General features: G+C 36.5%; 1 protein-coding gene across 1 annotated transcript; it reads left to right on the top strand.

Moving 5' to 3' along the window:
- Positions 1–11,822: 11,822 nt before the first annotated feature.
- Positions 11,823–40,785, top strand: sox11a (SRY-box transcription factor 11a). The gene is made up of 2 exons (XM_067367387.1): positions 11,823–13,157; positions 40,672–40,785. Exon 1 carries the CDS (start codon positions 12,058–12,060, stop codon positions 13,117–13,119), a length of 1,062 nt encoding a protein of 353 aa, XP_067223488.1. The 5' UTR covers positions 11,823–12,057; the 3' UTR covers positions 13,120–13,157; positions 40,672–40,785.
- The last annotated feature ends 31,304 nt before the right edge of the window (positions 40,786–72,089 follow it).

The following is a 72,089-nucleotide window of genomic DNA, read 5'->3' as shown; positions in this document are numbered from 1 at the left end:
CCTCCCTCCATCCATCCATCCATCCATCCATCCATGTTTTTCTCTTTGTCTGACTGTCCATCTGATTTTCTATCTGATTTTCCATCCATCCATCCATCCATCCATCATCCACATTTTTCTGTCTCTGTCTGACTGTCTATCTGATTATCTAACTGATTTTCCATCCATCCATCCATCCATCCATCCATCCATCCATCCATCCATCCATCCATCCATCCATCATCTACATTTTTCTGTCTCTGTCTGACTGTCTATCTGATTATCTAACTGATTTTCCATCCATCCATCCATCCATCCATCCATCCATCCATCATCCATGTTTTTTTCTCTGTCTGACTGTCTGATTTTCTGTCTGATTTTCTATCCATCCATCCATCATCCATGTTTTTCTGTCTCTGTCTGACCATCTGATTTTCCATCCATCCATCCATGTTTTTCTTTCTGTCTGACTGTCTGTCTGATTTCCTATCCATCCATCCAGGTTTTCTCTGTCTCTGTCTGACTATCTGATTTTCCATCCATCCATCCATCCATCCATGTTTTTTTCTCTGTCTGACTGTCTGATTTTCTATCGATCCATCCATCCATCCATCCATCCATCCATGTTTTTCTGTTTCTGTCTGACTATCTGATTTTCCATCCATCCATCCATCCATCCATCCATCCATCCATCCATCCATCATCCATGTTTTTTTCTCTGTCTGACTGTCTGATTTTCTGTCTGATTTTCTATCCATCCATCCATCATCCATGTTTTTCTGTCTCTGTCTGACCATCTGATTTTCCATCCATCCATCCATCCATGTTTTTCTTTCTGTCTGACTGTCTGTCTGATTTCCTATCCATCCATCCATCCATCCATCCATCCATCCATCCATCCAGGTTTTCTCTGTCTCTGTCTGACTATCTGATTTTCCATCCATCCATCCATGTTTTTCTGTCTCTGTCTGACTATCTGATTTTCGGTCTGATTTTCCATCCATCCATCCATGTTACTTATTTTGATAAACTCGTAAATTACAGAAATATTTATTTAACAATTGTTCTATTACAATAACTTTGGTTACAGGGTTGAACTTGACAAATGCAGTCAACACTAGAATGTGTGTATTGAGAAAACGATATACGATATAAATGCTGCAGAAAGGGTCCAATACACATAAACTTTGTGTTTAATACTATTTTCTTGCTAGGTTAGTAGAATGCTACTTTAATTGTTTATCTAAATATCTGATAATTAGATAAACTATAAAATATTGCACAGCTTTTTGGGGCTTGTCCCCTAAAAGTGCTTTTAAAAAAAGTAATAGGACATTAATTTTTTACCTTGTTCATGGAAAGTGCCACAGAAAAACACATTATCACTTAACTACGGCCTGGAGACATGTGTCTCTCAATCAGAAGAACATTCCCACATGCTTAAAAAAAAAAGTTCTGAGCAAAACCCGGATAATAAGCAAATGAAAACTCAAACATTTCTTTGGTGCAGATGTTTATTGGCTTTTTTTTCCAGGAAGACAGCTGCCAGCACCAACTAAAAGCTCCTGGGTCATTACTCTATTAAACAGAGCCATGGCCACATTGAACAGATTTACTGTGAAAACACGCTCACTTTTAAACAATTTCCGCCCTTGCTTCTCAGAATGATCAAAAGTGCTGAAGCTGATCCCTTTTCCCTTGTTTTTTTTAAAGATGTGTGCTCTACAAAACCTTCTCATGTGTTTCCATTCGAAGGTAAAGGAACTGGGGCAGGAAGCTATATTTTTTTAAAGAAATATTTTTTTCTTCTTTTCTAGTTTATTGACATTTTATAATGAGTTTACTGCCTGAGTACCAGGTGAGAAAAGTAGAAATAGGAAGCCAATTCCATCCCACCAACCCCTGCTTTGACTGATAATTCCTTAATTTAACAATTCTCCTGCCATTGATGGAGTTTTCTGACTTTTTGCATTTTTATTCATTACACAACTTCTGAAAGAGTACAGAATCTCCAGATCAAAACACAGGCAAAAAAAAATAAAAAAAATAAAGATTTTTCTCAGATTTTTGTTCACAATTTGTTTTGAAACTTACCTTTCAAGTGTTGATAAAAAAAAAAAATAAATAAAAAAAAAAAAATGCATGAAGCTAGAACAATAAAAGCAGAGGCTCTGTTCTTTCTTTTAATATATTGCACGTTCAGATATTCATACAACAAAATATTCTGGGGGGCATGGAAATTTTGTGAAAATTATCAAAAATGCTGGTGGTGGCTGGCAAAAAAAACTGGCGAGGAAAGAGTTAAATATAACAGATAAGGCAGTTTTTACACAGCTTTTAATGCTTTCAATGATACAAGAGTTATCTAACTAGTCATTTATTTTGATAACACTCATACAATACCATGTAATTGCAAAGGAGACACTTTTATAGCCCTCAACAACTTCTATTTCGAAGAATACAAATTTTGCAGTAAATTACAGTTTACTGTAAAACTCAGTTTTATGTTTGTTTTTGTCCCCTCGTAAACTAAACGTGGTTCTTATGCCTTGTCCTTTTTATGCACTTGCCACACATTTTAATTAGACAGTACTACAGCACCCAGCAATAACACTTCCAGAAAAATTATAGTCAATTTAAAACTTTCCTTATATACACTTTGTGTTCATTGTGGGTTATGGCTTGTCAAAGCTATGCTAATAAAATATAATGTTGTTTATTTTGAAAACAATATTGTTTAGGGGTGAAAAGTACATTTTAATGGTATTTTGGATGAATGAGAGCATATGGGTTACAATGGTTAGCTTAAGCTTTGTCAAAAAAAAAAAAAAAAACATGTATATAGAAATGTAGTGAACAGTTTGCAAACAGGAAGATGTGCAAGTTAACTTATTAGAATAGATCCTAAGTTTTTGGGATGTTCTGATGAACAGTTTTAAAGTAATTTAGTACTTGTATCAAGAGAAACGTATAATATTTTAAGTAAATCTAACCTTTAATTTTGTATTATGTAAAGCTGCTAATTACAGAGGCTGAGTTCTCTCAATAAGACTGCTGAGCCCAAGGGCTATGTATTCTGCAAGGCGTCTTTGAACTGTCACAATTGGGCTTGTGGTGCAAAGATCATAAACGGAAACTTCAGAGTGCAGGATACGTCTGAGGGTGACTAACCATACACCCTGACTCCATCAGAGCTCATCATGTTCTTTCAATGGAAGGGCAAGTTCGTGCTTGTTGGACATGGCAGACCATTTCACTAAACATGCACTTTCACAACGAAGTGAGAAAAGCCTTGATTTATTGTGCTTTTTGCTTGGCGAGATCTCTTTGGCAGCATAGGCTATTTTCATTTCAGCCTTCCGTCGAATATACGTCTTACTTCAAAAATCATGAGAGTATCTTGGAACCTGATTTCATCCATTTCCCAAGAAGCTTTTGAAAAAGTGAAAGTGTGCAGAACTCACCCTCTCTGTACTTTAGTATGTATTAGAGGAGGTTAAGCCGTGGCTATGCAATCCATCAGAATTTGTCCCAGCTTCCCCAGACTAAACATACTCTCATTACCCGGCCTCGTCGGCCCCGAGGGCTCTCTCAGACCATGTTTATTAGCCCAAGACAGAGTGCATACAAACACTCAGGAGGTAGTTGTACAGTGAAAATGTTTCCCTGAATGCAGTGGCACACTCAGGCAGGCTGGGAGTGCGGACGTAGAAATGACAACAGGTGAAATGTTGCCATGTCAAGACGCCAGGGGCCTTTGAAAGCAAGGTGATGACATCATTACGGCCAAGCAAAGCATTCCCACGTTTCCACTGCCCTGGTGAAAAGTGAGGCGGTGAGCTGAAACAGAAGCTTTGACTTGTTTTCTCAGTGGTTGGATCTCAGATTGTGGCTGCTACTGAAATTCACACACCTATCTGAGCTAGTTTCATTTGACTCTCTTTCCACTTCTTTGTAGCTTAACTCGAGAAATTGACAGCCAGGGGCTGTGACCAGTCTTCTGGGGTGTTTTACTAAACATTGGTGCACTTTAGGGGGTAGACTTGGGAGCTGTTGATTGTGTTAGTGTGTCATGTGATAGACATTCCAGACAAGTGTCAGGCGTCAGCTGTTTACATTGATGACAAGTACTCGGGTGTCAAATGTCTGCTAAACATCAGAAGCTTGAGGGAGTGAAAAGTTTGACACCCTACAGACACATTAATATTGGTTTGTGACAATTACAGTTTGAACCAATAACTTTGTAGATGTCAGTGTTGAAGAATATCTAGTTTCAGAGTGGGCTAGTTAATCTTTTGAAAATGTATCTGTCTATGCTACAACAGCATTTTATTAATATACACAATTTCATCGGTTATAGATTTTCTGGCACAAGGAAAGTTTTTGAACACTCTAAGGCCCTATTTACACTAATGCGTTTTCATTTTAAAATGGCATTTTAAAATAAAAATGTTCCTCATCTACACTGGAGTTTCAACAACATTTCAGAAACGATCTCCGTCATGTGCATTGGTTTGAGTAGGACAAAATCATGTCACGTGACCGTTCATGCACACTGGGCATGCACATAGAAGTGTAAACAGTTGCCTCTTGCTCATGTAGGTAGCTGCAGTATATATATATTAAAAAAAAAGCGGAGTTTAATTGAACAATGGCTGCTAAAAATGACAACAAAGCCAGCAAAGATTGCAGTTCAGTCTCCATGTTATTGTTTACACGGTCGTCAAGGATACGCAGAGCAAACGTGGGCAGCCACGCCATTGTTTTCAAAAGTCTCCGTTTTGGTCCGTTTATACTGAAACACAACCCTGGTGTTTTCAAAGTAAAACGGGGTCTGCAGTGTTTTCGAGGTTCGAAAACACTGGCGTAGTGAAAACAACAGACGTCACCATAGCACCTAGTGCACTTAGTGTAAACGGGGCCTAATTTATATAGCCTAACTATATATATATAAAAAAAAAATAGTAATGCACAGCATAATTTAACTACACATTTTGTCTTAAATGAGTGGTGCAACTTTTTCTGCTGTGAATTTTTTTTAAGATTAGTTTGTCTACAAAATTATCTGAACAAACTGATTGCTTACAATGACAATTTCCATTATAGTTTGACATTAAAACTGTGTGATGTATCAGCTACAGGCACAATACTGGAAGGTTTAGTTAGTAGTCTCACTACATTCAGTTACTTGCCAACAACACTGTAAACTCTAATGCTGAAAATAATGAATTGGTTTGAGTAGGACAAACTTGAGTTAAACAAATTAGTTCCTCCAAATTAACTTTTATGAGTATTTAGCACTTTCTTTTTTTTTTTCAAGTTCACAGAACTGATATATTTTAAGTAAACTGAACTGTTTCATTGCTTTGAGTTTTATGAACTTATTTCTCTTAATTTAGATGAACTTAAGTTTAACTGAAACTGGCCTGGGATTTCTATTTCACGGCATGCCCATGGCACTGGAAAGGGAAAGTAAATGCTAAAATTAAGTTTTATGTAATCTGTTTTTTTTTTTTTTTTGTGCAAGATTAATGTTACACTGTAAAACTCAATAAGTTCAGAATACTCAAAACATTTGAGGAAACTTATTACCTCAAAACATTTAAGTTAACTAACTTATTTTCTTTAAGTTAGTAGAACTTAATTTTTTTGTGACAAGTGGGGCGGGGCCGAGAGCCATGGAAGTGGAGCAATGCTAGTGTGGTGCACAGGTGTCTCTCATTAACAATCACATCACTGGCATTCCTTCGCTCCCACAGTTCTCAGCCTCGCCCCACTCAAGTACATATAGTTAATTTACATAAACATCACATTCAAATCTTGGTTAAATGTTAGTTAGCAAAAAACACATGCTATTATAATTATCAAAGAGACTGTCAATATATACTTGCATGTATATAATCAAACAGCATACAGTATATGTGGTCTTAAAAGTTTTGCAGCCCATCCTCAACCTAACCACACGGTCTACTCTTCACCAGAATGGTAACCCTACAAAACTAACATAACAGAACCCCCTGTCAATCCCAACATAACACAACATTAAACACTAACTTATGTCTCCCTATTTTAATCGTATGCAAAAACACACAAAATAACACTTTATTTCAACATTTAGACAGTCTTATGCAAAGCATGCTGGGAATTAGAAATCTGCTGCAACTAAAACAGTTTAGTTTACTTGAAATATGTCAGTGCTGTGAACTCAAAAGTAAAAGAAAGTTTTAAATACTCATAACTGTTAATGTAACTGAACTAATTTGTTTAATTTAAGTTTGTCCTACTCAAACGAATTAAGTATTTTGAGCATTAGGGTTTACAGTGTGGGTTTTTGGAGAGTTAACATCATGGTGACGTGGTGCATGCGGCTTGGTTTGAGAGCAAGTAGTTAAATGCTTTATATTTCTACACTCATTCAGCAAGTGCTATACGATGCTATTGTTAACATGTTAGCAAATAAATGAGTAAGTATTTTCAAGTTTTCAAACATTTCAAATTAAGAATAATTACCAAATAAATAAAATAAAAGTGTTGGTTCAAGTTGAGGCAACTGATTGCCTCATATTTTTTTTGAGTTTTGCCAACTTATTCGGGTTTACAGTGAAGAGTACAGTGCTACTATTCATTCTTCACAATCATAGGACCTAGAGAAAAAAAAAAAAAAAAAAAAGAAAGCATTTACTTTCTGGCATCTTAGACAAATTTATTACATATAGCACACAGTGTATAATGCATGTCTCAGCTGAGATATGTTCATTAACACATTTCTTCTTTAGTGTGTTCTAATTATGCTTTAAGAACTTTTTTTTTTAAGTCTGGTTTTCGGCTGTGCTTATACTTATTTGCAGAGTAAATTGCATCCCCTGTGAAACTCATTACTGTCCTAGTAGCTTCTTGTCTCACATGAATGCGTTGCTACATTAAAAGTGTATTTTCATCTGGCAGATGGTGACTGTTAGAATGATTATATGTTTTGTATACAATTTGCCTACATTTAAATCAACGATTGTTTATTCCACACAGGTTCAGCTTGTCAAAGTACAGGGTATACTTCAATCTAAAACTCCTGAGATAACATTAACAACACTATCCAGATGCGTTTTCTTTGTCATAGCAGCTCCTGATAGGATGCAAATATCTGTACCATCCACACACTACAAATGATGATTATCAGGTGATCAGGCTATTTGCATAAAAATACCCTTTCAAGGCAAGAACCACTCCATGAAAGCAAGAGGAATATTCAGGAATGTGTTATGTAAGTGAGAACTTTATTTGCGTCTCTATAGGCCCCTATTACGATCCCTTTTCCTAGCCATTGTTAACTCACCAGATAGCCGTCAGAGTAGGCCCACCTGTCTAGAGGCTATGCAGAGGAGATGGATCCATGCATCTGCAGCATCAGATAACCCTTACCCTGACTCTGTATTGATCCATGCTTCGGTGCTCTTGCATAGAAACAGCTGTTTCAAAGAGTTTAGATAACCAAGAGAATATTTTATGAGGGATGTTCAGAACAAATAAAACTACACTGTAGTTTTATATATCATAAAATATTCCCTCTGTTATTTAAACTCTTTAAATCTAAACTTTATGGAACTCTGGATAAACTCTATATGCATGGATCCAGAAATCTGGCTGTGTATATATACATACCCTTTATGGATACACTTTATTTTAGTGGTTCACTTTAGACATTCTATTAACTAGTACATTTGTAACTACGTCAACTAGCTCTTATTAGAGTATTAGTCGACGGTTAGGTGTTAGAGTTCAGGTTAGTAGAATAAGTTGTTGCAAAGTTACTTATAATCAGTACAATGTTTAAAATGGACCATCAAAATAAAGTGTTACCCTCTTTACTTACTCTTGCAAATACACTATGAATATGTTAAAGAGGCTCTGCTTAAACAAAGCAGGTTGTCATACAGCCAGTGATAATAATAATGCTTCAATTCAACACACTATTTCAACTCGTATATTTCTTTTGGAAGAACAGTGTGAGTTTCAAAAGCATAATAGGATGCACATGTGGACAGCAACTACGAAGACCACCAATGCTTTTCTTGTTGACTTACCTATTCCTTCTGGTACTTTAGGGTATGCGCATTGTGGTTTGTTAAGGTTTTGTCTGCTTTGTGAGGACAAAATGGACAGTAAATCCTGAAATTACACAGTGGTCCCTACATAGAAAATAGTCTAATAAACATAAATAATGTTTTGATGAAAATGTAAAAGGTTTCTGTGAGAATTTAGGGTAAGTGGGAGAAAATAGCATTAGGTCGATATTATTGGGTCATTGACAAATAAAGCTTCAAAAAATGTTTTTTTTAACCTCCTGCATTCCTGTGTCCTCGTATGAGGACATTATATTTTAGTGAATTTCGCTGACACCATACATGTCACAGTTTTAAGTCTGGGTGTCCTGTAAAGAGCACATTTAGGGCTTTTCAGAGATATCAAATGTTTGGAGGTTTCACAGGACAACAACTTCTTGGTCTTTAAAAATGACTGAATGATCAAATTTAGCACTCTTATGTAAATATGATAATATTTAAATCTGACTAATTTTCAAATTGTTTGTTATAAATCAACATGTCAGGAAAATGTAATAGGATTTCTAATCAAAATATGACTTTCTGTTACAAAACAGGGCATTGATTTTATACATGTCCTCAGGCACTTTAGGAGACACAACAAGTGAAGGGAAATACATTGCATATCAATATTCCTATGAAATATTAGATACTATTATGAAAATGTTGCCAACTATTACTCCCATTATCACACTTCTTTTTTTAATTACATATTGCTCCAAGAACACATTAATATGCAAATTAGATACATTGCTTTGAATGGGAAAACCCATGTATGGCAATTTTACCCACATATTGCATAAAGAAAAATGGTATATCAATTCATTCCTTTTTATCTTTCATAACATACTGTAGTTGAGAATCATCTTTAAACCATGTTTGGTTTTAAAAAAAAACCTAATGGTGAAAAAAAAAACAAAAAAAAAACAAAAAAAAAAAAACCCACATTGTTTTTACCTATACATATGTCATTTTATTTTTTAAACAAATGAGTCCTGGTGTCCACTTACGAGGACATATCATAACATGTGAATAAAATATAATAAAAATAAATAAATAAATTTAAAAAAAATTATATATATATATATATATATATATATATATATATATATATATATATATATATATATATATATATATATATATATATACATTTATTTGATTTTTTTATTTGATTTTCCGGGTCTTAGGAGGTTAAAAATCTCTTCAAAACTGATGTAATGCATATTTTTGAGTTTAAACAAGTTTCAGTTGTTAAATAACATTTCAACGTGTTTAAATTCATTTTTTTTGTCAGAATATCAGGCAGTACAACCAAATAGGTGTATATATATACTGTAGTTGTACCACCTGACATGGAAAGTGTACCAACCTACATTTAGCATTTTCTTCCAGTATTTGAGAGATCAAACCTTTTCACACTGCCACAAGGATCAGTTGAGGTCCTCTAGATGATGCATTATCATTTACTGTTATTATTTTGTCAATTCATCATAAAAGTGCCATGTTCAGTTGCACCACACTGACAAATTGATCGACAAAAGTTTTTCAGTTAGCTTTAAAACTACCGATATTTATACAATTTGTATATATATGAAAGGATTACCTAGATTATTGTTGTAGTCTTTAGTTTGTTGTTGTTGTTGTTATTTTTATTATTTTTTTTTTTTTATGAAGACACCATTTTAAATAATTTTCCTGTCTGTTTATTTGTTTGGACAGTTGCACCACCTGACATTTTGGAGGGTTTAATATAACAAAACATAAAATATGTATTATTTAAATGTACTAAAAATGAATTCAAACTAAATAGGTTTTATAGAATAAAGCGATGTATGTTATGAATTTATCAAATGATTTTAAAAGGAAATAATGCATTTGGACACAAACATATGCACGTCATGTCATTGACCCTATAACAACAGTAATCAATAGAAAGTCCCTGCCATGATAGAAAGAAAAAAAAAACAAGTGTGTGTGTGTGTGTGTGTGTGTGTGCACTCTGTGCAGCAGTCAGGGGAGAGAGGATGTCTCAGATTTCCCTGCACAGACCCTCCCTTTTTAAGGATGACTCACACCTCTGCAGTGGCTGACACTCTCACCTCATTCACAGCCCTTAACGAGCCATGCTAATGAGCAGCACATCATTAGGCAGCTCAGATTCACCTCTGTTTGTGAGCCTATCACAAGAACGATGATGTAACACAAACCGAACCACAGCAAGGGAGCAGACCGCATCCATAGATACTTGTTCATTCAACATTTCTTCTCATCCAATAGCAGAGGAGAATATCTTGGCTTTAGAGTGCACAGGCTTCCTGTATGTCACCATGCGTTTTTATTTACAAATGGATGACCTTGAGACTTTAAGGAGAATCGAAGACACATGAGCAGAAATATGTGGTCACTGAGAGAGAGATGCAGGCTTGTCATTTGCGTTTGTCTTACCTTTTTTAGGCAAAACTACAGTCACATGTCCACTGCTCAGGGCAGTTTCTTCCATCATCAGAGGTGAGGGTGATGTAAGGTCTCTGAAGGGCTAGTGATTGCCCTCTAGGGGACAGAAAACAGGATGCCTTGGCAGATGCATAGTTTCAAGTAACATTACTGACTGCTAACCACAGTGGGCAGGAAAAAGGATCTGTTGGCTGTGAATGAAGCTCACCAAGAACTGCCATTTACTTTTTCCCCTTTTGCTGAGAAAACTGAAAATGAATGTATTCCCTGGCAGAAATAAGACACTGTAGACAAGCACAAGTGCGCTGTTAAATGGATCGCTCTAGGGAAATGGATCGCTTTTTTTTTTTTTTTTATATATATACATAAGATTGCAGAATATTTACAATGATAGTGAATAATTATCATTAAATGCAAAAATACATTGTAAAAAGAAGTACCGTAATTCTTATTATTGCAAAAGCACCAGTTCTATATCCTTATAAAATGATAAATTAGAGTAAAATATTAAATTACGAGACAAATAAAAGTAGATGTTATCACTTTTTTATTCAATAAAACGGACTATGCAGATAGATATAAGGATGATTCTTTAATGATAGGTGTTGTTAACTTGAAAAACGTTAAAATATGTATTGCATATCCATCAATGAAATTCTGATTGTGGCCTTGACTTCATGTGGTGTAATGTGTGTGCTAGTTTAGATTATTGATATGATGTGGGATGGTAATGATTTTTTTTTTTAAGTTTAGTTTAGCCTTGAACTTGCTTGCTTCTTATTTCCTTATACATAAACCACAAAACTGTGATGGTAGTGTATACCAAATACCATCTGAAATGAATTGACGTGATATTAACACACATTATCGAGCTAGTAATGTCTGGGAACAAGGCCTGATAATTAAAAATTTCATTTTTTTTTTTTTTTTTCCCCCAACTAATTAAATAGCATCTATTCTATCCTAGAATGATTGTTTTATTAAAAAGCTTTTCTTCCTATAAAACCATCCCAGAAGACTGAACATTTCCCCTAATTGAAGAATCGCCCACATGCAAACACAGGAACAGTGTCCAAGCGCCACCTTCAGTATTTTATTAAGAGAGAGAGAGTCTGAATGGTGAGAGAAAAGAGCTTGCCATACACAAATGTTTCCATAACATAAGACTCGCTCCTATAGTCGCACATCGTCATAAAGGATTGTGCAACATTTGGTTTGTTTGGTTTCGCGTGTTTATGTGTTGACACTCGCAATCCCGTTCAGTTTATCTAGCGATATGCGTGTCTCGCACAGCGTGGGTCCAGACGGGAGCGCGTTAAGGGTTAAAAGCGCGCTGCATGGAGTCTGTGGGGCGGAGAAGAGGGGTGTGATTGGAGCGCTACCCATGATGTCATGTACATGAAAAAGCCAAGAAGTAGTTAAGAAGGCGGCTTGTAACTCTGGAAAGAGTGGGTGAACCTCTAAGGCGCAGAGAGCAGACGCACGCGGGTGATATTTTGGACTGACAACACACGGCAACGGCACCATGGTGCAGCAAACGGACAACAGCGAAACGGACAGCATGTCCAGAGAAGCCACCGACTCCGACGAAAGTGAATTCATGGTCTCGATAAACCCAGACTGGTGCAAGACCGCGACCGGACACATAAAGCGACCGATGAACGCGTTCATGGTGTGGTCTAAAATCGAGAGGAGAAAGATCATGGAACAATCTCCAGACATGCACAACGCCGAGATTTCCAAACGCTTGGGGAAGCGCTGGAAAATGCTGAAGGACAGCGAAAAGATACCTTTCATCAGGGAAGCCGAGAGACTCCGCTTGAAACACATGGCTGATTATCCTGACTACAAATACAGACCCAAGAAGAAACCAAAGCTGGACAGTTCCTCCAAACCCTCAGCACCATCTCCAGAGAAGTCCTGCAACAAAATGTCCAAGAGCTCCAAGAAATGTCCCAAACTGAAAACGAACAAGACGGGGAGCAAATCATCTCACGGCTACGGAGATGAGTACGCGTTTAAGAGCATGAAAGTTTCAAAGACTGTCATTAAAAGTGAATTCACGGATGAAGACGACGACATCGACTCCGAGGAGGACTCTCGAGTCAGGGTGAAGGAGGAGGAAGAGGATCCGATCCGAGCCTACAACGTAGCGAAAGTTCCCGCCAGCCCAACTTTGAGCTCGTCCACGGAGTCCGAGGGCGCCAGCATGTACGAGGAGGTCCGGAACAACAGACTCTTCTACAACTTCAAAAACATCACCAAGCAGAGCACAATGTACCCCGCATCTGTCTCACCAGCATCCTCTAGGTCAGTTTCCACGTCTTCCAGCTCTAGCGAAGACGCGGACGACTTGCTTTTTGACTTCAGTTTGAACTTCGCCTCCTCCGCGCAAAGCTCGGAGCTGGGCAACCCAAATCCAGGGAATCTCTCCCTCTCTCTGGTGGATAAGGAGTTGGAGTCTTTTAGCGAGGGCAGCCTGGGCTCCCACTTTGAATTTCCAGACTATTGCACGCCTGAGCTCAGCGAAATGATAGCTGGGGACTGGCTGGAAGCGAACTTTTCTGACTTGGTTTTTACATACTAAATAAAAGACAAAGTCCCAAGTAATAACACACGGGAGAGGTATAATGCTCTGTTCTGTACGTATTTCTTTCCCCTGCCTTCTTCTGGTGGTCCACCTATAGGGGATTTGATAAGGAGGCGAGTATGGCAAGCCTTTTAAACATTTACTTCGTTAAACGATTTAGTATCTATGCTCGTGTTGTTAGTATCAATTATTTAATTACGAGGAAGTTATCTAAATGTGACTAGTATTTATTTAGTTTTTTTTAGTTTCATAGTATTCCAGTACTAACATTTTGTTTTTTACCTCACTTGTTACACTAGTTTACATAAGTAATCAGGCATAAGTAATAAGAATAGCTTCTTTATAATTCAATTTAAAATGCTACTAGTAACAGTTGAAAATACACAAGTGTCTAACAAATATGTACTAGTGTATTTTCAATGTTTTTAATACTAATAAAACTGGAATATTCTCTAAATAATAATAATAAAAAAACTACTAGAAAAAGAATAAGTATTAGTATGCAATTAATAAGTACAAGTATTTGAGTAGCTGTGAAATTTATATATATATATATATATATATATATATATATATATATATATATATATATATATATATGCTAGTCACTATGTCACTATTGGATTACTTACTTGTAATTAAAAAAATAACTACTAGCTACAAAAAAATAGATACTAGGTACTTTGAAGGAATAAATGTTAAAATGGCTTGCCATAGGCGGGGAGAGGTTTGAGGAATTAGATGCTCATGAAGCTGGTACTGTAGCAAAAAAGAAAAAAAGTCTGCAGACGTTTTTTTTTTCTGGCAGCATGACAGGGTTTTATGGATTTTTCTGTAGGTCTACATTTACTGTTCAACTAAAGCGGACCACAAAGGGAAAATCTGAGAACTTCTATGCATCTTATACCCTCTTTCTAACTGCAGGGAGCTGAAAATGTAAAGACTGTGGACTGACTCAAAGCAAATCTGTGAACTATTATTGTTCAGGACGTTTCTTTCAAACGTTGTTTAGTCATTTCTAAATGCCGGAACTTTTTCTTTTTAAAATCTTTTTTTTTTTTTTTTTTTTTTTTTTTGGAAACTGATTCTGTTTACCTACTGGTTTGAAACTTAAGCAGCCTAAACCTCCTTAGAGTTGCAGGTGTTAGAGGAAGCATTTTGATACATAACAGACCTCATCTTTTTAAAAGAAAGCAAACTATTTTCAGGCATATTTTTGTACAGTTAAAAAGGGAATGTTCTTACTGGGCACTCAGTGAGTTTCAGGCACTTCTTCCCTTTATCATTTGTGTTAAGCATGCAAGGGAGTCCTGGTTTAAGGATTAAGTTTAAATTAAAACTTGCATCAAAAATGCCTTGTGATTTTAAGCTAGGTTTTGTACAGCTGTAGATCAAATTTGTTGAGTATTTGTAGAACATATGGCATTGGGGAGGGGGGAGATGCATACCTCAGTGCTGGTATTAGTTTCAAGATTGTATATGTACTGTAAAATAGTAAAGTTAGGAGTTTATGTATATCATACTCGTGATATGTGGATGGGTCCCAAATCGCAGGTGTGAGACTGGATTTTTTTTTCTTTCTAATGGCACATACTGTTTCCCCTTCATTTTTTTGTGCAATATATTTACTTGTAAATGCAGACCATCTACATTTTTTTTTTTTTTATTTGCAATTTTTGTAGCAAAATGATGGACAGGCAGACTTTTGCTCTGTCAACATCATTATTTGTCATGATGCTGAAGTCATTGATGAATAAAGAAATCAGCTGGAACTGATCGTAACTGAATATGGTCACGTAGTGTGCTTTTCTGTGGAGAAAAACCCCACCATTTCTCTTTAAACTGACCCACTAAATTGGACAGTTCATGTCCTGCAAACCAATTTGAAACTGACTCACTTTTGAAAATGTGCCATAATGGGCAAATAATGAATGTCGGTGGTCTGGCTGAAGAAAAACCAAGAAAGCAAAAAAAAAAAAAAAAAAAAAAGGTACATTCCATTTCCTCGTTTCATATGATGAAACAGTTTATTTTCAACTCAAGACTGCCGTCTTTTCTATTAAAAACAACAACTACAACAACAACCGTAAACCTGTATTTTTGTTTCTTGCACTTAAACATATTTTGTTTATTTTTATGTGGGTCTTACATAAAGTCTGTTTTGATACAAGGTTTGGAATATGATGGACTCTTTGCCAGGGAACATGGTGAAGTACAAGGCAGTCTAGCCTCACATTCCAAATGTAAACCTCTCTTCGACTCATCTTTTAATAAACAAATACTTACCACCATAAAATCTCCTCTCAATTTGTTAAATGAAATAATGATGTCATTGTTTGTTCGTAATGAGTGGGCTACAAGCTTTTGCATAACCTGATTTTGCTTTGAAAATATACATCTTTCCTGGCAGGAACCAGAAAAAGCTACCAGTTTAAATCATAACAGTTCCTCCACTCCTCCCGTTCAAAGCAACGGCCCCTTTAAGAAATCAAATTTTGCGCTGTTTGAAAGCCGTGTCTTGTGATTGGTGGGATTTTGTGGCCTGTTGGAGTGAAGAGGAGAGACGCAACATGAATGCTCCACAGCTGCCACTAATCACATCCCAACTCCTCCCATGAAGACCCCCGACTTCCACTGCCCTCTTTTTTTTCCTAGTGACCAGTCATGCAGCTTAGAAAAATAGGTTATAAGCAAGAATACACAAACACTCTTAAATATAATCTGTCATTAGATTTTCAATCAATATGCACTTAAGACGATTACTAAAGCATTAAAGTGCTCACAACTGCTTTTAGAACTGTTTCCGAAGCATGCAAATCGATCTCTTAAAGATGCATCTATTAAAGATGCATTTACTAAATCTAGCAAGGAATGCACTGAAAAAAATGTAATAGGCAAATTACCTTTTTAAAAACACCTTAATTGCAGTCTATTAATGTGCAGTGTTGGGGAAAGTTACTTTTAAAAGTAATCCATTACAATATTGGGTAACACTTTATTTTACAGTGTCGTAGTTACACGTTACTACATGTACGTAATAACAGCAAATTATGCATAATTACAAGTAACTAACCCTAAACCTAACCTTAACTGTAGCTATATAGTAAGTACATGTAGTTAATTAATAGTACTCAGTACTTGTTTGAGTAAATACAATGTAATTACGGCACTTAAAAAAAAAGTGTAACCCAATATTGCAATACTTAGTTACTTTTGATGGAAAGTAATGCATTCCATTACTCTTGCGTTACTTTTTTTTTTCTTTTTTTTTTTCACCTGGGCTGGGCTTGCTTGTTTGTTTATTTTTAATAACAACAAAAAAAATTCTATTATTGGCAAATGTAAAGACCCTTTCACACCAAAAGTGGAATAAATAAGCTTCAGGCTGATCACAGATGTGATGTTTTTCTAAAGTCATTTTTGCTTATTAGTATGGTTGAATTGGATAATTAAAGATCAGCAGCAAAGACATTGGTAATAAAGTGAGATTAAATACATAAATGTATATTTGTTTAATATATTTAATTATTACAGGTTTGTGCAATATTCTGAGATTGCATTTCACCGTTTTTATTCATTTTGAGGAATACCAACCTGATCTCACGTACGTATTTTATGAGGTGGCTAACTCGTACGAATGTTTCTATGTTTTTTTTTTCTACGTATGCATTTTACCAGTTGCAAAATTTGCATGAATTCTTACTAATGATCTACACCTAACCGACCCTAAACCAACCCGTCACTGGGGTTTAGACAAATCGTACAAATTCGTACGAGTGAGGTTATACGAATTGGCCACCTCGTAAAATACATACGAATTGGTCGTGAGATAGCATTGCGAATACAGACTCACATTTAGTCTAGAACTACAAAAATCATGTTTACACACGACACCTCCGCACTTACTCCTGATTTCTGTGGGAAAACAAAGTAACTTTCATTACTTATTTGAAAAAGTAACTCAGATATTTTGTTGTAATTGTTGTAAGTAATATGTTACTTTAGTTACTTGAAAAAGTAATCTGATTACGTGACTCAAGTTACTTAACTCAAGTACTGGTAATGTGTGATACATGGCTCTTTCTTTCTAGATGTCTGATGTGTGGTGTTTGTATGCAATAGTGCAAATGGCCTATATGAACAAGAAGCAGCTTTTTACAATTAATGAAGAGCCACGGAGAGCAAAGATAAATGCATTACATCATCCTGATGTAATCGTAAGTGTTTGACATGCATGGATGTACTGTATGTATTTAGTTTGGCCATTAAGTCAGTCAGGGCATCAGTAATAAAACATTTATCTGGCTATTACTTTACCTGACCTCTTGGTCAAAGTTACTAATGGATTCATGGAGCGATTCCCCACAGAATGTGCACATTGATTTTGTGCTCCTCTGAAATATCTGGTCCGGCCTAATGCCACCGGAACGCAGTGAAATGAAATTAGTGACCCGTTAAAATTTCCCTCCATTTCCTCTTTAAATAAATGGAAATTTGAAATGCTCGGTAGACATTGAGGAGGATAACATCTATCAAGTCCAGTAGTTGGAAACTGGTGACAAAAGAAAGTAATTCCCAATGCCTTGAGCTCTTAAATCATTCATAAAATCTGGATTTCATGGCCAAATGCCACATGTGACATCTACATAAAGGCTCCTGGAAAAGAAGCTGGTGGTTTTAAACATTTTTAGATTGGATGTGTTGCTAAAAATCTTAGCAAGTCTTCTTGAAAGATGATTTGAGGGCTTGGGTTGCACATCTATGTCATTCTGCTACAGCTACCTCAGACAAAAATAATAAATTGGACCATGAAAACAAAGATGTTTTTCTCTCGCCAGTGTAGTGTGTGAGAACTGCGTTCTTAATATCCTCTGCTTTGTCAGATGTGCTTCTATGTTTGGCGAGAGAAATGCTCACCAGTGTTTATTGCTATCAGATAGATCACTCATCCTCGGAACTCAAAGTACAAGAAAAAAGATTAGCTATTGAACTGGTAATAAGAAATGCATTTCAGCAATTGTGGTGACATTCTTCTTGTGCAAAGGAAAGGATGACCTGTTATGTTCCTGTCACTTGCTGTCCATTCTTTGCATTGCATGTCAATCACCGGGCTACTGAACCTCGCCAGATTTACTTCCTTTGTTTTGCAAAGTGTTTAGTACACCACTATGTAAGCCTATAGATTTTTTTATTTTTTTTTTCAGCAAATTTCACAGTGTTTTATTTTAAAAGGGAAAATGGTTATATAAGGTTAATATATAATAACACATTATATATTGTATATATGTTAAAATAATTAATATATAATATACTTATAATAATGTAATTATGGAATAATTGTTTATATATAGACTGAAACATACTACAACGCATATATTATCTACAACATATAATGACTACAACATAATCAGTTATTAATATTTTGTTTTTGCAGAGAGAGAGAGACAGAGAGAGATAGAATTATTAATTATGTTGAAAGGGAAATTTGCCCAGACAAAAAATATGTATACTGTATTTGTTCCCTTTGGTTTTGCCTTTACTGGGCATATTTCTATTTCAACACTTTTTTTATTTCTAAAATACATATATTAAAAAAAATATATATACATTACATCACTGTAAAAAAAAAAAAAAAAATTATATATATATATTCACGATTTATCACAACATTTGTTTCTTTTGTCAAATCAACTTAGATAATTAATGTGGTTCAGATAACATAATATTTTAAGTTTCTGTTGATTAAACCAATTGCCTTCATTGTATTAACTCAAATTTTTAATTTCAATGAACTCAATTTTAAGGCAACCATGTAACTTACTTTTTTAAGTTAAACCAACAATTTATTTTTACAGTGATCATAAAAAATATATATAAATAATATACTACATATAATAATATATAATAATAACATACATAATTATACATACAGTTGTGGCTAAAAAAGTTATTTTTTAAATAACTCTACAAGTTCAATAAAACAATCAAAATATGAGAAAACTATTTTATATTTTTAAATATTTTAAATATGAGGGAAGAACAAAACACTAATCTTTGTTATATTGATTATTTGGCAAAATAGGGCTAAACTGCAGCTAGAGGTTTTGTTTTACTGTAAAACAAAATGCATAGAATAACAAAAAGCTCACAGAAAGAAAAAAAAAAAAAACATATATTGACTACAATATAATCAGTTATATCCTGTTTTTGCATGTTCATAATTTCTTGCCAAAATGTATGTCTGCAGAATTTGGCATGTTTCATTGCATTGTAATTGACTTGAAACACAACTACGCAATATGCTTACAAAATTTATTTCAAAATTTCAGTATATTCAAAATCAAAAAAATTAACATCACTTTTGTCCACTACTTTAAATGTATAATTAATTATGGCATAATTATTAAGTAAACATAAATGTGTTTACATATTTTACCTCACTGACTACCGCAGAACAACATCTTTTATCTCTTTGTCCTTTTAGCATTAAGTAAATTCTCGGTGTTAATGGGTTTACATGTGCTGGCCCTTCGACAGGCCTATAGAAAGACCCCTGACCCCTGCTGTGCTGCTGAGATTTGTGGCATGTCCCTAGAGGCCCTCGGAGCCATGCTTCGGCTTGGCATCTCACCACATCGAGGAACGTTTTCAAAATGTGAACAAGCCTAAGCTGGATTTGCACCATCAGGCTCAGAGATAATACAGCATGCCTACGGTGGGTCATTTGCTTCTTCCATTTACAGAATACCTCCTCAGTTCAAAATAGAGCTTAAATTTGAGCAGTTTTGGGCCACGGCTGTTTTAAACCTGTTTTAATCATACAACGTAATCATGACCGTTTCATCATTAATCTAATGTCATTCCAGTGCATTGGAACATACTAAACTGGATCCAGAAATTAAGCCTATGTTTTAATCTTACTCAGAATTATGTATTAACATAAATTTGGCCATTTACTTAATGTTTTAGGCTACCTGGTTTATTTAAGTTACACTTTACTCCATCTGTTGCTATAGTTAGAGAGAAAAACGTTGAATGTATCCTAAATCCAAAGGTAATCTACCTTCTGTGATCATACTGAGAGCAATATTAGAGTTTTACTGCTCACTGCTCCCTTGTATGTTTTTTCTATCTACTTGGAAAAGTCTGTTTGGATGGCTGCCCAGATACATGGATTTAGGTATGTAATTTTCCCCCATTTTTTCTCTCTTCCCTTCTTTTTTCCTCTCCTCTCTCTGCAGAGACACAAGAGGAGCCCGTCCGGCACAAACCTCTCATTCAGCCTGTACGTTTGTGTTTTTTTTTAATATATATATATAATTCAAAGCACTTGCATTGTCTTATTCATTTCTTTTTTAATGCAGAAATCTTTAACAAAATTGTCCCTTATAAGTGTTACAGAACTTGCCTCTCAGGAATGAATATGAACAAGTTCCCTATTCTCTCATACAAGTGATAACGGTTAAAAACTCCCCACCCACAGCCTCCCTCTTAGGCCCAACGCAAGCAGTAAAGAACAATAGCTTAAGGGTATACAATTTTGACCAAGCCAGCAGCAACTGCTCGTCCATTCATATGCATCTGTAATTTAATACTGTTCTAAGGCCTTGACTGGCCCCTCCCATTCTTGCTCACTATAGAGGCTCTTTCCAATGCACTGTGCCCAGTGACCATTGTAATCCCCAATGTCCCCTGCTTTCTCTTTCAATTCACATGTTACCCGGGTTACCCCATTAGGGCTACTCTTCATAGTTTGCATCAGCATGGGGTCTAATTTGAAAGTCCCTACTGCTTCAGTAAATAATTAGCACATCAAACCCCCCTCAGGCTCCTCACAGGAAGCTTAGGTCACTAGGAGAGGTTTATTTTGATGAATGCTGTGCTGTTGGTTTCTGGGATGGCGAATTTTACATCCCAACTGAACTGACATTGTATCAGGTGTTAATATTGAGTATAGTCTAAAAATAGAGAAAATGGGAAAGAAATGTGTATTTCGTCACGCCCAAGGCTTAACAGCTGGAGTTTTTGCATCTCTAAGCCATGTAAAAGAGTCATAAAGAGCCAAAGAGATTGGCGGTTGCATGCCAGAATGGGAAAAACAAGTGATGAAATGAGTTAGAAATTACACAGCCTACTGACAGACCCCAGAAATTCATAGTGCTCTAGTTTTTCATAAGCTGTTTCACCCTTTAATTGGGACTATAGCATATGCGTTCAGTGGTGTCAAACTGTGTAATGTGAACTGAAACTGAAGTTCATGGTCTTCAAAGAGTTGTATCGAATATTTGCGATCATTCCTTGCAATTGTGTCCATCTTGCTATGATGTGCCTAGCTTGAATAAACAGAGCCTTGACTAATGGGTGTCTAATGTAAACAGCATCAAACAAGTGTGCTCAAATAGTGTATGAGAGAAGAATGCTATTCGGCATTGCATTTCAAATAGTAATTTTCTGAAACCATTCACTTCATGGTATGACTGCCATTGGCAATGTACTTTTTATAAATGAGCTCAAATGTTTTGGGATCCAACATCCATAGGACAGGAAATATCATATGGTGCGTCTCAGTCAACTCCCTAGCTTCATATGTTGTGAATCAGTATATAGTGTACATGAATTTGGGCATGGGTAAGGACAGTAGGGACCCTGGCTCACTACACATTGGGACACTGAAGACATTTTTTTTTTTTTTTTCTGGTGACATGACAATATCATCATTGTACAACATCACTACTGGTAAAGTATATTATTAGGCTGCTGTCACTGTAAGACCTGACGCATGTATCCATTATACTATTACACATGAGTTTTCTTTCTCAACTGTTTACGTTCACTTAAAACATAACTGACTGTGTTTATGTGAATACTCGCCAAGACTGGCATTTTAACATTACTTTGTGTGTATTTGACTGTTTAAGCAATAAGCATCGAAAAATAACTGATAGTACTGAAAAGCAGCTTTATGTGCGCACACTTTGGGTGTGACTGTGAGTAAAATTATGCGCAATACGTGCAATCCCACGCTGAAATTCAAGCCCTGTAACACTAACAATACTGAGCAAATGAAAAGAGTGAGTGAGGGAAGGTGGGTTTGTGTGTCAACCTGCTGTCGGAGAGATGAGAGAGCGAGAAAGCACAGCTGGTATTGTCTATCTATTCTTTAATCTATTCTATAAATTGAGTATTTGAAGCGTTTCAGATATTTCAGTATCGATATTTCTGTATCTATCAACATTCACAACTTTATAAAATATAATCACTGGCTTCCGTTAACAGCCGCACGAGAGTCTAGTTAAAATTTTTAACTAGTTTTAAATATGGATATTTTTCTTACAAAAACCAATCATTTTACTTTAGAAGGCCTTTATTAACCCCCTGGAGCTGTATGGATAAATTGTATGATGGATGGATGCATTTTTTGGGGGGTACAAATTCTCTGGTACCATTCACTCCAATTATAAAGCTTGGAAGAGCCAGGATATATTTTAAAGGTGCCATAGATTGTCTTTTCACAAGATGTAATATAAGTCTAAGTTGTCCCCTGAATGTGTCTGTGAAGTTTCAGCTCAAAATACCCCATAGATTTATTTTAATTGTTTTTTTTTTTTTAACTGCCTATTTTGGGGCATCATTAACTATGCACCGATTCAGGCTGCGCGGCCCCTTTAAATCACTCGCTCCCTGCCCTCCCGAGCTCTCGATTATAAGTGCAGTTATACAGTGCATAAACAAAGTTCACACAGCTAATATAACCCTCAAATGGATCTTTACAAGATGTCCGTCATTCATGCTTTACTTTACTTTACTTTTATGCATTTGGCAGACGCTTTTATCCAAAGCGACTTACATTGCATTATACTATACATTTGTATCTGAGTATGTGCAATCCCTGGGATCGAACCCATGACCTTGGCATTGCTAGTGCCATGCTCTAACCACTGAGCTACAGGAAAGCGTTTGCATGCATTGATTCCTGTGAGTATAGTGTTTATTTGGATGTTTACATTTGATTCTGAATGAGTTTGAGGCTATATGCTCTGTGGCTAACGGCTAATGCTACACTGTTGGAGAGAATTATAAAGAATGAAGATGTGTTTATGAATTATACAGACTGCAAGTGTTAAAAAATTAAAATAGCGACGGCTCTTGTCTCCGCAAATAAAGTAATAAACAATGGTAACTTTAACCACATTTAACAGTACATTAGCAACATGCTAATGAAACATTTAGAAAGACAATTTACAAATATCACTAAAAATAGCATGTTATCATGGATCATATCATTTATTATTGCTCCATCTGCCATTTTTCGCTATTGTTCTTGCTTGCTTACCTAGTCTGATGATTCAGCTGTGCACAGATCCAGACGTTAATACTGCCTTTCCTTGTCTAATGCTTGAACATGGGCTGGCATATGCAAATATTGGGGTCCTACATATTAATGATCCTGACTGTTACATAACTGTCTGTGTTATGTTGAGATTCGCCTGTTCTTCGGTGGTCTTTTAAATGAATGAGATTTATATAAGAAGGAGGAAGCAATGGAGTTTGAAACTCAATGTATGTCTTTTCCATGTACTGAACTCTTGTTATTCAACTATGCCGAGGTAAATTACATTTTTGATTCTAGGGTACCTTTAATATAACTCAGATTTTTATATAACCTAGGATGGCTTGAGGGTGAGGAAATCATGGGAAAATTTTAATTTTTGGATTAATTAGCCCTTTAATAAGGTTGTGCTTAACATAGTTCTTTTTTAGTGAATCAAAACCATACAAGCACAACAAGTTAGCCTAATTCACAAACAAATGATTCTTATGTGCTGTTCCTTTTGAGCAAATCAAAAACACATACAGACTTAACCCCATTAATACTCACAAACTGAATTAATCTGAGTGAACTCAGTTAGTCTGAATCAACTTTCAGTGGTATATGTATAATGCACTGTATATATCACTGTAAATAGATGTTTATACATATATATTCAGTTTATTCAGACAGATTCAGATTGTTTGTGCTGTACGATTTTAGTCCACTTTAAGAAGGATCAGCTTCTAATGATTCAGACTGCACATGCTTGTGATTCACCAGAAATATCAGGTTTAAATACTCAGGTAAAATATGACTACTTTGACTGGAAACACTGGCAATTTTTAACCCTTTGAGCGGTATGGTCCCACATATGGGATTTTTATTTCAGTGCCCCTGGGCGTACGGTACCACATATGGGATTTCGAACGTTCAGCGACGTCACATAACTGCCAGATTCAAACTGTGCTTTCGCGCTCTGGTTACAAGACGGACGCGCGCAGCTCTTGTCATATATCACAGCTATGCAGTGTTTTCAGGCACATAATGTTTATTTTAAGGTTTCAGACATTTAAATATGCATAAGCACCATTAAAACAATACATTAAGCGTTTATAATTTACACATTGATGTCCGACATCAGTGGAAGCAGCAATAACAAATATAATTTGGCGACATTTAATATCAGACACACATAATGGGCCTAAGTAACTATAAAGTTTACTCTATTATTCTTCCAGTTCACCAGCCACTTACTTGCATATATTTCGGACGAAAATGATGAATTAACCTGCTGTAAATCCAACTGACAGGACTCTGTGAACTGCAGCGCAAACTAAGATGGCGGCGCCCATCTCGCATTATAGATCAAGATAAAGATCATTTATAAAGGTTTTAAAACGACAAAGCACACTCACTTACACATATTTGAGAATCGGAATATCAGATAGTTGATGACATGGTAAGCAATTTTGCGAATATTTTAAATAAAAAAGGAAAAACAAAATAATAGCGATCCATCTGTCATACAGTGTTATTGTTGCTGCATTCAGCACTCGTGACACGCAAGACGCGTCGCTATGGAAACATTAAAGGCGAACGTTCTAAAATAACGGTCGCCTTAAAAAAACTCACTCTGGGGGGACAGTTAGAATATTTTAAACTCACGATCGAAAGGGTTAAGAACCAATGCCATTCATATGAAGATTCTGATTAATCTGAAAATCAGTAAGTTACACTTTATAGTTAATGGTCAGGGCTATGTGCTGTATGCTAATGGTTTGGGGTTTATGCTAATGCTAATCACTTTGTAATGCTAGTTCTGCAGCAGTTCTCACTTAGCATGTTGTTTTGTTTTTAAAAGTGACCAATAATTAAACATTATCGACAGCACATGCCCCAGTCTTCCTGTTCTCTTCAGTACCAACAAAGCATAACATTTTAAAGCCAATTTTGAGAACTCGTCACTTTTAATAATTAATCGCTGCACAATAAACAATTCATATGCAGCACAGCCAGATCTATATCCATTATAGATATATGTAATAGTCATTAAATATAGATTTCACTTTCAGCTTTGGTTTCTAGATCTCTGACCAAACAAACAGGCAAATTATGGGAACTACGGGAGTTTAGTGTGCAGTCAAAGGATTTAGCACATCTCTGAATCGGACAGACAAGGTGATTTTATTGGTTCCCCAGAGTTTCAAGAGCAGCACAAGCCTCACAGACCATACGAAAATAACACAACGTCTGGCCGCGCTGACAGCAGACAGGTTGCCGCAGAGGGAACAAACAACACACAGGCAGAAATGCAGAGTGCAGCTGTCTGTCATTTGTGGTGACTGCTTGTTAAAGAGACCTTGAAGACATTAGGGGGGACATGTTTTTCCCTTCTTCGGTTGCACTTCCAACATGCACTGTAACCCTGTAGGCCTTGTCTATTTCGAGGGAGAACTGACGATAACTCTGCTGGATAGACACTGAGATAAAATCTTGCTAGATGGGCCGTCACAACTGGAATGTCGAAGTGGTCATGTGTTTTTGTAAATTGCACATTTGATGTCATTCTCATGCACAACTAGGTCATAAAGTGCAACTGCATGACTGTTGGCAGCAGTTTTTTAGCGCATTCAGGGTTCTGTTCTTAAAGCGTGCCAGTCTATACACTGTGCCATGTCATTGTTTGTTTACGGGCTTCACCTCGCTCACCTCGCTAGCCGTCTGCTTAGCGCAGCAGCTATTTACGGCACGCTGCGAGGAGGGGGCCACAACTGTGATCAAAAGGAGCCGCTCATTGATTTTCAAACATGCATTATGCTGCTAACATACATTATCAAAGCGAAGCGCTTGCTTGACTGTCTTCAGTGCTCAGCATGCTTAAGAAACTGGAAAGGAAAGGGTTCATACAAAGAGAGAGGGAGGAGGTCATTACTGTTATGCAGTGCCTTTTGAATTCTGTAACTTTATTCATTTTAACTTGATTATTTACACAATGTAAAGAAAATGATCTGAACAGGATGGAAAGCTAACATTTATTGCTCATTAAGGAATTGACATTTAGCTAATATGAGGATGTCAACTTGGTAATTTGTATATATATATTTCCAGTATTAATTACATGATTTCTGGTTAAATGTTAGACTCAACTATATTGTTTAAAAATTACTATATTTCTCACTTAAAGGATTAGTTCACTTTCAAATTAAAATTTCCTGATAATTTACTCACCCCCATGTCATCCAAGATGTTCATGTCTTTCTTTCTTCAGCTGAAAAGAAATTAAGTTTTTGATGAAAACATTCCAGGATTTTTCTCCATATAGTGGACTTCAATGGCCTACAAGTGTATTACTGCCCTCCACACGTCAAAGTTTGAACTAATTGTTATATACAATATGCTAGTGCAAGTATATAACAATTAGCTTAAACTTTGACCTGTGGAGGGTCAAACAAACAATGACATGGCACAGTGTATAGACTGGCACGCTTCAAGAACAGAACCCTGAATGTATGTATATATATATATATTTTTTTTTTTTTTTTTTTTTTTTTTTTTATAAAATGAGTGATGGTTTCTCTAGATAAGACCCCTATTCCTTGTCTGGTATCGTTTAAAGCCCTTTGAAGCTGCACTGAAACTGTAATTTTGACCTTCAACTGTTTGGAGGCCATTGAAGTCCACTATATGGAGAAAAATCCTGGAATGTTTTCATCAAAAACCTTAATTTCTTTTTGACTGAAGAAAGAAAGACATGAACATCTTGGATGACATGAGGGTGAGTAAATTATCAGGAAATTTTAATTTGAAAGTGAACTAAACCTTTAAAATGAACCCAAAATAGGTTGGAAATGAACATTTATTAATATGTTTTTATAATGACCATTTATTAATATGTTTAATAAATAATTAAATAATAAACATTTATTAAATTGCTTATTAATAAATGTTCACATTTAGATTATTACTGTTAGTAATTATGTGTCTGAATTTCCAGCCTATTTTGTGTTCATTTTTTTTTTTTGCCATTTTTTATCAATAGTTGAGTTAAATAAAACTGCCCAGCATGTTGGGCAAACATTTAACTCAACTACTTGGTCAAAACAACCCAATTGCTTGGTTTGTCCATATTTAACCCAAGTTGGGTTGTTTTTAACCCAGCATTTTTTTGAGTGTACTGCATTACAGGAATGACCCAATAGAGCAAAAGAGACTGGGCAAATAGAGACATTACTGAAGTCAAAGCTTGAGGTGGAACAATGAGGGTGCTGTGTAATGGGAAGTTCTTACATTGGAGAGTTGTAAAATATAGTTCTCAACATATCTTAATTAGAAAGGCTAATGCGTTAATTAAGTGTAGAGGTCGTTAGGTGCAGTCTGTGGTCTGCGGTGCAGTAAAATCATTTCTTTCTTTTTCTCGCTAATAATCCTATTACAATGGCGCTAGTAGAGAAGCTATACTTCCCTCATTCTTTAAGCTCTGGCCTCAACCATGTAATTGCTCGGCATTTAAAGCAATCTGGTCAGTGGCGACAGAAACCTGCTGTGCCCTGCAGAAGTTAATGACACTGAAAGGCAATACCAGACTGTGGGCACATGGTTTCTTGCGCTTAAACTTCCAGTTTGCCAGTCTTAACCCCAGAGGGTTTATTTCGTTCTTTATTGAGCTAATGTTTTAGAGAAGTGGGGTGGTAATGGAAGAATTGTGGTTACGTAGAATGAGTCTTATTTAGTTTGAAAGCAGCTGGATTACACCTTTTCTGTGGTTTTCACACAGAATAATGCGTCAATTTGCAGTAGCTTATTATAGATACAGATTTCCTGAGCAATTAAATGACAGTCATGTTAGTGTATAGCTCTATGGGTCTCATTCATCAGAAGTGAACCAGAGCTGATGGTGGATTGACAGGTCGCCTTGAGTTGTGGTTTCAGACCGAAAATTCATCAGCCTTAATGTCGGAAACTCATCTGGATTACTTTATGTAATGATGGAAGAAAAAAAGGCACTTCCAATTTGGGACTGGGTGATTTGAACTGAATAGCATGCATATCGCATAACCTGTGGTCAGTAATAAATAAATAATTCTGCCCAGAGATAAGTCTATTTCATGCTAAATTTACCATCTTGCTGAGTAATAGTAGCCATGCAAAAAGGCTAAGGCTTTTTTTTTTTTTTTAATGGAACTAAAGTCAATAATTTTATGATAAAAGATTTAAGTGATAATATTAGCCGTTTTTATTACTCTCCTGAATCAACATTTCATTATGTAAATATAAAAGTACACTGGTTTAATTAAAAAAAAAAGTTACATGGTTGCCTTCAAATTTTGAGTTCATTGCAATTGAAAATTTGAGTTAGTACAATGAAGGTGATTGGTTTAATCAACAGAAACTCAAAATAGTATAGTATGTTATCTGAACTACATTAATTATCTAAGTTGAACTGATAAAAGAAAAAAATGTTGTGATAACAAATCATGAAAATATTTTTTACAGTGTGTTATCAAATAAAAGTAGACTATCGCACAACTAAGCATACTACCAAAGGCAACTCTGAGATGTGTGGTCGTAACACATGAAAAACCCATATGTTCCATCTTTATGGACTAATGGTATTGTCTTTGTAAGCATGTTTTGGAGGAAGGCACATGTGCTCATAAAGGGTTGATATTGTCTCTTAGTGGGACGTCGATTGATGCTGGCGTTTACACACCAAACATTGATCGTGACCTCTTCCTGCTCTTGGTTTCTTTATTGTTTGTGGTAGTATAATAAGAATGGATTACTTGACTAACACTAATGTTGAATTAGTTACATAGTAAACCACATTACAGGGTCTAGCGGTGGATGGTTAGTGATAAAACAATAAATAATGCACAGTGTTTGTAAAATACATATTGGGTGAGTACAGCAGATAAGCCTGATATAATAGTGAAGAGTCAGATTTCTGTCTTATGCATCATTTCATGGAAATGTCAAATGATTAATAAACAAGATATACTATTTAAGTTTGTGGTTAAGATTTTATAATGTTTTTGAAAGAAGTGTCACCAAAGCTGCATTTATTTGATTACATTTCCTTTTGATTAAAAAATCTTTCTGGCCCCAAAACTTTTGAACGGTATTGTACAGTGGGTACGGAAAGTATTCAGACCCCCTTAAATGTTTCACTCTTTGTTATATTGCAGCCATTTGCTAAAATCATTTAAGTTCTTTTTTTTTTTCCTCATTAATGTACACACAGCACCCCATATTGACAGAAAAACACAGAATTATTGACATTTTTGCAGATTTATTAAAAAAGAAAAACTGAAATATCACATGGTCCTAAGTATTCAGACCCTTTGCTGTGACACTCATATATTTAACTCAGGTGCTGTCCATTTCTTCTGATCATCCTTGAGATGGTTCTACACCTTCATTTGAGTCCAGCTGTGTTTGATTATACCGATTGGACTTGATTAGGAAAGCCACACACCTGTCTATATAAGACCTTACAGCTCACAGTGCATGTCAGAGCAAATGAGAATCATGAGGTCAAAGGAACTGCCTGAAGAGCTCAGAGACAGAATTGTGGCAAGGCACAGATCTGGCCAAGGTTACAAAAAATTTCTGCTGCACTTAAGGTTCCTAAGAGCACAGTGGCCTCCATAATCCTTAAATTGAAGATGTTTGGGACGACCAGTACCCTTCCTAGGGCTGGCCGTCCGGCCAAACTGAGCTATCGGGTTAGAAGAGCCTTGGTGCGAGAGGTAAAGAAGAACCCAAAGATCACTGTGGATGAGCTCCAGAGATGCAGTCGGGAGATGGGAGAAAGTTGTAGAAAGTCAACCATCCCTGCAGCCCTCCACCAGTCGGGGCTTTATGGCAGAGTGGCCCGACGGAAGCCTCTCCTCAGTGCAAGACACATGAAAGCCTGCATGGAGTTTGCCAAGATGGTGAGAAATAAGATTCTCTGGTCTGATGAGACCAAGATAGAACTTTTTGGCCTTAATTCTAAGCAGTATGTGTGGAGAAAACCAGGCACTGCTCATCACCTGTCCAATACAGTCCCAACAGTGAAGCATGGTGGTGGCAGCATCATGCTGTGGGGGTGTTTTTCAGCTGCAGGGACAGGACGACTGGTTGCAATCGAGGGAAAGATGAATACGGCCAAGTACAGGGATATCCTGGATGAAAACCTTCTCCAGAGTGCTCAGGACCTCAGACTGGGCCGAAGGTTTACCTTCCAACAAGACAATGACCCTAAGCACACAGCTAAAATAACGAAGGAGTGGCTTCACAACAACTCTGTGACTGTTCTTGAATGGCCCAGCCAGAGCCCTGACTTAAACCCAATTGAGCATCTCTGGAGAGACCTAAAAAATGGCCGTCCACCAATGTTTACCATCCATCCTGACAGAACTGGAGAGGATCTGCAAGGAGGAATGGCAGAGGATCCCCAAATCCAGGTGTGAAAAACTTGTTTCATCTTTCCCAAAAAGACTCATGGCTGTATTAGATCAAAAGGGTGCTTCTACTAAATACTGAGCAAAGGGTCTGAATACTTAGGACCATGTGATATTTCAGTTTTTCTTTTTTAATAAATCTGCAAAAATGTCAACAATTCTGTGTTTTTCTGTCAATATGGGGTGCTGTGTGTACATTAATGAGGAAAAAAATGAACTTAAATGATTTTATCAAATGGCTACAATATAACAAAGAGTGAAAAATTTAAGGGGGTCTGAATACTTTCCGTACCCACTGTATGTCTGATGAATATGAACAATATCAGTTTATATTTCTAATATTGTTTCTGAAAACGTTCATTACCACATTTCTATATAGATATGAAGCAATTTAGATAGTAACATGAAATCTTTACATGAGAAGGAGGAGAACACAAGGGCTCATCTACAGCGTAACTGGAAGGCAGTCGGATGACTGAGAGGCTTTGCATGAAAAAGGACGAGGTCTAGAATGCTAATTGCATGAGAATGTAGTGGCTGACACAGTGTCTCTGCAGTGGCCTATCAAACAGAGCTCACATTACATGAAGAATCCCATTCAGGTGGTCATTAGACAATCAAATGGGAATAATCAGACTGGATCTCAATTACCGTTGAAGTAATTTTCATGGCAGGGCACTGGCTAAGCAGCAAAAGGGGAGAGAGGGGGAAAAAAAGATAGTGAACGACAGAGTGTGAGCTTCGCTGCTGTAAAACAACTTAAACCAGCCTTAGCTCTTAGGTGTTAGATGATCAGCCGGGTCAGGTTTGCTAGTTTTTCTTTAAGGGTTTGGGGCTCTTTCCAGCTGATCAGGCTGAGAAACTAAACAAAGTCCCTCAAATCCTGCCCTGGAGGGCCACTGTCCTGCAGAGTTTAGCTCCAACAGTGATCAAACTAACCAGAACAAGCTAATCAATGTATTCAGGATTACTAGAAAAATACAACCAATGTGTTTGATCAGGTTTGGGGCTAAACTCTGCAGGGTTATTATAGTTAAAGCTGCAGTCCGTAACTTTTTTTGGTTAAAATTATCCAAAATCAGTTTTTGAGCAAGTACATAACCATTCACTGTTCAAAACGATCTCCTTAGCTTAGCCCGATTCACAACAGTAAGCTTGTAATAATGATTTCTAATTTGAGTGGTACTGGTACACTTTAAAAAATAAAACATTGGTTCAACAACAACAACAAAAAAAATATGTTAACGTTTTCCAGTAGAATTTTTAACTTAAGCCAATTGGGAGAATGACATTAATTCAAAGCAATATTTTGAGTTGATCCAACATAATGTTTTAAGTAAGGTGAAGATGTTTTTTTTTTTGCCACAATGAAACGCATTTCTAAGTAACATGAACTTAATAATTGTCAACATGAATGCAACTATTTAAGTTGATCCAACATAATGTTTTAAGTAAGGTGAAGACACTTTTTGGACACAATAAAACACATTTCTAAGTAACATGAATTTACCAAGCACCGCTTGTCACCATGATGGTAACTCTCCAAAAATCCACATTAACACAGTAACTCTTCTAAATTAGCATAACAAAACACTAATTACTGCTAAATTTCCCTTACCATTTCCCTTACCATTGTGCAAAAAACATTATATAACACTTAATTGTTACTCTCCCTTTCAAGTGCCATGGGCAAAGCATGATGGGAAATATAAATCCCAGTCCAGTTTCACTTAACTTAAGTTCGTCTAAATTAAAAGAAGTGTTCATACAGCTCAATACAATGAAACACGTTTACACGTCATCAGATTGTATTTTACATTAACAGAACTTAAAATGAAATACATTTTTGATTAACTGAAAATGTTAAACTATGACAAGTCATGATAGTATATCGAATCAATAGGAATAATTTGTGTGTCATCCAAGCTCAATAAAATAACAATTACAAGTAAAAAGTCTAATAGCATTTCAGAACTTGATTTTTTATTTCACAACTATATATATATATATATATATATATATATATATATATATATATATATATATATATATATATATATATATATATAAGTAATGACTAAAGGTCCCCTGAATTAGTTTTTAGAGTGTAGGTTTCAGCTGGAAATTCAAGCATGCAGCCGTTCATCTTTGCTTCATTACGTCATGTCTGTTTACATAAAGAAGGAGTCCCAGCTAGTAGGCTATATCATGTGAGGGTGCTTCTTGTAGCAAAGCATTTATAGCCTTTTCTCACAGCAGCTGGAATAATTAAACTCATCATTTTGATGGCGGATTGAATGACAAATGTACAATTAGAGATTAGACAGAAATTGAAATCTAGAGGTAACGCTAATACACACTAAATACACATAGTCACGCTGTGCTGATGTTGTTAACATTAACCATTTGAGAACAAAGTATAACAATAATAATAATTTGCACGGTTTGATGTGATATGAGCTAAGCGATCATTAGATTTAATCATCATTGGCAGCGTGATTTATTGTAATGCTTTTTTTTTTTCTCAGTCAGAACAAAAGTGGCAGATTTGTTACTTGTCCTGATGACATTCTCTGGTGAAAATTATTATTTTGGTCATACTTTCAAGACGGAATCTGTGATTCCGAAGTACCTTTACAGTATCCACTGGTGCGGTGACTGATTCATCCGAGCGGAGGAGTCATGCCGATGCACAACCGACGTAGATGATAATTCCGCAAATAACTGCAATTGCATGTTTCGAACAGAGATGGCGTCAAAGAGGCAAAACTTAAGGACTGCAGCTTTAACTAAAATAAAATAAACTTTTACTAAAACAAAAAACTAAACATTTTTATTAAATGAAATAAAAATATATGTTACCAAAAAAAAATAAAAAAATCAATAATAATTGAACCAAAAACCAAGTGAACATCAGCTAGGTCAGGCTGTGAAACTAGCTAGACCAAGTGAATGCCAGCTATAAGCCAGAATAGAGATCAATTAGACAAGCTGGAAACCAACTTAGCTGGGCTGTGAGACTGATTAGAGAAGATGAACACCAATTTAATATGTTGGGAAACTAGCTAGACCAGCTAACACTAGCAAATAAGTTCAGGCTGGTTTAGGCAGTTTCTTTTTCCAACAGGGTTTCTGGAGCATACTAACTGAAATTGCCTGTGGGGAGTATGATTTTGTGAATATAAACAGAAATGAAAAATGTATACTATATGGAAAATGTCAGCTAAATATTCCTCTCCGAACCCCCATTGTTATGTTCTCTTTTTTAGTAAAGGCAAGCACAGGTGCTGTATATGTCATTTTCATATAGCGTGCCATTTACTAACACATTTTCCCAAATGGATAACTATGACTAAAAGACAGCATTGTTTCCTCGCCAATCTAAGCAGCTCCTCTAAACAAATCCTAACCAGTAGGAACAACCCAGCCCTGTTTTCACAGCAAACCATTTCCTCTGGCTCCAACCTGCAGTGGACACCTTTTAGCCTTTCCATCCTGCAGTGCAGCTCTTGATTTATGACAGGCACGGGAGACTGACCACTAAAGCCATGTAGATTTCCTGGTTCTGAAGCAAGGCACAGGCCAGTGGTAGACCACCCACCCTCACCCCCTGTCGTATTCTGCTCCAAATCAGAGGGGCTTTCATATTGTGAGGGTCAGGGCCTGTTTTATCACCTCAGGAAGGCATCTTTTAGAAGTTTCCTTCAGCATACACTTCACTTTGTTAGTGTGTCCGTTCAAACAAACAAGTAAGTTGTAAACCCACTCTTGTAAACCCACATGATGCTTTTCTTCTAAAGAATTGAGAACTATTCAAATTTTTAACTGTACAAGTTATAGGACTGTCAAACGATTAATTATCATGTATACATAAATACACAAGCATGCATGTATAAATTTAAGAAAAAATTGTTGTATGTATATATAAAATATTTATTTATATATAATATAAATTATATATATATATATATATATATATATATATATATATATATATATATATATATATATATATATATATATATATATATATATATATACACACACACATGCAAATATTACAACTATAACTAGTTATGTTAAACTAAATTAAGAAGCTTACACAGACATGGATGTCATATTTCTAGTTCATTTACTTCACAAAAACAAGCAACCGGAGTACTTTACAAGGCTGAATCAATAAGAAAGATATCAGTGCACTTAGTATGTACTTGAAGTATGTCAGGATGGAATGCATATTGTTGCAGTCTTTCAGAATAAACACAAAACATAATAAAAATAAAAATGTGTTTTTCTCATCATTTGCATTTAGTGTCACGTGTGTATGGAAGCTTGTTTCCATCACTGAATAAAAAAAATATAAAAGGTAATTGCGACTTCTTATCTCACAATTCTGACTTTTTTCTTGCCGTTGCGAGTTTATATCGCACTATTTTCTTAATATCTCACAATTCTTTTTTCAGAGAATTGTAGGTTTATATCTCGCAATTCTGACTTAATATCACACAATTCTGACTTTATAACATGCAATTCTGACTTTAAATCTCACAATTCTGACTTTGTCACGCAATTCTGACTTTATATCTCGCAATTCTGACTTTATAACACAATTCTGACTTTATAACACACAATTCTGACTTTATAACATGCAGTTCTGACTTTATATCTCGCAATTCTGACTTTATATCTCACAATTCTGACTTTGTCACGCAATTCTGACTTTATATCTCGCAATTCTGACTTTATATCTCGCAACTCTGACTTTATATCTCACAATTCTGACTTTGTCACGCAATTCTGACTTTGTCACGCAATTCTGACTTTATATCTCGCAATTCTGACTTTATAACACACAATTCTGACTTTATAACACACAATTCTGACTTTATAACACACAATTCCGACTTTATAACGCACAATTCTAACTTTATAACATGCAATTCTGACTTTAAATCTCGCAATTCTGACTTTATATCTCACAATTCTGACTTTATATCTCACAATTCTGACTTTATATCTCGCAATTCTGACTTTATATCACGCAGTTCTGACTTTATATCTCACAATTCTGACTTTATATCTCGCAATTCTGACTTTATATTTCGCAATTCTGACTTTAAATCTCACAATTCTGACTTTATATCTCACAATTCTGACTTTAAATCTCACAATTCTGACTTTATATCTCGCAATTCTGACTTTAAATCTCGCAATTCTGATTTTATATCATGCAATTCTGACTTTATAACACACAATTCTGACTATATAACATGCAATTCTGACTTTACATGTCGCAATTCTAACTTTAAATCTCACAATTCTGACTTTATATCTCGCAATTCTGATTTTATAACTCGCAATTTTGAGTTTATATCTTGCATTTGCGAGAAAAATGTCCAAATTGTGAGATAAAAAGTCGCAATTTTTATTTTTTATTTCATAGCAGAAACAAGCTTCCATGCTTCTATTTAGGAAAAATTGAATAATTATTCACCTACAAAAGTTACAACATATTATACATACATAATTACTACACATAATACAAATGTATTTATTTATTTAATCAATAAGATCATAGTAGATTACAAAAGGGGTTTTTAATTAGGATGGTGGGCTCTTGCCTCATTCTTTTCAATAGGTATACAGCCTCTGGATGCCAGTTTTTGTGTTTTTCTCAAAGTGATGAGTTTTCATGTCTTGGTGCAGCTTTCATATCTTGGCCAGCGTACAGTGACAGCTGGGTGTCTGATGACTGGCAGGGAATGTGTGATGATGGCTTTGATCTTGTTCCTCCAATTCAAGTCTTTTTAAGATCTGACTTTATGCAAGTACCTCCAGATCAGATTTTCAATATGCTTCTTACAGCTTTACATCGTCCATATATGCATACCATGTGGTTGAAGTTCATTTTCCTGTTATCACTGTAAAACTGATTTAAAACAATACGTATTGTATAAAGCACTAATATATAAATAAAGGTGACTTGACTTAAAGGTATTGCAAATATTCTATTAAAGATGCTACACCCTGGAAGACGTCTTTGAGCTGGCCTCTGGTGTTGTCCTCCAGAGGACTACTGAGTTCCTGGTGAAGGTCATTAGTGTCTTGTTGACCTTGTTTGGAGCTAGATATTCAAGGATCAATGTGTGTGGCACTGAGTCATATCTCTTGTAGTCAGTCCAGGAGGTGCTCAAGGTGGTCTTGGTTTTGGAGTCTGGGGTGATCGCTTTGGTTATCAGGAGCAGGTCATTTGAGGCTCTGGTGTCATTTTAGGTTGTAGATGTGGATGCTTATGAGAGTCACCTGCTACATTCATACATTTAGCTTATTTTAAGTCCTGCAGCAACCCTAACTTTGTTGACAGCAAATGCAAATTTCTGTAGAGTTTCAGAGGGAAATGTTTATTTAGGCTCCTTTTTTTTTTTTTTTTTTTAATCAAAAATACAGTAAGAACAGAAATAATTGGAGAAATGACTGCTGAAAATTCTGAAAATAATATTTCACAGTCTTCAGTGTCACATGATCATTTAGAAATCATTGTAGTATGCTGATTTGGAACACAATGCCTCTCATGGATAAAATTGGTACAATTAGTACAAATGTAATTAAATTAATGAATATTACAGCATTTTAACATTTTTGAAAATATATACTGAGTTACTGAAACAATCTTTCTCATAGAATACACTTATCTGTTCACAACGAGTTGACAGTTTGAATGTTCTTGTTTCCTTTTATTTATTTTAAAGATCTGAGGTGAATTGTCCATTGTTGCTTTCTGTAGGCTACGACTATGAAAGACACAAAATGATATTCAAACTCCGATTAGACACTTTTAACATTAAATAAAGCACATAAACTGTAGACTTACCTGAGATTATCATTATCATACTTGTGTTGTTTCAGTTGCAGAAAAATAGAAACCGTTTCAAAAATAGAATCATTGCCATCGCGGATATCGCGTGTCGCGGCGAAGCGTCGTGTTTGCTTAGGACACGGTATAAGTCAGCATTAATTTAAACAAAAATACATTGAACAAAAGATTAAACATGTTTATTTTGGAATTTTGATGGTTTAAACAATATTTAAAAAAAAAAAAATGTAGTTTTTTTGCGATATGGTCTTTTTTTTTGTTGTTGTTTTTTGCTATGAACTTGACAGGAGTTTTCATCTTGTGGATGGCCAGGTTTTGGCTCTAATAACAGTTTATGTTGTTGTTGTTGTGGTTGGGATCGCACATAGAATTGCAAGCATACCATTAGCTTGCCTTTGTTTAGAAGGCTCAATTTTGTGTATTTCTTATCATACCAGACCATGTAGGGTATCTGTCAGATGCTCTGGTCTTGGATCACATTGTTCCCTCTCAGTGTAATCATGCAGCAGATCTGTGATATGAAAAGTTGAGTACAATTTAAAAGATTCTCAACTGTTTTAGGAATTGTAAGGGAATTTCTCAGAAGTCAAAGATTCTCACGTCTGGTTAATAAGTCTGTTCTTTGTGGTGCTGCTTATCCAGCCTCAGCTGGTGTCCTGGGCCTTTTGGCACCTTATTCAGCCTCCAATCCCCACACAACTTTCTCTCTCTTCATACTGCAGTCACACACACACTCTTTGGGCCGGATAAGCCAAGCTTCTACCGCTTCCCACACACTCCCCTGTCGATACTCCAAAGCTGTTCAAAGGCTCAACAAAAGACAGATTGAGGAGGCACAGACCCATAGTCAAGGCCTCAGGACTTGAGACAGTGGGGAGAGATTCATCTTCACATTTGGTTTAGGATTTGTTTCTGGGTTTGAATCTCTATTGCTTAAACTAATGGCTATTGGTTGGGTAATTACTTACACAATGGAAGGATAACAAGTGAAATCTGGGAGGTAATGTCCTTGTCTTGAGCATAAATAGCAGAAGGGAATCATAACATTCAAAATGGTGGCTGTGGAAATGGATGTCCCACCTTTCAGGCTGTGGAGCCAATAATCTTTTCGATTAAACACAGCGTGTTTCGAAGGCCTCAGAGACTTACTTACATTAAAGTGACTTTGTCTTGTCTGTGAGGGTCAAGGCATACTGACAACTTCTTGTATGCATCCTTTTTTTACATCGTCTAGCAAAAGAGCAGAAAAACCTTGAGCACAAAAATATTTTTATAATGTCATCATCCAAAGGGTTGCAGTACACAAACATGGATCTAGCCCACAGGCTTCTTTGGTCTTCATCGATCTGTCTGGTTTTCTTCATCTCTTGCATCACAGTGGCTGTATTTATGACGGACAGCGGCATTTCATTCTGGGTCCATGTAGCCTGTAATCCCACCGTGTCATAGTTAGATCACTCAAGTGTTATATACTAAGAATACTCAGTATTCATTTTTTAAAAAAATGTCATTTACTGTAAATGCAAATTGAATTTTGTCAATATTTCATCATATTCATTCATTTTAGTCCATTTGAATGAAATACCAAATCATTTTAGTCAATGTCAGTCAATAAACTGTAACCAGACTTTCAAAAATTAATACTTTTGATTCAGCAAGGACAATTTATAACATTACAAAATACATTTTATTTCAAATAAACGCTGAACTTTCTATTAATCGATTTCCCCAAAAATATTAAGCACAACTGTTTTCAAGATTGATAAGAAGAAATGTTTCTTGAGCACAAAATCAGCATATTAGAATGATTTCTGATTTCTGAAGGATCATGAAAACATTATTAAAGTATCATGAATGTGTGAATATTTCCATATTATAATTTGTTTGACAAAATTAACACAGCTGAAGTGATTCTTGTTCTGTATATTTATGGCCTTGTGACTGAACGTCTAAGATGTTGCTTCCTAAAATAGTCCATTTCTGGAACCTTAGAAGTCATCTCCTATTGCGGAACATTACCTGATGAGACACACTATAATTGTTTCCGCTTCTCCCTCGATTACTGATTTCTCTCTCTCTCTCTCTCTCTCTCTCTCTCTCTCTCTCTCTCTCTCTCTCTCTCTCTCTCTCTCTCTCTCTCTCGTTGTTCCAGCAGAAGAGCTGTAGTCTCCTCTCTGATCATTATGAGACAATTATTGCTGCAGACAGTAGCGCTAGACATAATCATTTTGTTGTGCCGTTTTGCCTTTTTCACAGTGTTATTTTCCCTTACATTTAACAGTGAACTGCATTTAGTGTCAGATTGATGGTAGCTTGGAAAAATCCGCATACAGTCCTGAGTTTATAGTTTGAGTTTAAGCTTTACATAATAAGATTCAGGTATTTACTGATAAGGAGTTAAAGTTGGCATGAAAGGGAAGTTTTCTTTCCTGTTCTGATGGATATAAATATTTGAGTGAAATGGCTTGTTGAACAAGAAAAAAATGCAGGACGGAACTTGATTTTGTCCATGGGGAATTGATTGGATAATTGTGATTTGCTATTGGTCGATCTCATGTGAGTGACAGGTTGCCCCGCCCTCACACCAGTAAAAACATCATCAGAGAAGAGATGAGAAGACACTGCAAGAGGGAGGGGAAGTTGTTTGATTAAATATTATTAGGGAATATGAATAAAAAAATATATGCACAGATAAATCTTTTTATACTGATTACAGCATTTTGTTCTATAAAAATAGGAATTGTCAAAGTATTCAAAATGTATTCAAAAGCCCATACATACTGTAGTCTTACAGTGACATTAAGATCTATAATACTCTGTCTAGTATAATAACAATGTTTTCAATAAACCCTTGAGAAATATGCATTAAAATAATGGGCTCTCTTGTTAATTATCTTATGTTCCATTTTTTGTTTCAGGTGAACTGCTCTTCTTTCAATTGGCAACCAGCCAAGCTGTTGAAAGTGGTCCTAAAACTAATCTAATCAATTTATGATGTCATTTTTCACAACTTTCCCATCCACATACTAAATAAATCAGACATCCAAGAATTACAGGCATACTCAAAATGTTGTCATTTTAAATATTCTTTATATTTAAAGCAAATTAACATTTATATCCAGCAAACTAACATGTCTGGCTAGAAAATGAATCCTGGCATTTACCTTGCCTAAAACTTTTAAGGCTATGTTTGTACCACTTAAATTAGTGTCAAGCCTCACATTCACACACAGCTTGCATATCATTTATAGATAATAAAAACAGAAGAGGGTCAAGTACATGACACTGGGGGACTCAGCTGTGTTTTTTTTTTTTTTTTTGTAATTATTTGTTAAATTTACTAGCATTTCCTGAGTTAAAATTGTATAAGTCATATATATATATATATATATATATATATATATATATATATATATATATATATATATATATATATATATATATATATATATATATATATATATATATAAATATTTTTTTGTTTGTTTGTTTTGTTTTGTTTTTTGTTTCAGTGAATATACCTTATTACTCCATCCATCCTTTGTGATATAAACATAATGCATGGTGTTTTATATATTCTCTCTGGTGTCATAGAGCTTGTGTTCGAGTACAACATCCTGTCAGCCTTAATGCACCCCCTTGACTGCATGTCATCACTCTCACGATTGCCCCGAGTGCTTCATGACAACATCAGCCAGACACTACATTCAATCTCACAGACCTCACTAATAACATGCTTAGTGGGCATATGGCCAAATCACACACACACACAAAAAGATGATGCAGGATCGCTTGTACCCACTATTTCCCCTCCATTTATGTTTTTATAGGACACCTTTATAAGAGAGTCGCCTGTTCTGGGCTGTAGTTTTATTAAGCACCCATGTGCAGAGATGGAGAGGTGGGTGTGGCCTCCAGCCTCATGAATGAAATTGCAAACCTAAGGTTCCTGATTCAACCTGTTATTACTTCTGACACAAGTCATTTACAATAGCCCAGAATGTGGTGATGGAAAATGTGATATTGATTGTGTACCCTGCAGGCTTTTAGCACCCTTCACTCCTCAGATGTCTTTTAAAGACATGCGCACACACACACACACACACACACATATTTGTTTTATTATCTCTTTACGATATGGCGTTTTCTTCTATTTGTTCAAGGACATCTGATGGCCTGTGTGAATCAGCCTTTTAATTTATCATTCTTTTAGATTTACTATTAAGAGTTGTTGATGAATGGCATTTTATAAATACTGAAGGTGGATTCAAACACGACTTATAGCGCTTATAGCGATGTTTATTTGCATGTTTCACCGCTCAATTTACTAAAGGAATTGTGCAAACAAACAAAATCTCTAATGAACATATATGTAGAACATACTTCCTGAAATATACTTCCACATTTATTTCCCATATACTGAAAGTCTTAAAGGTAGTTGTCATGTTTCTGCTTGTAGACACACTGGAGGAGACTTGTGGGAAAGCTGCAACCCTGTCATAAACACTAATGTGTGATTTCTCAAGAAATTGTCTAGTTTGTCTTCACGGATAGTGGTTCTGCCCTTAAAGGCTGGAGAGGAAGCTCATTTCCACTGCTCAGGTGAAGATAACAAATAAAATAGTGAGAAGCATTGTGTTCTCACAAACTTCACGCTAGAGCTTGAACACAGTACCACAGGTCTGACAGACCAAAAGCAAGCACATAAAATGAGATAAAGGATGATGACACTCTTTCCTCTATGTTCCTCTATGTGTTACCATCACTACACTGGGTGCTGGGTTAAAAACAACCCAAGTTGGGTTGAAAATGGACAAATCCAAAATTGGGTTGTTTTAACACAGCAGTTTGGTTAAATTTTGCCCAATGTGCTGGGCAGTTTTATTTAACTCAACTATTGATTAAAAATGACTATATGTCTGGCTTAAAATTAACACAAAATAGGTTGAAAATCAGACATAATTACTAGAGGCAACAATAATAATTAAAAGGTGAACATGTATTAATTATAATTTAATTTAATACATGTGTATTGTTTAATTATTATTCATTAAACTTATTAATAAATGTTAATTTATTAAACATATTTATACATATTAATTTCCAACATACTTTGGGTTCATTTTAAGCAAGCAGTACAGTAATTTTTAAATAACAGCTAAATAAAACTACCCAGCAGGTTGGGCAAACATTTAAAGGGTTAGTTCACCCAAAAATGAAAATTATGGCATTAATTACTCACCCTCATGTCGTTCCACACCCGTAAGACCTTTGTTCATCTTCAGAACACAAATTAAGATATTTTAGTTGAAATCCGATGGCTCCGTGAGGCTTGCATAGGGAGCAATGACACTTCCTCTCTCAAGATCCATAAAGGTACTAAAAACATATTTAAATCAGTTCATGTGAGTACAGTGGTTCAATATTAATATTATAAAGCGACGAGAATATTTTTGGAGTGCCAAAAAAAACCAAAATAACGACTTATTTAGTGATGGCCGATTTCAAAACACTGCTTCATGAAGCATCGGAGCACAAATGAATCAGCGTATCGAATCATGATTCAGATTGTGTGTCAAACTGCCAACGGCTGAAATCGTGTGACTTTGGCGCTCCGGACAGCAGATTCGATACACTGATTAATTAATCACTGATTGATACACTGATTAAAGGGTTAAAGCAGTTGGGAGGAGAACACACACGCACACAATATTCCAGTTGCTTGCCCTCATATGTTCTTTGTCCGTCCGTCCAAGTGCCAAACAACTCCATGGCAATTTAAACGTCAACCTTATCAAAATGATCTATAATTGCTCTAATTGTACCCCATTGCTTAAGTTACACCATTTTGTATATGTGGCCTAATCAACTGCCAGTCACACTGAGGCACAGTATTTTCCGTCCACCCATTTTCTATAAAACAAAGTTTATGATGCAAATTACCTATAGGACTCTAGTTAAAGAGCCATGATTGGATGAGAAAAAGATAATTATGCATTATAAAAAAAAATAGTTTTTTTTTTTTTTTTCTCTTTCTGTATTTGTAATAGAGAACAAAGGGTTCATGCTGCCATTATAAGTTGTTAAAAGTGTCTTGTGCAGTTGAAAATATCCCTGAAGAACCTTCAACTGCTTTTTTAGCTAAATGAGTTGACCTTTCCTCATTCTGCATGTTAGTGTACGGTCATAACAAACTAAGCTGGTGTTGTTTTCACTGACACACACATGCACGTACACACATATACACAAACTCAATCTCTCTCCTTTTCATACCTGTATAATTAGAGTCCTAACTGTCATCACATTAGTGTGTGTGGGGAGAATCAGGTATAATGAGCTGGAGATTATGGGCTTTGTGTGCTGCTTCACCAGTAAATGCTCTCCATGCCAAAGGGATTTGCAATGAAAGCCAGTGTTATCAGATTACAATAACTGTTTCATTACAGCATTATTTACGCTGTATAAAAGAACAGCATTCCTAATCAGTCAAGGTAGACAGAGAGAAAGGTAAACCGCACAGTGTTTCCATTAGTCATTTTTGGTTTATGGTGGTTTGTTTTAGCTCTACAAAGAGAGAAAGAGAGAGAGAGAAACTTTAGTTTATATAACTTAATTGAAATGGTAATTTCTGTTGATCTTTTTGCTACATGCTTCTCTAGATCAATGGTTCTTTTTTCAGGTTTTAATTATAACAAAATGTCTTTAAAAGCAAACATTGAGTCCTATTACTTTTACCCATAGGGCCTATTTTAATAATCATAAATCATGAAAAGACCAAACTAAGGCTGGGCAACAACCGATATCATATCAAGATTGCAATAAAATTATGGATTAATCTAGTAGCCTATCATACAGTAGAAATAAACACGGCAACAGCCAGTCAGTTCATGTCACTAATAAGTGATTTCTGCGTGTCTCTGAGTGCATGAATTGCACAAACTCAAACACACTCGACGCTCACAGTGTTTTCAGCGCTTGCTGTCTCAGTAGATGAGGACATGAACACATGAACTTCATCTCCAGCTTTAAGAGTCACTTCACAAGCTTTTCACAGTTTAATTTGAGAAAAACTACCATCAAATACACACTGAAACTGAAACTAGATTAAAAGGTAAGCTACTCTGTGTACTCTGTAAACCTCAAACAGGTTTATATGTTTATGGTATAAAAGATATGTGGAAAGCATTTCCTTTCCCATTAATGGTAAATTAATGTCATGATAAATATCGATATCGTATGTTATGGAAAAAAATATTGTGATAATATTTTTGGCCATGTCGCCCAGCCCTAGACCGAACTGAAAAACAATACACAGCCTATACAAAATGTATTTTGTATTCACTTATTGTCTTATGTCATGTAATTATTGTAAAAGTATAAAATAAAATTAATAAATACAGCAATAATATGTGAAATATTATTACAAATTAAAATATCTGTTGTCTATTTTAATATATTTTAAAATGTAATTTATTCCTGTGATGAAAAGCTGAATTTTTAGCATCATTACTCCAGTTTTCAGTGTCACATGATCCTTTATATATATACACAACAGGCTGCTTATCTCTGTGTTGTTTATACTTTTACAATATATATATATATATATATATATATATATATATATATATATATATATATATATATATATATATTTTGTAAAAGTATAAACAACACAGAGATAAGCAGCCTGTTGTATTAGTATATTGCACCAAAATACTGCAGAGTTTGAGTACAACATTTGACACCTTTTATTTTATTTTAAAATTTGCTTTTGAGTTATTGCTGTGATCCGTTTTTGGGTCTTGTCCCACCAGTTTGGAACCTCTGCTTTAAATGATCTAAATGATCAAAAACAAAGGGCCACAGAAAGCTGCCGAACCCCTGATGAGGGAGGATGGGGATTTTGATTTTTAAATTTCTCAGAGGTGAGAACTCACTTGAGGATAAAATCACTGCCTTCACTGACCCCAGTAACCAGCAAAACAGTACCCATAAAACAGCATGGGACCCTTTAAAATAGTCCCAGCTCTAAGAGCTGAAGAGAAGGGGGTGAGGGGACATTTCTGTTTTTGATCAGGACAGGTTAAATCCTCCAAACCTCTAGAATAAACAGAGGCGGGTGCTAAATTGGCTGGGCTTTCTCTCCACCAAAGATTTTTTTTAAAGGTGATGGGGGCAGAAAGACTCTCCCCCAACTTCTTTCCTCTTTACAGGAGGCCTCTATGGTTTCTGCCTCTGGAGAGAGAGAATAAGACCATACACCCTCTGAATCTCATTTAGTGAAGGATTACCTATTAACCCTCCAGAGGACTGAGGGGAAAGAGAGAGTCTGTTTACCGAGGGACTTTAACAAGAGCTCATGGGCTTCGCTGGGTGGAAATAATAAGACCTCTGAAGGTAGCTACATGTTGCTTAGCTACATGCTGATTTATAAAAACTAGCTTGGGGTATAGCTAGTGGTGTTTAGCTAACTCATTTATTCACTGTCATATTACACCACACATCGTTGTCATCATTTTTATCCTTTCTGTTAATGCCAACTGTGTTTACGGGCACCCTACAAGTTTCTTTTAAAGGAGAACTAGCTCAGCTTTAAGATCGCTCAGATGACTTTCAGGTTTCAGGCTGTGCCAGAGGTTATTTGAGGGAAAGTAATGATGCTTTTAAATGTTAAAACAACAAAACAAAAACTTGAAGATAGCCTGAACTTAGCTTTACTCGGGTGTTAAACTAAATGGTTATGCATTCACAATGCCTAGTGTAAGTGGCTGTTACACCTTGCTAGTATTTGTTCTGATTCAATATTAAAGAATGAATTCACTTCAGAATTAAAATTTCCTGATAATTTACTCACCCCCATGTCATCCAAGATGTTTACGTCTTTCTTTGTTCATTCAAAAAGAAATGAAGGTTTTTGAGGAAAACATTCCGGGATTTTCTCCATATAGTGGACTTCAACAGTTACCAACGGGTTGAAGGTCCAAATTGCAGCTTCAAAGGGCTCTGCATGATCCCAGACGAGGAATAAGGGAAACAATGTCATTTTCTAAAAAAAATAAAAAAATAATTATATACTTTTTAATCACAAATGCTCATCTTGCACTGCTCTGTGATGCGCCACGCATTACGTAACCACGTTACAAAGGTCACGTGTGACATAAGTACTGATCCAGTGTCTACAAAGTGAATGTGCAAAGACAAACGGCCTTTACAAAGTTGGAGGAGAAATGAGATGCAGTTTTTTTAGAAAATGACAGATTGTTTCATTAGATAAGACCCTTATTCCGCGGCTAGTATCATGCAGAGCCCTTTTAAGCTGCGTTGAAACTGCAATTTGGACCTTCAACCTGTTGGTAACTGTTGAAGTCCACTATAAGGAGAATAATCCTGGAATGTTTTCCTCAAAAACCATAATTTCTTTTCGACTGAAGAAAGAAAGACATAAACCATCTTGGATGGATAAACATCTTGGATGACATGGGGGTAAATTATCAGGACATTTTAATTCTGAAGTGAACTAATCCGTTAAGCTCTTCAACATCTATAGCTTTTGACTATATAGTTAAAGTTGGTATATTATGAACTAGCTTTGTTTGAGAGCTATAAGATCTCAAAGTCAATATCTTGTCTGATTCTGTATGCGGGACCTCTTTATTAAATCTCATTGGAAGAACAGTGCAACTCTATCTCGATACCCTCTACCTATCAGAACACCCACTGAGGATCCAGTCACATGTTGCTTGACCTATGACCTCTAGGTCTGCAGCTGGGGAAGGCTTTTACATTCCTCCTCCTTTGGGCATTCATTAACCCTTGCAAAGGAACCGGTTATACAGCAACTAATTGGTAATCCAGTCATTATTGATGAAACAGTTCACTTTTTTAAAAGTTAAAAACCTTATTTCTCACTTTAGTTTCCAGACTTTATCTCAGAGCCATTAAAATCCTTCTCTTGCACTCTCATCCTGGTTTTGGATTAGACTTTTTCCTCAGGAACTTAAGAAGGAACCGGTTGCAACTCGTCTAAACGTTCCTAAATTCAGCATCCATGGTAAATTTAGAAGATAGATGGGTCACCCATGTCTATGAAAACAGACATGTTATTATGGTGGATGATGGGATTTTAATGGCCTCAACGATAAAAACACACGCTGTGGTGCACCGAGGGCGGATCGATGTGATCCTACGACTCCAAACTCCACAGGAGTCTGTATGGTTAGTTTCGTGCTTGTTGATCTGCTGTGCTTGTGTTGGTGGGGCTTCAAAGAGCATTAGCTTCAACAATTATGAACAAGAGTTGTGAGACCAGGCAAAGGTTGATGGGACAGCTTAGATTTTCCTTCAAATTAAATCACAGGCCCTGTACTTCTCCAAAACTTGCCCTCATAGGCCTTTTCACCCCACAAATCATCGGTCCTACTTGATCAATGTCTGGTCCTTAGGTTTGGGATTATGGATACTGATGGTTGTCAGAGGTTCCTCTGTCAGGAATCATTCTGTGTCTGCTATTCCTTTCATGTCTTTACGAAAAGGACGCCTGTGTTTTTGTCTAAGAGAGGAGATATGTAAATACTCATGTCAAAGAGGATTTTGAGGAGATGTTTCCACTATCTTTTAGATGGTGAGTAAATAGAGGACTGCATCGAAAGGCTAGGAGGTTGTGATAAAATGTTGCAGAACACATCACCGTCCAAAGCTTATCTTTGATGGATGTTGCATTTGTTAATCCTCTTGTGTATTTTATGAGGTTTAGGTAGACCTGCTGGCTCTACTTTTATAGTTTCAGACAAAACTGGATTAGACCACCTTACATATACGGCTAGGCTTCATATTGCCTCGGGCAGGGGTTTTCACACTGGAGTACAAGGACCCCCTGGGGGCCAAAAGTGTGTGCAGACTCAATATTCCGCTCTATGCCAGTGCGCTCACGGCCCGAATGAACGCTTCACAATCCGAATGTACCACTTACACTCACCGGTAAAACGAAGTTGCTCAAATCCCGCTCCAACATGAAATTTCTCTGTACTATACGTCTTTCTGTTTGTTATGAATTTCTTGAATAAATGCTGGCAAAATGAGTCGAATGTGCACGGGTTACAGGCAAAACAAGTGAAAAATAAATTTTGGTCGAAATTGAGGTTTTCAAATAAATGAGTTTATTAAGCCCTTGTCTAGCGATCTCAATGCTCCAAATAGCAATTAAGCATCTAAAAGTATCTTTATTTGTACATTTTCTGAGAGGAGTTCCTTTCCTTTGACCATGAATTATGCAGTTTCTCTCTGCTCACTTCTCAACGACTGGTAAAAGTTTGGTATCGTTTTAAAGCGCAGTATTCCAATTGTGTGAATATTCATAGCAAATTCTCGATGACATGAGTCTGAACCAATGAAATGTGATTTTCTTCTCATGCTGATGTAAATAAAATGATCTGCGTGCACAAAGACGCTGCAGACAGCACGCAATCCCAATATACACATATATACAGAATTGCAGTATTTCAAAATATCTGTCTTGGCAAGTATTCACGTAAACATTATCTGCTATGTCTCAAGTGAACACTTGGTTAATAGTTGGGGAAAAATATCTGATGTGTAACAATATATTAGATCAGTGCGTTACAGTAGGTCTTAATGGCTGTTTGTTTTATTAATGTTAACCAATTGTGGTATGTCAAAAAAAAAAAAAAAAAAAAGTGGTATCATGAAAAAAAAAAAAAAAAAAGTTGAATATATGTTTTTCCTATAGATATTTGGTTTTGACTTGGTTTGTGGCAAATTTGGTGTTATTACCAGGGATTTTAAGGTATGGTTGCTGGTGATTTTGTTTTGAAAACTTGAAAAATTGACTTTGCATATCGACTTCAAACAGTTGCAGCTCAGTCATTTTTTGTCTGATTCCAACAAACAAACAACAAACAATTTTTTTTATTATTTTTTTATTTAAAGCACTCTGTTGTATAAAGTGCTATAAATAAATGTGATGTGACTTGACTTGACTGGATAGTGCTGAATTGCAGAGCTGGTGCAAACATATCATTATATGCAGATGCTTTCTTTAATGCTGTTTTCTCACCACATGTTAATATGTGCTGTGCTTATTTTGTTATTGAGAGGAAAGCGCACAGCACATATTAACATGTTCATCTAAACAACATTCTCAGCAGTGTGGGTGACATCGGGATGTTCACTAATAGCTATACTATACTGTTTCATACTTCTTTTTACCCCTGTGCAAAAAACGAAAAAGAATTTCGCAGTGAGTATCACTAAATTAATATTTGCTAACTTGGTTTCCCCGCACTCACTTTCAATTTCTTCTCCTTCATTCCTAATTTTGATGTTTACGGCGCATTTATGTATAAGGTTCGCAACGGAATGGAATCTTCAGAAAGGCAGAGGAAGGAAATATTGACACTCGCATGCTCTGGCTATGGGGGTCCGAGTAAATTTATACGAGGAAAGAAATTAATTCTGCTATGTAAATAAATATTTAATTCTATACACTATTATGTCTATTTTCACAATAAAATTCAAAAGTTTGGGGTCAGTAAGAGTTTTGTTTTTGTATTTTTTAAAGAATAGGCCTAATTTATTCATATTTTATTCAGCAAAGACACAATAAACTGACAGTAACAAAATTAAAAGTGACAGTAAAGATATTTAGACTATATGTATTACATCAAAAATACAGTAAAACAGTAAAATTGTGAAATAAAATAACTGTTGTCTAATTTAATATATTTCAAAATGTAATTTATTCCTGTCATGGCAAAGCTGAATATTCAGCATCATTACTCCAGTCTCCAATGTGCTGCTTAATATATTTGTGGAAATCGTGAATATATAGGTGATATATATTTGGTGAATATATAGTTCTAAAGAACAGCCTTTTTTTTTTTTTTTTTTTTTTTTTTTTGTTGTAACAATGTAGAAGTCTTTACTATAATTTCCGATCAATTCAATATGTCCTTGTTGAATTAAAGTATAAAAAAAAAAAAATTCTAAACTCAAACCTTTAACACATGTGTATGCACTCTAAAAAATGCTGGGTTAAAAACAACCCACGTTGGGTTGAAAATGGACAAACCCAGCAATTGGGTTGTTTTAACCCAGCGGTTGGGTTAAATGTTTGCCCAACCTGCTGGGTAGTTTTATTTAACTCAACTATTGTTTAAAAATTACTGTATTGCTTAATTAAAATTAACCCAAGGTATGTTGGAAATGAACATTTATTAATATTCATTGAATAATTATTAAACAATAAACATTTATTAAATTGCTTATTAATAAATTTATATTAATAAACTATTGAACTATTAAATTTATATTAATAAAATATTAAAGCTTATTAATAAACATTCACCTTTTGTCTATTATTGTTGCCTCTAATTGCATCTAATTGCATTTCCCAACTATGTTGGGTTCATTTTAAGCTAGCCATATAGCAATTTTTAAACAATAGTTGGTTTAAATAAAACTACCCAGCAGGTTGGGCAAACATTTAACCCAACCGCTGGGTTAAAACAACCCAATCGCTGGGTTTGTCCATTTTCAACCCAACTTGGGTTGTTTTTAACCCAGCATTTTTTAGAGTGTGTGTATATGCATAAAAATATATATCTGAATTTATATTTTAGGAAGGGGGTCCCAGGAGGATCATTAATTTGGGATCCATTGTGTCAAAAAGTTTGAAAACTCCTGGCCTGAATAATGCATTTCACACATGTCATTGATAGAAGGTTCCTTCTCAATACATTGCAATAAAAGAAAGCATCACCATAAACATGTCTTCTTCCCACCCCAACTCTCTCTTCTCTACATTTTTTTTTTCTCTTACTCTCAGTCCTATCACTTTTACTTGCCTTTGACCTGATGTGGAATATTTGGCGAGCACCAATGTCAAAGTTGTGCAACTTTGACATTGCCACTAGCGTTACTCAGACATTACATCCAGTGACAAATACAGCCTGCTACAATCAGTCAATGAATCAATTAATTAAAAGTTCTCTCTGAAAAGAAGCTGTCTCTCTGAAGCCTGTAGCGGTCCCAGCCCAACCATGGGAGATGGATTGCAGGTGCTTCCTGTGGTCGGAAACGGCTGATTAAAGAGGTTAGCCCTATCTTCCTTTGCACACTTGCTTTTTTTTCTCCTTTGCGTCTCTGTCCTGTCATCCCTATCTCTCCTTCACACACATATACAGTTTTGCTTTTTCTACTTGCTAACATGCTCCCCAAAGTCTACATGTGCTCTCATCGACATCAGTTGTGTTCTTCTACTTCACGTTCTCAGCTGTGGGCAATTCAAATAAATAAAGAAATAACAAACAAGCTCAGTCTCCCATAGCTGCATTTATGGAACAACAGCTGAGAGAAGCGTGTCCAAACAGGGTGTGAGGGGGACATTCCCTCGACTCTGCCAATATGGCAAGTTTTATATGAAGTACACACCCACCCAAAAGTGTCATGTGAATTCACACATGCCCACTCAGATTGTTGAGCCAAGCGGATTTTAAATGCAACAAGTATTTGTAATATTTGATCAATATTTGTTTGGCTAAAATTATGTCAGCACATCTTCTGCAGATCATCTGAATTCATCATCAACAAATCATTGTTTCCCCCCTGTGGAACTCAAAAGGAGTTATTCAGAATGTCTAGTCTGCTGTTTTCCTTACAACAAATAGCATGGTGGTCATGTGCTATGCACACTATGTATGTATAGACCTTAACAGCATATTTAATCTTTGACATGAATGAAAATAAGGCTGAGAGGGATAGAATACAGAGCATTCAATGAATTTTACTGTTGTTTAACAACATACCGATTGTTTATCTGACAGAACCTCTTTTTGAAAGAAAATTTCAGGAGATAAAAACTCCATAAAACAGTTTTAAAAGGTGTGAGTTGTGAAAATTACATCATATAGGACATTTATACAGTGCATACCATTATAGATACTATACGTCTACCCCTACAACCTTGTTTTCATTTGCTTTAAATTCAGTATGGGATCTAACCTGACTATGGTCTCTGTATGTATGCAGGGCCTAAAATTAACACTAAAAATCCGTTTTGGCGAGTGTATGAAACAGTGTCAATCGCCAGTTAGCTCAAGAAGACACAAAAGGGAACTCAATTCAGTACTCACACGCTGTGTGGGAAGTTTTCTGTATGCAAATATCCGATCCGTGCGCCCAGAAATCCGCGCCTCAGACAGTGTGCAAATACTGAATTGAGCTAACAGACATATTCAAACAAAATTACGTCAAAATGCCTGTCTTGGCAAGTATCCTTGTAAACATAATATAGTCAGTTATGTCTTAACTGGAAGGAAACAGCTGAGAAATAAAATAGTATTTTGGATTTGTGCATTAGATCTTAAAGGGTTACTTCACCGAAAATTGAAAATTCTGTCATTAATTACTCACCCTCATGTCGTTCCAAACCCATAAGACTTTCGTTCATCTTTCTAGGCCCAGAAATGTACTAAAGACATTCACTCAAACAAAATAATCGTTGGATTTACTTAAAAAAAGAAGTGTCAAGTGGTTCCATGTAGAGGTCTACAAAGAAGACCCGGGACCCGAGGACCCGGGACCCGTACGGGTTCAGGACTATATTTTAAATGGTCAGCCGGGTCCGGGTCGGGTCCTAATCTATTACTTCGGTTCCCGGATCTGATTAACATTGTGTGTATACCCGAGCCGATTTGATTCGGAGATCACCCGGCCATGTTGGGAGTAAGTCAGCGCTGTGCGTGTTTTGTAACTTGCAAAGTATGAGCTGGGAAATAAGGTGAAAAAACACGAGTGACCCCAGCCATCAGAAGCAGAGCAGGCGGAGTTAATGCAAGCGAATGGTGATCGAGTTTTCCTATTCCTATCGTGTGCAACAGTAATGCAAACAAACTTCAAATCTCAAGAACTGCTTGTAGCCTTGCACATTCGCATTTAAATAACTTAGCCTATTTCAAATTATTAACAAAATATGAACTATCACACGAATGTCGAATCTGTGACGCTTAAAGCTATGTTTCAGGTTGCTCCAGCTATGTCTCATGCGAGCGCACTTTCTTTCTCCCGTTTTTATAATAAAATTATGCCGTCTTGTTATATCTAAAGTTTTGGTCAGACTCAGCTCAGAAAGCACAGAAATGACGGCAAATAAGTAATGCTAACGTCAGCGGCCATGTCACTGAACAAGCAATCGTTATTATAGTTCAAAAGGGCAAACAGTCAAAGTTATTTTATTATGTGAGTCTCAAGTCTCTAGATACAACGAAATAATGCAGTTGTCATCTGCATTTGTCACCGTGACAGCAAGTGAACTTTTAAAGCTGGAATAATGAGTGGATTAAGCATTTCAACTGGCAAGAGAGGAATAACGGATGAACTTTCTTGGCAAGTGCATCACAGTCAGGTACAAGGGAGAAAGCTATAGCCTACTAATGTTAGGTAAGACAACACGTTTTATTTTCACCACTTGTTTATTGACTTATTAATAGCAATTTGCTGTGGAATAGACCTATGTGCCGATCGGGTCCAGACGGGTCCGGTCGGGTTCGGGTCCAGCTTAGACGGGTCCGGGTAGTACATTTATGGCATTTCTCGGTTCTGCACGGGTTCGGGTCCAACTTTCAAAATAATAGTCGGGCCGGGTCGGTTCCGTGTAGCACATTTACGGGTCTCTTCGGGTTCAGGTATGAATTTTTGGACCCGTGAAGACCTCTAGTTCCATGCAACTACATTGAGTAGTTTGTACAAATAATAATTTAGCTGAATGAACAAAAGAAATTCAAGTAAAGCTGACAAAATTGAGTAAATACAAATCATTTGAATGTCACTGTTACATGATATTTATATGTGCAGTTTACTTAATAATGTTATGTTTATTATGTAAGGTGAACACATTCATTGACTAAATTTACCATTGACTAAATAACAAACTCAATTTAATTGAGAGCAGGAATGCGTATATGAGTGCTCACGGCCTAAACACAGGTGCCACACTTCTGCATAACCACAAAATTCAAAAACATTACAGAAACACCTCTAAATGTCCAACATAACTGAACATTAAACACTAACATAAACTAACAACATCTTTGCCTTAACTGAAAAACACATAAAATAACACTTTAATCCCTAAATTTACTCTCCTAATGCAGTCTTTTGCAAAGCATGTTGGGAACTATGGATCCACTGCCCTGTTAGTTATGTTAACATTAATATGTGCGTTTCACTCAGCAATGTTAAGCTGACTGAACAAACACTAAGTAAAGCTGGCAAAACTCATTTTTAGTAGAAACATTGCAGTTAAATTTGATTTTTTAAGTAACGTAGACAAGGGTGGTTTGAGTGAAACAAACAACAGTGAAAGTTCATTTTTTTGAGTGTTGCTAAAATAACAAACAAAACAAAACCCATCAGTCTCCGATGCTGTTGACGTAGTGAATGCAGTGCAGCGCTTCCATGTTCTACGTTCTATGTCGCTTCATAACCACTGTAGTCACATGGACTATTTTAACAATGTCTTTATACTTTTCTGTGCATTGAAAAGTGCAATGACATGTTGCCTATGTGTGGTTCAAAAATCCTCAGATTTCATCAAAAATATCTTAATTTGTGTTCTGAAGAAGAACAAAGGTCTTATTGGTTTGGAACGGCATGAGGGTGCGTAAATAATTTTTGAGTGAACTAACCCTTTAAAGTGACAGCAGCCTAATATTCCTTCTGCTGTCTGTGTTTTAATGTTAATCAAACAATAAAAGACAAAGAACAATCACTCACTGCTCTTCACTGAATAACTTTTGGAACTTTAATAAGGGATGAACTTTCATAGCTGGTAAAAAATATTGATGGCTGATAAATTTCTTAAGTCACCAGCCATTGACAGGTGTGGCAAAAAGTTTTAGGCCCTGTATGTATGTATGAATGTATGCAAATATGTATGTCTTTATTTATTTTCAACATGATTCATTTTACACGCTAAATGTAGACTGTGCCTCTAAACTATTGTAACGTGGTTCATAGATACGGGAAGAAGGAGGTGGGAACCGGCGAACATTCAACAAAACTTTAAAATAAAATAAACAAAGAACAAAACGGAAGTAATGCCAGCAGACCCTTGCGGACGTCTGCCGACCACACAAACATAATAAAACATAAAATAAAGTCCAGGCCTGGTCCTCTCTCGTCCTTCACTGTAGTCGCTCCTCCTTTTATGCTCCCGGAGCTCCTCCGTGAGAGACTCGAGGCCGGCACGCCTCGCAGGTGATGCTCATTAACACTCGCGTCACCGGCCTCGCGCCGTTCCCTCACGGCTCTCGCCCGCCCTGCTTGTCACATACCCCCAACACCCCTCGCAGGCCGGGGGGTACTCCCGCGACTGCGCTTTACTCCCCCCCCCCGGGGCCTGTCTCGGCGGCCGCAGCACCTGGGGGTAAGGACAGACGAGACGAGAGAAAGGAGACGGAAGCAAGGGGAGCGACAGGATGAGAGAGGGGAGAGAGGAAAAAGAAAGAGAGAGAAAAAAAAAAAATTCTTGGTCCGGTTCCCCGACACACTGCCGCTCGGTCCTCAGCCTGCCAAGAGGCTCTTCCTCACGGTGCCACATGCGGTGGCACTGGACGCTCGGTGGACGGCCCGATCCTCGACCGCCTCCTGGCGGCTGGCGATGGCTCCTCCGGCTGAGGGCAGCCGGCAGCGAGTCCCCCGTCCCCTGCTCCTCCCCTTCATGGCGGACGGCAGCAGGCTCCGGCCCACGGCGGACGGCGGCGACTCCTCCGCTCCCTCCTGGACGGCAGCCTCCCCACCTTGTCCCAGGAGCAAGGCATCCGGGTCTCCGTCCCACCTTTCACTAGGCTCCAGCACCACCGCCTCGGGCAGCCTCTCGCGGTCTTCACTTCCGCGCTGCCCGAACTCCGCAGCACCGCGATCCCCCTCAGCAGCGAGGGCTCTCCGACAGCATGTCCCTCCTTCCTCCCGGGTTTCGGCACCAATGTAACAAGGTTAGTAGATATGGGAAGAAGGAGGCTGGAACCGGCGAACATTCAACAAAACTTTAATATAAAATAAGCAAAGAACAAAACGAAAGTAATGCCGGCAGACCCTCGCGGACGTCTACAAACATAATAAAACATAAAATAAAGTCCAGGCCTGGTCCTCTCTCGTCCTTCACTGTAGTCGCTCCTCCTTTTATGCCTCCGGAGCTCCTCCGTGAGAGACTCGAGGCCGGCACGCCTCGCAGGTGTTCCCTCACGGCACTCGTCCGCCCTGCTCGTCACAACTATCTTGTTTTGTTTGTTCATCAATTTTATTTATTAATTTATTGCTATTATTATTATTATTATACTTTTGTAAGGAGTTATCTTACCAAAGATGAGCCAGGCCTGCCATAAATAAATAAATACATACATACATAAATCATGTGCATCATGCTCCTGCACATCTTCTGAGAAGTTCAGTGTGGTTGACAAATTATTTTCTGTTCATGTTTGGCCTCTGGCAAGATTTTAAGCATGATGCTGTAATGTGTGATGTGTTCAGAACTCATGTTCTATCATCATCACAACGGTGAGCTCACCCTTCAGAGCAACATGACCGCATATTCTGTACATCTACAGTTACTCTTTCAGATCACTCTAGCATTTGAACAACAGGGAAAGGAAAACATACAGCAAGAAAAAGAACACAAAGAATAATACTCATCTTTTTGTTTTGAGGTTGTTGTTGTTTTTTTCACATCATAATGCTTGCTATTCTTGTGTGGAAAATAAGCACACATGAATTTGTGTGGAATTATAGAAAATATACACTACCGTTCAAAAGTTTGGGGTTCGTGTTTTTTTTATTAATACTTTTATTCAGCAAGGGTGCATTAAATTAAATTGGCATTTTACATTGTTATTTTTGTTATTTTTTACATTGTTTTCTTTTAAATAAATGCTGTTCTTTTGAACTTTCTGAAGAAAACAAAAAGTATCATTCCGCAAAAATATTACACAGTTTTCAGCATCGAAAAGAATAGAAAATGTTTCTTCAGCACCAAACCAGCGTATTAGAATGATTTCTGACGAGTCATGTAGGGAAGAAATTATTGAATTCATAATAAAATCTCTGTCTTCTGTCTGCAGAACTGGTAAACCTGAGAACCATGAGGCTTACATAAACAAAAGGCTCCATTTCCTCTCATTTCAACCTCATTGTTTTCTACGAGAAAAAAACAGAATTTCTTTCGTATAATTCACAATATTAACAGAAATGTTAAACATCCAACCTGGAGTATAAGTGTAAAAACATAGAGAGTTTATATTTGCCATTTTATTCTTTATCAATGTCACGGTAGAAAATCTTGGCAAAAGTTTGCATAATCCTCCAGAGACCAAGTATAATTTTCAGCAGCAGAATCATTCAGCCCTATAAACAGACATGGCTTGGTGATGAATTAAACCCCTATGGGTGGAGAGAAAAAATATCGTTAGGGTTTTTGCGGTGACTGAATTTTTCAGGAGTGACCTCTGCGTATGCCTGCCAAGAATGCCAGAAATCCTAGTTGCATGGGAGCAGTAAGTTTCTCTTCTCTGTCTCTCTACTAACAGCATTAACACTGCCCTCTACAGACGGACCACACCATAACTGATGATGTAAGCACTTTTGCATCTGAGCAGCCTATAGCTTCTTTCTCTCAGCAGACTGCGCCTGTCTGATCTCCGAGACAGTAGACCCAACATAAGGACAGGATAAACAGACTATATAGACTTGTAGAATAGGCGGAATTCAAGAAAAAAGAAAAAAAAATGCAGTTTAAGCTAAATCCAAGTAATGTGACAAAGAAAACAGAAATAGATATCATGCTGCTGCATATATTGTTGGTGCTGAGTGGTGGAAGAGGAGAAATAAAATCAATGTTTTCTTTGTGTACAACATAAATAAAGAATGAATAATATAGTCTGATGGTGATTGTGCATTACGAAGTGAGCTAATGGTGTATTAGCACTGCGGTCAGTGGCTTGGGAGTCTTGTTTATCACCGTGCTGCTCTTCAGCTGTATTCGAACCTGCGCTCCATGGGGATATGTATATTTTTGCGCATGTATGTCCTTTGCAAGACTGCAGTATATGTTGAGGGATCAAGTTGCTCTATTCTCTCAGCGCTTGCAGTCAACTCTAATGGCTTGGAGCAAAATGCAACACACACACACAAAACAAGTCCCGTGACACGTGTTCAACACTCCACACACACACACACGTGGCCTGACGGCTTTTGTGAATGCGTGTGCGGATCTTTGCATATCCTTAAGTGGGAGGCTGTAGTGAGTAATTTGTTGTGAGTGTGAGTGTGAATGTGTGTTGAAGTCCTTGAGAACGTGACAGTTAATGGAGCTCTACAGCATTGCTCTGAAAAAGCCCACAGGCTGCTCTTTGCTAATTAACTAATTATTCTTATTTGTTCCCCTTTTGAACTTGTGATTGCTGTACCTCGCTAGTGGGCTTCAGTTTTTTGGTCCTCTTAGGGGCCCGTAGGTGAGAAACATCACAAATAATATCTTTTTAAAGTCAACCTTAAATTTTAGATTTGTAGTGTGACATATTTTGGTGAAGAAACATCTGACTAAGTTGATACTTAAATTAAAAATAACTGAGAACTCATTTAAATCTCTTGAGATATGTGTGTTTTCTCCCCACAAATGGAGATTTAAAAGGGATAGTTCAACCAGATATGAAAAATCTGTTATCAGTTATTCTCTTTAATGAATAAATGATACTCTAATGACTTTCTTGTTTTTTTATGGAACTCACAATGAGGAATTCTGAATAATGAACTGGTTACCCTTTTCCATGCAATTACAATAAGTGGAAACTGGAGCCTTCAAATGCCAAAAAGGACACAAAAGTACCAGCAAACTATCATAAAAGTGCCTTATGTGATTTTTGCAGCATATACTAGCTGTGCTTGAGGAATGTACCAAAATTTGAGTCATAATTCAAAATGATAATGTTCCTCTGTAGTGAGCTTTTAAATATGAGTCATTCGAGAACCGGATCATTCAGAGCAGTTTTGTAGACTGGATCAGTAGAGTCATTAAAATGGTCGAACTCAACATTGCTACGCTCTAAAAAATGCTGGGTTAAAAACAACGCAAGTTGGGTTGAAAATGGACAAACCCAGCGATTGGGTTGTTTTAACCCAGCGGTTGAGTTAAATGTTTGCTTAACCTGGGTAGTTTTATTTAAACCAACTATTGTTTAAAAATTGCTATATGGCTAGCTTAAATGAACCCAAAATGGTTGGGAAATTAAAAACCAGATGCAATTAGAGACAACAATAATAGACAAAAGGTGAATGTTTATTAATAAGCTTTAATAGTTTATTAATATAAATTTAATAGTTTAATAGTTTATTAATATAGATTTATTAATAAGAAATTTAATAAATGTTTATTGTTTAATAATTATTCATTGAACATTAATAAATGTTCATTTCCAACATACTTTGGGTTCATTTTAATTAAGCAATACAGTAATTATTAAACAATAGTTGAGTTAAATAAAACTACCCAAACGGTTGGGCAAACATTTAACCCTAGCGCTGGGTTAAAACAACCCAATTGCTAGGTTTGTCCATTTTCAACCCAACTTGGGTTGTTTTTAACCCAGCATTTTTTAGAGTGTAAAAACTGGTTTTAGGGCACCTTTTAATAAATGTTCACCTTTTGATTATTATTGTTGCCTCTAGTAATTATTTGTCTGATTTTTAATTGCCAACCTATTTTGGGTTCATTTTAAGCCAGCCGTATAGTCATTTTTAAACAATAGTTGGGTTAAATAAAACTGCCCAGCATGTTGGGCAAACATTTAACCCCAACCGCTGGGTTAAAACGGATATCAAATATCATTATCATTATCATTACCATTAATTATTAATATAAGTATCATTAGGGTTTTTCCAACTTAACTAGCCTTGCCATAAAAAGGTCTAAAATGTCAATGAGACTCTAATATTAGTCTTTTATTAAGTTTTTTTCTCTGTCAAGTTTTGTAGAAGTAGTAAATACATTGATAAATACTATAAAAAAAGGACTGACAGGCAGACTGTCCATTTTCAACCCAACTTGGGTTGTTTTTAACCCAGCATTTTTTAGAGTGTATATTTCTCATAAACTGATCTGTCGAGAAATGGACTCCACTAGACACCTGAAGGTGTGCTGTGGTATCTGACACCAAGATGTTAGCAGCAGATCCTTTAAGTCCTGTAAGTTGTGAGGTGGAGCCTCCATGGATCAGACTTGTTTGTTCAGCACATCCCACAGATGCTCGATTGGATTGAGATCTGGGGAATTTTTTTGAAGGCCAAGTCAACACCTCAAACCATTCCTGAACCATTTTTGCTTTGTGGCAGGAGCATTATCCTGCTGAAAGAGGCCACCAGGGAATACCGTTTCCATGAAAGTGTACATGATCTGCAACAATGCTTAGGTAGGTGGTACGTGTCAAAGTAACATCCTCATGGATGGCAGGACCCAAGGTTTCCCAGCAAAACATTGCCCAAAGCATCACACTGCCTCTGTCGGCTTACCTTCTTCTCATCCTGTGCATCCTGGTGCCATGTGTTCCCCAGGTAAGCGGCGCATCCGGCCATCCACGTGATGTAAAAGAAAACGGGATTCATCAGACCAGGCCAACTTCTTCCATTGCTCCGTGGTCCAGTTCTGATGCTCACGTGTCCACTGTTGGTGCTTTTGGCGGTGGACAGGGCTCAGCATGGACGCCCTCACTGGTCTGCAGCTAGTATGTAGCCACATACGCAACAAACTGTGATGCACAATTATCAACTTCGATAATTAATGTGGTTCAGATAACATCATATTTTGAGTTTCTGTTGATTAAACCAATCGTCTTCATTGTATTAACTCAATTTTTTTCATTTCAATGAACTCAAAATGTAAAGACAAGCAGAAAACTTAAACCAAAAATTATTTTTTACAGTGTGGTTATGATAGTTTTGAACAACATGAAGGTAAATGAATAATGACAAAATTTCCCTCTTTTTGTTAACTGTTAATTACAGTCGTTTATTTGAGTAATGTTAAGGAAAACCATGCCAATCCAGTTTTCTGTATTTTGCTAATGATTGCAATTGCTGAAGATTTTGGTGACAGTGAGTTCTCTGACAGAAGGTAGAGGGGCGTCTTCTTCCCAAGCCTATAATTATAGTCATCCCATGAGCACCACACAAAGCATCTTAACTTGAGATGAACTCATGAATGCACTTCTCATGGAATCTCTATCCACACAATGCACCTCCTCCTTTCTTTAGTTTGCTTTCTCTCTCTTCTTCTCTCGGTATCAGCCTCTATCTCCCTCGCTCTTGCTGGGCGGTGGCGTGCAGCAGCTGTTGTGGGTTGTGAAGGAGCAGCTGGTATGTGTGTGAGTGTGTGTTTGTGTGTGAGGGGCTGGGCACTCTCATCCTTCCATGACTGGAATAAGTAGCCCAAGCATCTCAGAACTCCACACACCCTTTAAACCTGCTGTCCTTCTCACAAATACCCACTTCTGTTTATATAGCGCTTCACACATTTCTGTCTCTTTGCATCATCTGTTTAGACTCAATGCACAACTCAGAGGCCCAACAATTTATAGCCTCTATTTTGAATTCATAACATAACTCTATTACAGATTTTACTATATCAGTCATACAGTAAAACCTCTGACCAAAATTAATTGAGACAAATTGGTTACATTGGGTTGTAATTTTGGTTGTAAAAACATAAGTTGATTTCTCATATCTTCTTATTGGTTACCACATGCAGTAAAGTGCAAAGGCTGCAAGAGTCAGTGGCATTTGGTGAGAAATTGTTCTGATTGTAAGGTAACATTTAATGAGAAATTACACTGAATTTAAAGTTTGGTGAGAAATTAGGATGAATCTAGAGTTTGATGAGAAATTCTGTTGAATGTAAAGTAACATCTGGTGAGAAATTCTGATTGTAAAGCGACATTTAATGAGAAATTACATTAAATGTAAAGTTTGGTGAGGAATTTGGTGAAAAATTATGTCGAATGTTTGAAGTTCGGTGAGGACTTAGGATGATTGTAAAGTTGGTGAGGAATTCCATCAAATATAAAGTAATGTTTGGTTAAAAAAAAAAAAATCAGCTGAATGTAATGTTTGGTGACAAATTTGGATAAAGTTTGCTGAGAAATCAAGCTGGATGAAAAGTTTGCTCAGAAATTATGCAATTTAAAATGTATGGTGAGGAATTAGGATGAATGTAAAGTTTTCTGAGAAATTGTTGAATTTAAAACGTTTGGTAAGGAATTAGGATGAATTTAAAGTTTAGTGCGGAATCAGGATGAATGTAGAGTCTGCCGAGAAATGCCATCAAATGTAAAGTAATGTTTGGAGAAAAATTCACATGAATGGAAAGTAATGTTTGGTGAGAAATCAGGCTGTATGTAAAGTTTGGTGAGAAATTGTTGCATTTAAAAAGTTTGTTGAGAAATTGGGATGAATGTAAAGTTTGGTTAGAAATGACACTGAATGTAAATTTAAGTGAGATGTTACGTTGAATTTAAAGTGAGGTTTGGTGAGAGGTAAGGCTAAAAGAAATGTTTGGTGAGAAATTACGTTACATTGTAAACCCGAATAAGTTGGTAAAACTCAAAACTTCAAAGTTTAAGTAAGCAGAACTGGCAGATATTTATTTTGTACTCAGACATTTTAATTGCTCTTGACTTAAAATATTTAATTAAAGCTGCAGTCCGCAACTTTTTTTGCGTTAAAAATTTACAAAAATTATATAATGAGAATATACAACATGAATCCATTTTCCAAGCCGTGTTTTTGTCTTATCCTGAATCATTATGGTACACTGATAATAAGTGTTTATATTCGGACTATTTCAGACCGGACTGGTAGGACTCGCCACAGAGTATCACAGTAACTGCGTGACTCACCATAAACATACATAGAGAAAAGTAGCTCCGGCTGCAATGTTCTTCCGCAAGACGCGTGCAGTTCTGTTTGTTAACCACTAGAGGGCCAAAAATCGCGGGCAGCAGCTTTAAGCTAACTTTAACTTAAAATCGTGTAATCTCAACTTAAATATGTTTAGTAGTGGAGACTTGGTAGCTTTAACTAGATAATTCAGTAAATGCTAACTAAATACTAATACACTACTAAATCTCCCATTTATCATTTTTATTGCACAAAAAAAAAAAAATATATATATATATATATATATATATATATATATATATATATATATATATATATATATATAAAACTCTTAATTTTAGCATTACTTTCCCTTTTGAGTGATTTCAAAGCATGCTGGAAAATAGAAATCCCAGCCCAGTTTCAGTTCTATTTAAGTTCTAAATTAAAAGAAACAAGTTCATAAAACTCATGAACTTGTGAACAACAACACAATTGAAATTACTTAAAATGTGTACATTTCATGAACTAAAAAGAAAAAGAAAGCTCTTAATTTGATTGAACTAATTAAATGTAAGGTTTTGTTTGGTGAGAAATTAGGTTGAATATAAAGTATGCTTGGTGGGATGGAATTGCACTCAATGTTCACAGTATATGTTATGTACAATGTAAATGTGTTATGTAAGGGTTAAGTGCCTAAGCAGATCAAATGTTAAGACTAAACCAATGGGAACAGTGGAGCAGTAATACAAGAACACTGCTGCAATTGCAAATTTAATACAGATGCCAGTGTTAGAAACAAGTCAGATTCCTAAGACAATGATTAGTACAATAAGGCTGAAACTATGTACAGCTAAAAGAAAGTTGCTCAAATACACTAGTTTTAAGTGTACTAATTTAAAAACTTACACAAACTTCAAATTTACTATGATGCCACACTTCTAAGTTTCTCTTTTTAGTGTGCCTTCTCTGTTAAGCTCAAAGTTTTTTTTTTTTGCCCTTGGCAATGTTAACTGCATTCTCTGCCTGCAGGTAAAATCTGTTCATCATGGCCTCAAGAAGAAAAACACAGCACTTATTATATGCTGAGTTTTGCACAGATTTCTCTCTTCAAATTAAGGATATGTATTCATGAACAAATTGAAATTTGAATCCTGAATTTTAAGAGAGGTAGCAAACAGAAAACAAGCATTACTTGAATATGAATGTAAGCAATTAAAGTGGAATAACTGCTTTGTGAAGTTTCAAAATTTCAAGAATTTTGTTATTGACAAGTTAACATACAATGGACTTTACTAGAAGCAGTTATTCCATTTTATTCAAGTTTCAAGTTTGAATTAAATTTTCTGTGTTGTGGCCAGTTCAATTTAATCCACTAATGAATCATTAGAAAGTCAACGTTTAAATTTCAAATTTAGCTTAGTCCTGTTTTAAGACCATAAAGTGTCTGTAAGTTAATGAGAATTTAGCAGGCCATGGTGTTTCCCAGAAGAAAAACTCTCAAGACTTCAGCTGTATTGACTTAACAAAATATGCTAAGTGGTAGTGACATCATTCTGTTGCTGTCCTGGGAATTGCACTTTGTCAACAGACATAGCAATCCATGCAAAGAAAGAGCTACAACTATCACACCTCAAAGTCTCTTTTTCTCTCACATTGAATGCTTATAGTGAGGCTGCTGGTTTAGCTCACCTATTAATGCAAATTCTGTTCCAAACCCATAAATGCTGTCAGAATTTTTTATTTTTTGAGAGAACTATTCCTTTAGCTTAGAGAATGTGTGTATTCCCTACGTCGTGGAGATATGTTTTGGTTCCCATGAGGAAAACGGGTTACAAATAATTTTATACGATTTTTTTTGAAAATGTAGGAATGCAGAAAGTTTTGATGGGTAGGTTTAGGGGGATAGAATATATAGTTTCTACAGTATAAAAATCATTATGTCTCTGGAAAGTCGGCATAAAACATGGAAACCCAGTGTGTGTGTGTGTGTGTGTGTGTGTGTGTAGGAGGCACTGACTGAGAGAAGTGGGTAAGGCCAGAGGTGGACTTCTATAGGTCACAGCCTTTCAGCGAGAAAGAGCGTGCAGCTCAAAGGTGAATGACTGCTGAGGGAGAAAAGGCCTCTTGTTCTGCTGTTCACAAAAGCCAGAGCCGGACATTCCTAAATAATCGATCACTTTTCTGCACTGGTTGCTGCCTCTCTGAACTTGTCTTCCTTTGGGCTTTATCAGTTTGCCTGGGTTTTTTTTCCCCTCTCTCCTTTATGAATTTATTTTGACATTCTATATTTTATTTTTTATATTCAATGCATGCGATCTAATTTTTACCTTTTATCTTGTTTGAAGTACAATCTATGTTCCAAAACCGAATTAATTGCCTCAATGCTTACAGCATCCTGCTGGTCATGGAAGCACATAAGTGGCTGATTTGGAACGCTCTACAAATAGCAGAGACTCTGAAACTCAAATACAATCTGCTGCTGTTAAAAGCTAGATCTGTGGCATGTGGACTCTTTTTATTATTAATTATTTAATTTGAGTTGTCGCTGCTCTAATAAACATAACAATAAATAATGGATAAAATGATCTGTCTACACACAGAACTGTTTTATTGATACTGTCTAACATCTTGGGTTTTTATCACTAAGCTTGTCACAGTACATTCTGGCATTGGCTTAAAATTATGCTAAAACACTACTTAAAGGGATATTTCACCCAAAAAATGAAAATTCCCCATGATTTATTCACCCTCAAGCCATCCTAGATGTATATGACTATCTTCTTTCAGACGAACATAATCAGAGTTTGACTCTTCCAAGCTGGTAGTGAACGGTGCTCCTAATTTTGAAGTCCAAAAAAGTGCATCCATCCATCATAAAAGTAATCCAAAATGACTCCAGGGGGTTAATAAAGGCCTTCTGAAGTGAAGAAAAATATCCTTAGTTAAATCTTTATAAATTAAAAAAAAAAAAAAACTAGCTTCTGGCAGATGGCATATCAATTTAGGCCAAAAGAGTGACCTCTGACCCGACGCATGACATTTTGATGAACGCGGAAGCGCAAAGGATAGAGCCAAACAAATGCTGCGTCCCAATTCGCCTACTTATACTACGTCCTAAAAGTATATACTGTTTTTGTAAAGAAAAAGTACATACTTTTGAGTGTGTAGTAGAAGAGTATGCAAGTTTTGGGACATACTACCTCGTCATAACTGCTTCTTAACTGACGTACTGTTGCTTAGTTACTCAACCTGTAACTGTTTAAACTACCCTGTCAATCATCTTGTCACAGTTAAAATCCTCCACATTGAGTTAAATTTATTTTCCTACCGTTTCGGAGAGAAATGTAGTCGCACGTTGATTTGCCAGTCATGGGTCTTTCATGCAGAGAACTCTCCTCATCTTTGCATAATGATGCATTTAAAAGTTAATGACCAAACACATCGTTATAAAAGTTCACAATGCTGTTGCAGATGAAATATAATGTGGATAACATTTAATAAATATCTTTTTGTCAGGTTAGACACTGTTTATTAATCATTCAAGCCCCTTTATCTAAACCGTCGTACCTCGCACGTCCGTCATGTTTGTAGTTTTAAGCACTTTTTATTCGTATTTGTAGTTCTAATCGAATCCTCGTCCACAGCGCAATGTGTTATGGGCAATATAGAAGTGTGCACGGATCTGCACTTCGAATTCTAACCGGAAAAAGTAGACCATCCGGGTATCTTTGGAATACTCATTTCAACATACTACGATTTGGGACATACTAATTCTTTTTTCGAATACTATTTAATACGCATAGTATGCGAATTGGGACGCAGCAAAAGCACCGGTCAAGAAGTAGAAGTCTAAAACAAAAATATTTTAAAAACAAATGTCAGATGATTTCAATATAAGAGTAGAGGAGTTTGAGTATGTTGCCCAGCCCTATTTGTTTGAACCGTAAGGGGTAAGCTTACGCTAATCCTACGTCATAAATCACGTAAGTGATTACTCTTTTGGCATTAGTCAATTTGCGTAGACCATCTGCCGGAAGCCAGTTATTTTAGTTTATAAAGTCTTAAATATGGATATTTTTCTTACAAAAACCCATCCCTTCGCTTCAGAAGGCCTTTATTAACCCCCTGGAGCTGTATGGATTATTTTTATGATGGATGGATGGTGCTTTTTTGGACTTCAAAATCAGGAACCAATATAAAGCTTGGAAGAGCCAGGATATTTTTTAATATTACTCTGATTGTGTTTGTCTGAAAAAAGAAAGTCATATACACCTAGGATGGCTTGAGGGTGAGTAAATCATGGGATAATTTTCATTTTTGAGTGAACTATCCCTTTTAGGCTGGCCCACACTAAAGATTTTTTTTTTTAAATCTTATCAGATTTTCAAAATGTGAGACGACAAACATGCCAAATAAAAAATCATAGATTTAACAGTTTTGTTCCTATAGTGTGTGACTAACACAGCACACCACACGCTAACAGACTCCATTCTCAAACAACTGACTGTGAGCACGGGACGTCTCGTGGTCGTACGTTACTTTAGAGTAAACAAACATGGCGGACGGGATGACAGGCAAGAAGAAATGCTGATAATAGCGTTTGGACTGATTTATACAGAAAATTTGCAGGTAAAAAATGTTTGGGTGAAGTCTTTTTATGCTTCTGTCTTCCGTCAGCTCACTTTCTGACTTGGTATCGTTTCGTTTCCATGAGACAATCTACAGAGTGTGTGCACATTAGTCCTCGGAGTTCCCCCACACACCAGGATTTATGATCGTAAATATTCAACATGTCGGATATTTGAGACCGGTGTGGCCCCGATGTACTTTCGAGCAGATTCAGTCACTCTTAACACACCTCACACCACAGGAAAATATGATAAGATAACCTGTAGAATCATCAAAATAATCAGCACTTTACCTAGGATGGTCGGAAGGGGGGAATTGGGCCCAAAATCAACCCGATTATCTTGTAGATTGTGGTTCCTAGCTTTTGGACCAGATTTTATGCCAGTAGCGCAATTATGCTGCCTTAAAATGTTGTCTACGTAGGCCACACACTAGAAATAATGACCTTGTAAAAGTGCATTTAACCAAGTTTTCAGCTTTTTACATTGAATGTCAAAAAATGACAACTTCCCTGTTAATTAGCACAAAGCAGAACATGCCCTTTAATGTTCTTGAGGACTCTGTTTGGATGAAAAGGTTAATCTTCAGTTTATTGCCACCAGCAGTCAAACAGATTGTATCTTCTGGATTCTGTGCGGTGGCGTATTGATTGGGTGACGTCATAGTCCGCTGCCATGACATTTGTGTATATCCCATGCTGCGCAGACCATTACACTGCTATTGATGTCTACCTGTCCCCTCATTCAGAGACAGCCTCTCAGCATCTTAACCACTATTGATTGCGGCTTGCTAAATAATTCCCCTACACAGACATAATTTGCGCTGCAAAAGTCTGGTTCTGTCTGAGCAAAGTGTTTCTACCCTGGCTTGAATCCTTTACCTCCTTATCTAATGGAACACAGTGTGATTTAGTGACTAGAAAACAAAACAGATATTTCCCAGATAAGATCCTTCCTTTTTTTTTTCTTTAGTCTCCTAATCACACAAGTGTGCGATTTCATTCCCATTTCATGGGAATGAAATGGGAAGAGTGGAGATAATGTTTTTTTCTTAGATTCTTGCGTGCGATACCAAATGTGTACACAACAAGAGGGTAATTTTCTGTGTTCAATGAATGTAGCACTCCGATCCTGAGGTTTCAAGGTAAACACATTAGGAACGCTGGTGGAGAACAATGTTTCCCTTTATATGTCGGTGAAAAGATTTATAAATTCACCTGTTTATAGGATTCACATTTGAGAGCCTGGTGTCAGATTTATTTATAATGTTGTGAAATGAATCCATTTCTCGCCCTCCACTCTGCTTCTTTTACCAGCGTAAGGTTTCTTCCTGACATGTAAAGTATAAGGGTTTGTGGGCAGCAATTAATTCTGTGCCTTCAGGGCCTCACAGGCTTTGTATCTGGGGTCAGGAGGGGTCAGGACACATTTTCCTCCCTTCTGCGTGTGTGTTTGTGTGTGTAGGTGTGTGTGTTTCTCGCTAAGTACTTGCAGGCTGATCGCAAGGCTAATTCTAACTAGCAGCTGGTCCTTTTCACTCTCTGTTTACTTTTAAATGCTAAATCTGCTGCTGCCCATCAAGACTTCTCTCAAGACTTTCAACCTCAAAAAATCTAACAATCAAGAGCCTCTTAATTAAAACCAGGCCAAAGCTCTCGGCTTGCTGTTTTCAGCTCCTGTTTATGTAACTCTTCAGTAGGTCTCTCAAATTCGAAATATCTTCTCACCTTTGCATTTGGAGGATTTTTAAATGAAGGTTTCTGAGGAAAACATTCCAGGATTTTTCTCCATGTAGTGGACTTCAACAGTTACCAACGGGTTGAAGGTCCAAATGTCAGTTTCAGTGCAGCTTCAATGGACTCTACATGGGGTCTTATCTAGCGAAACAATTGGTCATTTTCTAAAAGAAATAAAAAAATTATATACTTTTTAACCACAAATGCTCATCTTGCACTGCTCTGCGATGCACCACACAATACGTAATCACGTTGGAAAGGTCATACGTGACGTAGGCAGAAGTGCCAGGCAAGTGTTTACAAAGCGAACATGTAAAGACTAAGTTAAACGCCCTTTTACAAAAAAGGTAAAACAACGATGTCGGATGATTTTGAGGTTGGAGGAGAAAATGAGATGGAGTTTTTCGCCCTACCATGGTACTTCCACCTATGTCACACATGACCTTTCCAACGTGATTACGTAATGCGTGGCGCATCGCAGAGCTAGTGCGAGACGAGCATTTGTGGTTAAAATGTATATATGTATATATGTGTATATATGTGTATATATATATAAGAAAATGACTGATCGTTTGATAAGACTCTCATTCCTCATCTGGGATCATGTAGAGCCCTTTGAAGCTGCATTGAAACTGCAGTTTTGACCTTCAACCCATTGGTAGCCGTTGGGGGTGAGTAAATTATCAGGAAATGTTAATTCTGAGGTGAACTAATCCTTTAATCAATAGTATATTCACATTATTTTTTTAAATAACAGTGGAATTCCAAGTGAAAATTACATTACGCAAATCATGCCAAAAGAACACTTTAGCGGCCAGCTACTCCCATTAAGCATGGGATTGTAGGTCATTCTCTCCCTCCCTCATGAAAGCCACCAAGTACACAGTCCGTACCTTTTGTCTATTTGTCTGATTTTCAAATACTTTCATTAAAAAAAATTAAAGTTGTTGTAGCTGATTGTTTTAGTTCATGGCTTATAATGCCTTTACAAAGACTTTTTTGAAGTTCTTATAGAAAAACTAATGGGAAAAAATTCTGGGTGGAAAAGGTGGGGTGGGGACTTTTGCACTCTATAGTGTCATAGACCTTCTCTGTCCCTGAGCTTATTCTAAACACCGCAGGTTGTGGTCATGAGGCCATCTGTCAGAGGGAGGGAATCTGACTTTCTGTCTGAGCGTAAACATTGGTGGCGCTTAAGCCGCCTGTGTGTTTCACTGTCATGTAAATTCCAGTACTGAGTAATGTCCAATCCTAATCCAAGGGCACAGCTGAGTAATGGCCAGGCTGTAATACAAGGTGCACAGCTGCTTTAGGGTCATCACACTCACACAGACATAAACACAAATACTCACACAATTACACACAAAAATAAAGGCATGATGAGAAATGTTGAGAATGAGAATGGAGTAGGAGTTAGTTCACCCAAAAATGAATTACATGAATTACTCACCCTCATGTCGTTCCAAACCCGTAAGACTTTCGTTCATCTTCGGAACACAAATGAAGATCTTTTTGATGAAATTTGAAAGCTTTTGTTCCCTCTAATTACAGCTATGTGACAGCCACTTTGTCACTACAAAAAGTTCATAAAGAAATCAACCAATCCATATGAACTGAGCGGTTTAGTCCAAATTTTCTGAACAGACTCGATCACATTATATGATGAACAGATTTAATTTAGGCTTTTTCACATAAAAACATTGATCAGCAAACATAATCAGAAGCTCAACTGAACCTGCTTCACTTGTGAGAACAAACCTCTTGAGAATGAACATCATTGCTTCTCGCACGTCAGTCAAACATGCTTGAGCTTCCATTAACCACAACTGATGTTAGTAGATAAATGTTTTTATATGAATAAAAGCCTAAATTTAAACTGTTCATCATACAAAGTGATTCTTCAGAAAATTTGGCCTAAACCTCTTATGCGTATGGATTAGTTTTATGATCTCTTTATGAACTTTTTGAAGCGTCAAAGTTTCAATTATGTAGCTGTCTGGAGGGATTTGGAATGACATGAGGGTGAGTAAT

The sequence above is a fragment of the Chanodichthys erythropterus genome, chromosome 18 (genome assembly GCF_024489055.1).
Source record: "Chanodichthys erythropterus isolate Z2021 chromosome 18, ASM2448905v1, whole genome shotgun sequence".
Taxonomy (NCBI): domain Eukaryota; kingdom Metazoa; phylum Chordata; class Actinopteri; order Cypriniformes; family Xenocyprididae; genus Chanodichthys; species Chanodichthys erythropterus.
Note: the sequence above shows the minus strand (reverse complement) of the source record. Positions and strands in the feature narration are given on the sequence as shown.

Coding starts and splice junctions, on each gene's coding strand:
- sox11a (XM_067367387.1), top strand. CDS start 12,058: ATGGTGCAGCAAACGGACAACAGCGAAACGGACAGCATGTCCAGAGAA.